At 40.3% G+C, this 60948-nt stretch overlaps 1 protein-coding gene across 2 annotated transcripts; it reads left to right on the top strand.

Moving 5' to 3' along the window:
* Positions 1–1049: 1049 nt before the first annotated feature.
* On the top strand, positions 1050–37891 carry GLRX3 (glutaredoxin 3). Of its 2 annotated transcripts, none has more exons than XM_077822749.1 (11): positions 1050–1239; positions 9598–9706; positions 14438–14512; positions 15209–15410; positions 24932–25104; positions 25207–25268; positions 31940–31997; positions 34308–34360; positions 36062–36101; positions 36213–36305; positions 37621–37891. In XM_077822749.1, exons 1-11 carry the CDS (start codon positions 1175–1177, stop codon positions 37669–37671), a joined length of 981 nt encoding a protein of 326 aa, XP_077678875.1. In that variant the 5' UTR covers positions 1050–1174; the 3' UTR covers positions 37672–37891. The 2 variants fall into 2 exon arrangements, with proteins under 2 accessions (XP_077678875.1, XP_077678876.1); XM_077822750.1 differs by having other exon boundaries at positions 1103–1235.
* The last annotated feature ends 23057 nt before the right edge of the window (positions 37892–60948 follow it).

The following is a 60948-nucleotide window of genomic DNA, read 5'->3' as shown; positions in this document are numbered from 1 at the left end:
ATTATTGGAAATATCCTATACAACTTCATGTAGACCGGTGGATCAATGTTCTTGAGTCTTAACATATTGAGATCTCATTACCATTAGCAGGACAAGTGGGAATCGTTCCCCAACATCTGGAATCTGAGAGGTGAATATTTCACTGTATAGAAGGATCTGGTATGTACTGTACATGACAGTGTCTTTCTTCTGTGAATGGCGCATTGAGATGACGTATGTTTTGGAGAGAGCTGGACAGGAGAGGATAATGAGAGGACGGAGATGGTGCTGGATCATAGAAGCATAGGAGTGGAAGGGACCGCCATAGGTAATTTAGTTCAGTCCCCTGCACTCAAGGCAGGACTATGTAATAACTAGACCATTCCTGACTGATGTTTATCTAACCTGTTCTGAAAGAAAACCTCCAGTGATGGAGATTCCACAACCTTCCTCAGCAATTTGTCCCAGTGCTTAACCACCCTGACAGTTAAGAAGTTTTTTCTAATGTCCAACCTAAACCTTCCTTGTTGAAATTTAAGCCCATTGCTTCTTGTTCTATCCTCTGATGTTAAGGAGAATCATTTTTCATCCTCCTCTTTATAAGAACCTTTTACATATTTGAAAACTGGTATCCTGTCCCTTCTGTCTTCTCCAAACTAAATAAACCCTATTTTTAAATCTTCCCTCAGAGATCATGTTTTCTAGTCCTTCAGTCAGTTGAGTTGCTCTGCTCCAGACTTTCCCCAATTTGTCCAGGTCTTTCCTGAAACGCGGCGCCCAGAACCCGACACAATACTCCAGCTCCCCGGCCAGCTCTGACGCGGGCTGGGGGATGGCGCTGGGCAAACCCTGTGCGCCCTCCTCTTTCGTTTTGTAAAATTCAACAGCCGCTGACCTGCCCCTCCCCCAGCCCGCACCCGCGCCGCCCTCTTCCCGGCTGCTTCCCCGCCCCGGCCCGGCGGCCGATCGCCCCACCCCCTCCCAGGACAACCGGGCTCCAGGCCTTCCTCCCCACGGGAACCGGCGGAGGAAGTGCGTGTGTGCGCGCGCGCGCGCGCGCGCTGGGAGGGGGTCCCCCTCGTCGAGCATGCGCGGAGGCAGAGAAGGTTCGCTCTGAGGCAGGGCGGATCGCTCCGCCGACCGGGTTGCACGTGCCCCTCCTGGCCGCGGCGCCGGCCACAGACTAGTCCTAGTCATGGCTGCGCTGGCCGAGGTGGGCTCTGCCGGGCACTTCCGGGAGCTGCTGCAGCAGAAGGGCAAGTACGTGCGGCTGGCTCCGGCGAGCGGTAGCGTCAGGCTCCGGGGGCCCGGCCCGCGTTGGGGAGGCAGCGGCTTTGTCATCGGGGAGTTGGAGCCAGGCTGTGGGGAAGGAGGGGGCGGGTGTTGTTCCCTGGGGGAGGCGCGTTCTTTCTGCGGGTGAGGCCTGCCCGGTCCCGCGGGGGTCACTAACCCTCCCCCCCGGCGGGGGGTCCACTAACCACCCGCTGCTGCCGCCTTCTCTCCTGGGGGCGTCGTTAATTCCTTCCGCCTCCGGCCCTGCCTCCTTCGCTTACTAACCTCCTCTCCCGCTTACCCCCATTTCCTTGCCCTGCCCCTGTGGGACATCCACCCCAGCCTAATGCATTGGCCTGGGCATTGGGATACCTGGTTTGCCCTTCCTGGCTCTGCTTGTGAATTAGGGCAAAACACTTAATCCCACTCTGCTTCTTAGGCCTGGTCTACACTAGTAATTTACATTGGTATAGCTACATCTCTCCAGGGTTTGAAAAAAATCAACACCCCTGAAGATTTCAGAGTAGCAGCCATGTTAGTCTGTATCTGCAAAAAGAACAGGAGTACTTGTGGCACCTGAGAGACTAACAAATTTATTTGGGCATAAACTTTCGTGGGCTACAGCCCACTTCATCGGATGCATTCAGTGGAAAATACAATAGGACCATTTTATATACATGGAGAACATGAAACAATGGGTGTTACCATACACACTATAATGAGAGTGATCAGTTAAGGTGAGCTATTACCAGCAGGAGAGACAAAAACCCCTGAAGATCTAGCTCTACTGTCCTAATCCCTGGTGTAGACAGCACTAGATGGACAGAAAAATTCTTCTGTTGACCTAGGCCATGTCTACATTAGACCTTACAGTGGCATAGCTGTACGCATGCAGTTGTGCTGTTGTAAGGTCTCCTATGTAGCAGCTCTGTGCTGACAGGAAAGCATCTCCCACTGCCATAGTGCTGTGCAAAGTGGTGCATCTTTTTGGTGTAATTTATGTTGCTCATAGGGGTGACTTTTTCATACTCGTGAGTGACAGAAATTATATTGACAAAAGTGCTAGTGTAGACATAGCCTTTGCTAATGCCTATCAGAGAGGTGGATTATCTGTGCTGATGTGAGAACCTCTTTTGTTGGCGTAGGTAGTATCTACACTGAAGCGCTACAGTGATGCAGCTGCACTAAGTGTAGACCTATCCTAAGGCTTGGTCCACTCTAGGAAATTAGGTTGGTATAAATGTGTCGCTCAGGGATATGAAAAATCCACACCCCTGAGCGAAGCAGGTAAATTTACCTAACCCTCTGTGAAGACAGCTCTCGGAGAGCTAGATTATTTATGCCACCCGGAGAATCCCTCCCATCAGCATAGGTAGCATCTTCACTGAAGTACCGCAGTGGTGTAGTTGTGCTGCTTCAGCATTTTAAGTGTAGATAAGCCCTTAGTTTGCACATCTGTAAAAGGGTCATAATGCTTGCATTCTATTTAAAGGACAGTGTCAACTCCAGTCATATTTCAACCTTATTTCCTTACATTAATAATACCTTTTGATTACTAAATTGAAATAATTTAGAAATCCAGTTTACACTTTTATTTTTGAAGGGTTTTTTTTGTAACTTTCTTAGATTGGACAAGGAAAATCAGTGAAGTCAGTTTCACTTCACTGCAGTGTTCATAGAGCCGTGCAAATCGGCAGATATCCGCAGGCATCCACATCTGCGGATCATTTTTGCTGATCACGGATTGGATGTTGATACAGTTTTTGTATCCGTGCAGGGCTCTAAATGTTTGGACTGCTGACATTGCAAGGGGATGTTCTTGTGTTTAAAAACAACTGATTTCAAGTTTGCTTTTTTTTTTTGTTTCGTAAAAGTTTTTTTTAAAGAATCTAAACTTTGGAGCAAATTTGATTTTTCTAGTGCTGTTCTAATTTTTGTACAGTTGTATGAGATTTGTAGATTGAAGACATGAGAAATGTTGTTCTATGTTATGTTAATGGATCTTTAAAATTAATCTTAAAATGGGGATGTATACATTCACACAGTGAGCAGGAATGGTACAACTGTGTTGGTGTCTCACAGCCCCAAATAGGTTTTTTCTCCATTTCCATGCTATGTGAAAACTTGAATTTTAAATGAACGTTTTCAACTCAATTCTGGCAGCATATTTACATTTATATTAACAGATTTTTTTCGAGAGCACAAACCTGGAAGATAACTTTTATGAGCAGACCTCTGTCTCTTTGTGGAGAAAAAGTCAGCCCATGTGAATAAGCTTGTAGGATTGATGCATAGCAGTGTGTCTGGAACTGTACAAAATAGAAGAAAACATGGGACTAGATCCACAAAAGGACTTATGTGCCGAACTACCCCGTTAGGCACTAGAGTCCATAATTTAGATCTTTAGACCCTTGCTCAGCTGTTGCCTAGCCCTGTAGATGCCTAAATTCCCTAGGCATCGAAATTTTTGCTAGTGAAAATGTGAAAAGCTGTCTAAATCTTGATGCCATCTAGCTTTCGCCAAAGCCTTGGTATGATTCAAAACTGGGTGTTCCCCCACCTGTGGAGCCCAATCTGGGAGGCGTGCTCAGAGCATGCTTGATTTTCATACAAGACAGCCAGGGAGGAAGCAGTGTCCACCTTCTATCCAATAGCTCAGTAGTTAGTGCACTCACATGGGAAACCCAACTTGAAATCCTTGCTCCAAATCAGGCGGTGTGGGAAATTAAACTTGTTTCCTACGTTTTGGTCTGTGCTCTAGGCAGTGGGGTACTGGATGTAATGGGGGTACCATCGCCATTCCCTCCCTTTCTCCCCCTTAGGCATTAAGCGTAGCAGCACTGAGCATACATCTCCTTTGTGTTTAGCCAATGATCCCCTCTCTGTGGAGCTTATAGCCTAAATGAACAGACAATTTGCTAGAGAAATTTACAGCAGAATTCTGAGAAAATTTAAGGATTAATAGAAATGTTTCCCTAACCTAAAAAAAATATTTTTTTATAGAACAAATACCTGTACAGTTCTTATAGAGCAGAGGTTCTCAAACTGGGCGTCATGGCCTCTCAGGGGGTTGCGAGGTGTCAACCTCCACTCCAAACCACACTTCACCTCCAGCATTTGTAATAGTATTAAATTAAAAACACTTTTTTATATTTATAAGGGGGGGTCGCACTCAGGCTTGCTGCATGAAAGGGGTCACCCATTCAAAAGTTTGAGAACCACTGTAATAGAGTGACTGCACAGCTGCATCAGTACACCTGTGCCACTGTAAGGTCTCTAGTGTAGACCTAGCCTTGTACTACTAATTCAGTTGCTTTTTGAACAGTTACTGATTGAACAAAACAACACGTTTTGGAAAATATTGATTTCACAAAAGGTTTAAAAGATAAACATTCTAATGAAACTGATTAAATGGTTATTTGAGTATGCATATTTATATTTACTGACAAGTTAGATTATGGAATAACCACAAACTTCATAATATGTTTTTGGAAAAGTTTTAATTAAAGCTTTGTTTTCAGAGTGGAAAAATGGTGGTGGATTAGTATGATGATATAACAGGAATTAAGAAGTCATATAAATCTCCATCTTAATTCTAGTTTTGACTAAATGATATTTTAAAATGGTGACACTATGTGCTGAAAAAAAATTGTGCTGTGTTAGAAAGGGACTTTGAATATTTATAATTTAAAGATTTTATATTGTAGCACAGTACAATGGTAAACACAAATGTAAATAGCATCATAATGGAAGATGGAACCATCACCTTTAGAACTGCCTATTTGGAGAACGTTGTGTCATCACTTTCTGTACTAGTTCTGGAATAAAGGGAACAAAATCCATATGTTTTATGTTCTGCAGTTCTTTCTCAAGCATAACTCCCTCCCATCCCCTCCCTTACTTAAGAGGAAGCTGTAATTGCAGTATTTGGCCTTAAGTGAATACCTGAAAAATTTTGTAGACAATACATGGTGTATATATCTATATTTTTATCTGGAATCAATTAAACTAACAGCTGTGATATAAAATAGACTAAATAACAAAACCAAGACCAATATTAAAACAATATTGTAGGTCATCCCCATAAAGCATCCCTCATTGCAGGCTTTTTTTTTCCCCGTAGCAAGGGAAAGGAAGTTATGAAGGACACACGTTATTTAAAATTAAAAAAAAAAAAGTTTCCTGGTTATCTCTGGATGACAGTAGAGTCAAAATATGTACTGCCTTGAGTCCAGTGTGCACTTTGTATCTGGAGTCACTGGTGCACTTTCAGGAAGTTGACCCACTTGATTTCCCCAATGTTTTGAGTTACTCTATCTTGCCATTCTCTTATGCTTTTCTAAAAAGTTTAGTCACTGAAAGGCAGATTAATTGCAACCTTGTTTAAAACAAAAATAATTCACAGAAAAATAAAATTTGAGGGGAATAAGCATTCTGTTTTCACAATATTTTCATTAAGTCCACATTAAATTAAAACAATATTGCAATATTAATAATATGGTTGAGGATAATCTTGTCAAATAATTACTGTTCCATTCAAAGGGGCTAGAATTACTCAGCCATGTGGTTCTTACTCCTGTACTGCTCACAAAGTGACACTTATCTGATAAGATGTACCCCTACCATACTGAGTAATTTAAATTAGACATGTGGGAAATTCTGCTTGGCAGCTCAGGAAAGAATGAATTCTCTGCTGTGCTTCAGTAGTGGGAAAGAAAGTGTATCAAATTATTAAATAGTATTTTGGGCTTAATACATTGTTTAGTATCTAGCTATATTGCTCTATACATCTTTTTTTCTTTGATTTTTATTTATTTTTTTACACACTGAATTGAGGGACTTCATTTTTCCCTTACAATTTAGCAGATCAAGATCCACCACATGTGTGTCAGAGATTTCTTATGGTGTCCAAACAAGCATAGGATTATTGTTGCAAATACAGACTGGAACAACTGCATTGTAAATTGAATTTCTAGAAAACAAATTCTAATAATTTAATGGATCAGAACACTTTGTGCTGTATGCTGCTCCATAACTAATATAGTGGTAGCACAGAAACTTGAAGTCAAGTTACTCCTATTTTTAATCTTTTTTTGGTAATGCTTCTGCTTTTGCTGTAAAGTCATGGAAGTAGTGATTATGGTTTTCTCCTCTTCTTAGTGTTTGTATACACTTGAGAGTAGCAGATGTTGGAAAGGAAAACTACCTTTCCTTGGCTTTAAGCCTTAGTACTTATACTCGTTGTTTGGGCCCTGATCTTGTGCCGAAATTGCATGAGCTGCATTGACTCCAGTCGGGACCTGTGTGGGCTCATGGGTCATTCCACAACATTATGTCTTTTTTTTTTCTAGCTCATTGAGGTTCTGGTCTATGACTAGAGCTCATAGGCGCTATGGTAATATAAATAATAACTGTCAGTTTAGGGTTGGAGTATTGAACAGTTTTGAGCATAATGCATGGATTTGCACATATGATGTTTTATATTGGGTATTAATATAAATGTAAAACAATAAGATGTATTCTGCCGACATAGTAATCATTAAAATTCCTTAATGAGTTAGTATTTTGTCTATTATAAAATAAAATTATAAATTGTTGTACAGCTTTCAGTGGCATAATATTTGGTATGTCTTGTGATTTTTATACATTCAGAGTATTATTAAGAACTCATTGGCATTTTGGATATATCACAGACATCTTAATGTTTTTCAGCTTCGATGTCGATAGTATTTCTCAGAAATCCATATTAAGGGAGAAGTCCTTTATCTTGGGTAGTATTACACAGCCTTCATTAAAGAATTTGGAACTAATATTCCTGATTAGTTGTCCTGTCCAGCTATATTAATCCTCCTTAACTATTCACTTATTCTGCTGAAAATAGTTTAAGAAAGCTAACAGTAAAGCATAGAATAACCATACTGGAGCAGATCTCTGACTGTGATCTGTACTGGATGTTTTTGGGGAAGGTGTAAGAAATCTTGTTGTGGACAATTAAGGAATAACTGGCCCACAGAGAAAGTTTCTTCCTTGTTCTCATTAGTTAGAAGTTAGTTTATGTCTTGAAACATGAGGGTTTATATGCCTTTTTGTTAAACTTCCTGGCTGATAACTCTGAATATTCTCATTATCCATGTACATGCCCACTTTTTTAAAACCTACAAGTTCTTGGGCCCGATGTCTGGTGGCTTTGAGTCCAAAGGGTAGCTTTGTGTGTGTGTGGGGATTTCATTTTTGTATCATTCGCTGTTTTGTATACCCCTCATCTTCCTTCTTATTTGTTGCCCCCTCTAAACTTAATTCTTGTGCCTTGGGTTATTTCACCCCGGGGAGAATTGAAGGGCAGCAGGAATAATCTATACTGCGAAAAGCACAGTGTAGCCAATAAAAGATGCATTTGCGCTAGGAATTCTTTGCTGATGTGGTATACGTATACTGAGAAAAGGGCTCGTAGAGTAGATCTGGCCTCCCAGACAGAAAGAAGAGAAATATTAATGAGGGAAGTGAGGTCACGTAGAGCCCTTGGCATATGTGGGTGGAGAACTGGGGACCCTGGCCTGTGGAAGGGAGTACATAGAGCCCCTTGTCTGGGGGGATTCAGAATCCTTATAATGGGTGAAGCGGAGAATGGGGGACTCTGGTATGGGAGCACACAGAATTTCTGGTGAGGAAGGCCAATTGGGGGCCCCTGCTGTGGGAGGAATAGTGTTACACCCCAATGGGTGCCCCCCCCAAGGAGTTTTTAGGGAAGGTAGATTAGCATTGAATGTGGCTAACACTGTTGCAAACATTGTTAAAGCATTTTGGGGAGGGTTAAAAATGTGAGAGTGGAGAGTGGAAGTTTTCTTTGCAGAATACGAGAGGCCGGGGGGCAGAAAGAAGAAGAGCAGAGAACGGGGAGAGGGGGCCATTGGGGTGTAACAATAGGTGTGCACACAGAGCCTTTGGTGTGGGGGGAGAAAGGAGCCCTGGTATGGGGGAGAGGGAAAGGGGAGCCACAGAGATTCCTTGGCAGGGTGGAATGGGGGTACACGCAAAGCCCCTGGCATGTGCAGAAAGTGTGGGAGCCTGCTATGGTGAGAGGAGGGCCTGGAGAGCACACAGGACCCTTTGCATGGGGGAAATGTAGGGGACTTTATGGGGAAGGCTTTCACATAGAGCCCCTGGAATGAAGGGATGTGTGGGGGCATTGCAAGGAATCTCTGAAATTGTGGCGAGTGGGAAGGTGGTGCTCAGGGAGTTTGTGGAGGAGAATGAACTTGGAGGGATGAAATGAACTTGGTTTATAGAAGCAATGAAGTGTATTGTGTGTTTTCCAGATTATTTGTTAAACCCAAATGTTTTGTCAGTGTAATCGTTAGTGCCTTCAGTGCCTTTTTGGCAGAGCTTGCGAGGCTTGACAATCCACTTGATGGTATTTTCTTTTTTTGGATGTAACATGATAACTTTAAACTCTATGTATAGACATGCTTGTTCTGGAATAAGAGTCCATCTGTAGACAAGCTTATTCTTGTAATACAGTTTTAGATTGTTGACATCCTAAAAGAGAGAGCAAAGGAGAATAAGAATGGTGGGGAGGAATGCTGAGATATGGGCGAATGCAAGGGCAGAGAGCCCCTGGCATGGGAAGAGCTGGGGGAGGAGGGTTGCAACGAGTCCCTGAAATAGAGGGGGATTGGCGGGTGGCACACAGAGCTTGTAGGGGTAATGAAGGGATGGAAGGAGCCCCTGGTGAGTGCAATAAGCTCAGCCAACAGAGGCAACAAAGTGTGTGACCTGAGTAATTGAGGTCTTTCTGCCTGCTTCAATTGTTGCTCATTCTTTGTATGTGATGCTGCATTCTGCTAGAATCAGGTTAGGTAGCAAAATGTCAAGCTCCTTGTAACTCTGTTGTGATTTTATTCTTTCTTCTTTTTATGTTGCATATCTTACCAGTGATATTTGTTTTTCAGCAAACATCTCTAACCACCATTCTTCTAAAAACATTAAAAATTGGGCAAGGCTTTGTAACTTTTTTCTTTTTAATGCTATTTTTTTCATCCCTATGTTTTCTGTTCTCTTAGTGTGTTTTTTTTCTTGTGAGTTGTGATAACCTTAGAGTGCATAACTTAGTTATTTACTATAAGAGTTAATTTTATATCAGTTATTTTCCTTTTTTCTGTATCCAAAGTAATACTACTCTTTCTATAGTCTTTATATTCTTCAATGTATATTAATTCATATAATATTGCATTGTTCCATTATAACTAACCATGCTTTTTGTAGTCAGTTATTCTTCATCAAAATTCCATTATTTAAAAAAATTATCTATTTCTATTAACATATATCTGTATTTTTGTTTTGTCATAGGTCTCTTGTAGTTGTCCATTTTTGGGCACCATGGGCTCCTCAGTGCATTCAAATGAACGATGTCATGGCTGAGTTAGCTAAGGAACACTCGCAAGTTACATTTGTGAAGGTAAGTCTTCATGTCCAGATAGTAAAGGCCATTTTAAAGATAGTAATGCAAACTAAAGTCAAAGATGAAGGGACCATTTCTACATAAAATGAACTTCAGAAACGGATTTTTTTTCTCCGATGACTTCTATGGGGTGGAAACCAAAGCTTTCGTGCTGATTTGAATCCTAATGAGTTCAACTTCAGCACGAGTCAGTGTCAGAAATCGCATAAATTGAACTGTGGGTGAAGTTCATGGTGTATTGCTGATTTAAATAACAAGTTAGTTGCATCTTCTTGCATTTAAAAATGCACTATATTGGCACTTTAATAGAATGTTACTTCATCTAGTAAATAGGTTTTTAAGTTTGTATGTGTATTTGATGTGACTTAGAATGACTCACCAAGCAAGTACTGTAATTAGTTGTGTAATAGCCTGATCTCTTTAATCCCAGGCATCTGAGATTAAGGTAGCAAAACTGCTCTTTTAAGATTTGCTAGAACTTTGATTTGTTTCAGTGATGCTGCTGGTTAGGCAAGTAGATTTTCCTCTGGATTCATTTAGATACTCTAGTTGTTTTTCCAGCCATTACTAAGGGTGAACGATAATCTGCATAGGCTTTGCAGAAAGATAAATTTAAGTCTGTGTGATGTTGTCATTCTAAGAATGGCATGTTGAACAGCAGTAAGTAAATGAGATGCAATATTTTTGAGAGTTCATCTGCATATCCCAGGAATAGAATCACTGTGGAAAAAAAAATTTAATGCACTAGATCTGCATGTCATTCATTTTAAAACAACTTTCTCTTGTTAATGAGACATTTTTGTGATTATGAGGGCAAGGAGTAATGGAACAACCAGCTGTGTGTGTGTGTGTGTTTTAATTTGATTTCTTACAGCCTTTATGTTTTGTGTGTTTTTAATGACTCATCTCACAGTTTGGCATTTCCTTTTGTAAAGTAGAAAGATAGATCTGTTTTTAATCGTATTAATTTACAAAGCTATTTTAATTAGAGTATTCTAAAACATCAATTTTCAAAATATTATACATTGTTTTTGTTGCTTTTCTAGTGCTGCTGTAGTTTATGGTAGGCCAAATTTTTTTGAAGTCTCAGCTGTCACTTGACTGTGTATCTTTAATGAATATTTATTTTAATGGCAAGGTTCATTGGACAATACATTGCAAAATAAAATTACAACAACTGTCTTGTAAATACATACCGACTACAATATATAAGATGAGGCTGTTAAAGAAAATAAGCTATAAACAGATTTGAATAGGTCTGTTGACTCAGTAGTTTGAATTTTGACTGGTACTAATTTAATATTTTGGGTTCATAATTAAAAGCATAGAACTTTGTCACATGTTCTGGGATAGCCAAGCTAGAACTTCAGATCATTCAATAACAATTTAGCTAACCTACCAAGTTAATTTTAAGTACCTAATCAGGAATGTAGGTTCCTAATTGTGCCTTGTAAGTCACATCATCAGTTTTAAAATTCATTGTTTATAACAATCAAAACTTGATTAACATCTTGAGCAATCTTTTAAAATGTGATTTAAAAATTATAGCTGCAGTATTTAAACACAAGTTTATATTAATTTTTTAAAGATAACATAAGAATGGCCATAGTAGGTCTGACCAAAAGTCCATCCAACCCAGTATCCTGTCTGCCGACAGTGGCCAATGCCAGGTGCCCCAGACCTTTTTAGATGACCACAGAATAAATCTTAATTTTAACCAACCCAAGAGGTTTAAAATATGACTGATGTTCTCTTAAAATAGTCTGAAATTTGGTGGGTGGACCAATAACATTCAATTTTATAAAAGAAGTTATGTGTAAATGAACTTCATTAAAGTGCAACAAAAGCATCAAGGTGGATAGGAAATGAGCCACAAAAAGAAAAAGGAATAAACGTTCACTACCATGTAACAATAATTCAGCCATTTGCAGGAGATCAGAAAATAGAAATATATTGACAGATTTTGTTTCTCAGTTAATTCGTGTAGAGATTTGACTATGTGGTTTTAGGTGGGATAGAAGACTCAAAATTAAAGGTCATAGTCTGGTGCTGCTTGGCCAAATACAGGATAAATAAGGTGAGGGAGATACTGTAAAGATCTGTTGTGTGCATCAAACAATCTTATGATTCAATCAAAAGCTGCAGGTAGAACCTAAAGGAGCTTATTTAAAAACCATTCTCAAAAATCTCTGTGTGATAGCCTGGCAGAATGCCAGTCATGGCTTATTCTTTAGGCTGTGGTTCATAAAGTAAAGCTATAGTTCCATTCCCTTCACATAATTTCCTGAAATCTTTAGAAGTATGTTTGAGAGAAGGAAATTTTGAATGGCTACTTGATGACAATGCTCACATCACCAAGTGCATAATGACTGCTTGTTTTGGTGAAGGATCAAACCTGACAAGAATTAACTTGAGAGCAAGAGAAATTTATGGGGCCTGATCCAAAGTCCACTGAAGACTTCCATTGATTTCAATGGGCTTTGGATCAGGCCCATGTTGAGAGAGAGAGAAGATCGTTGATCCTTCTCTGGAACCTTCATTTTTTTGGTGGGGAACAGCAGGGGTGGGGAACCTTTTTTTCTATTAGGGGCCATTGACCCACAAAAAAAAATCAGTCATGGGGACACACACAGCCCTGTGGTGGGGAGGAGGCTTGGGGCTTCCCCCTGCAGCGGGGCGAGCCAGTGCTTGCAGCTTCAGCCCTGTGGAGGGACGCTGAGGCTTGGGGCTTCACCTAGGCTCCGGATTGGGGCCAGAAATGAGGGGATAAGGTTGTAGGAGGGGGCTCTGAGCTGGGGCAAGAGGTTGAGGTGTGGGAAGGGGTGAGGGCTCCAGCTGGGGGTGTGGACTAGGGGGTGGGGCTGAGGATGAGGGGTTTGGGGTGCAGGAGGGGGCTTCTGGCTGGGATCAGTGGGTTTAGAGTGCAGGAGCAGGTTCAGGACTGGGGCAAGGGGTTGGGGTGCGGGGTCTGGGAGGGAGTTAGGGTGTGGGCGGGGGTTTGGGTCTGGATGGGGGTGCAGGGTCTGGGAGGGAGTTAGGGTGCGGGAGGGTGTTCCGACCTGGGGCAGGGGGTTCAGGATGCAGGCTCTGGCCAGCATCTTACCTCAGGTGGCTCCCCATCAGGGGCGCACTGGGGCTAAAGCAGTCTCCCTGCCTGCCCTGGCTCCACGCTGTTCCTGGAAGCATTCAGTAACTCCAACCCCTAGACGGAGGTGCAGCCAGGAGGCTCTGCATGGTTGTGCATTGCCCGCATCTGCAATTCCCACTGGCCGCTGTTCCTAGCCAGTGGGAGCTGCGGAGGTGGTGCATGGAGCTTCCCTGATCACACCTGCGTCTAGGGGCTGTAGGGACATGCCGGCTGCTTCTGGGAGCTGCGCAGAGCCGACCAGACTTTTAACAGCTTGGCAACCCTAGCTTCCCCCACAGCGGGACAATCCAGTGCTTGCGGCACCAGCCCCATGGGAGGGGGTTGGGGGGGGCTTGAGGCTCAGGGCTTCCGGCCCATGGTACAGAGACTTGCCATGGGCCAGATAAATTAGGCAGCAGGCTGGAGATTCCCTAGCCCTAACTAACAGGATGTTGAGCAGGTGTAAAATTATTTCTCTTGCATCCAAAGTTGTAACAAGATTAAAAGCCTTATGGGTGTAACAAACCAAAATCTACTTTTACAAATAACGCTAAAATGTTCAATGTTCAAACTATATGGAGAGAGCCAGAAACCGAATAGCCAATTATTACATTTTCTAAAAATGTTAATTTTCTGACCAAGAAATCAGCAACCCTGAATGGTTTTCCAGTTGCTGTTGATAAAGCCCCAGTGTACAGTTTGCAGAAAGAGTAGTTGGCAAGGCTTTGTGCACCTGTAAATGGGATCACAAGGTTTCTGTTTACTAGTCCTTGAAATGTATTTATATTCACTATTTTACCACCTTATTTATACCTTTATTTTTCCACTTAATGTCTTCAGAGCTAACAGGAAATCAACATTTATTACAATAAACAAACAAAAAACAACCCCAAAAATAACTTTGTCACTGAAGTCAGCAGCTGAGACAGAATGCACGCAGCAGATATGGTTAATAAAAAGATTTATATTTGTCTGCTAAAAAATTATCTTCTGGAATTTCAAATATGCATTTTAATGATAACCAAGCTTCTGGACCAATAGTCTAATAAGCTTTCTACTTAGAATCCAGCAGTCTTGCAAGAGTTAAAAGTAAAATTTAGCAGACATCAATAGTTTATTGAAGAAATACTCCTTTTTGCTTCATAATTTGCAGAAGGCTGCAAATGTCAGTCATGATGTACTGCCTCTTGAAATTAGTCAATAGAGCAAACAGCAAGAATTGCTGTGGGCAGAAAATAAGCACTGTAATCATGACATAACTGGGGTCAATGATTTATGGATTTCAATATAGTAGTAGCTGCATATGATTGAAAATTTACTAGGTCACTAGTGCACCAAAAATTTTATTCACAGCCTCTAGGCATCTTTTGAAATGTGCAACAAAATAAAAACCCCTGAACCTGTTTTGACACTGTGCAGGCTCACTGGATGACATGCCAGCCCACTGAGTCTCATTTAAATGCAAATGTCTTACAAACTTTTGCATCAAACTCCTTTTTAAACATAAAATGCTGAGAAGAACAGTAAAAAAGGATTGACATGCACAATCAAAACTTAAAGAAAATTATGAAAATAAAACCATGTTTTCTCTGACTTTTAAGCTGGAAGCTGAAGCTGTGCCTGAAGTGTCTGAAAAATATGAAATTAGTTCTGTTCCAACATTCTTGTTTTTTAAGGTAAGAGAAAATGGGTTGCATATCACTCACATGAATGTCTGTCAAGTTCAGCAGTTCAGTACTAGTAAATGTTCATTCTACTCTTTTTTTTCAGTGCTAAAAATAGAACAGAACTCCCTTTTCTTAGTGTTGACTTAATGTAGAAGCTGTTAACAGTCTGTGTGTCTCGTGTATGTGTGTGTTTTTTTTTTTTTTTTTTACTGGGCACAAGAATGGCCAGTTTTAATATTTCAGAACCTCCTTGAAATGCCTTGGAATTCATATATGGCTTTACAATACCCGAGATACATAACACTCTTCTCTTGTATCGTGTTAGGCTTGGTTTAGTGAGGTTCACAATTCATTCACTTTTCTGTTTGAATTATTCAGTGTAATGCTTCTGAACAATTAAAAGGTGATTATCTAGTAGAAATAGCATGTTTGGTTCTGTTTGTTAATATTTTTTTTTTTGTTTATAACAAGCTTTAAGAAATCTATTTGGTACAGACAATGCTATGGCCAACAGACTAGTTTCAGTTTTAGGATTTTGCTGGGATTAAAGAGGTAAAGGGTCAGTATGCTAACCCATTGTGCCTGCTTATCTGAAAACCTATAATATGTAGTGATGGAATACATTAAAACTGCCAATTTTTAGTAGTTTAAAAGACCGCTTTTAGTTAATACTTCTTAACTGAGCTACTCTCTTGGTTTATTTAGAATTCTCAGAAAATTGACAGATTAGATGGTGCCCATGCCCCAGAGCTTACCAAAAAAGTCCAGCGCCATGCATCTAGCAGTACTATTTCAGCTGGCCCTAATGATAATGCAAAAGAGGACCTCAACGTACGTCTAAAGAAATTGACCAATACTGCACCCTGCATGGTGTTTATAAAAGGATCTCCCCAGGAGCCTCGTTGTGGTAAGGACCCTGAAATTTTATTTAATGTAACAGGGCTTGTTTATGTAGGGATTGGTTGCCACAAACAAACCTATAAATAAATCCTGCATGTATCATTAAAGCAGAGGTCCCCAGACTTTTCGGGGTCATGGCCCCCTTACCCCTGTCCGTGACACCCTCCCCCAAACCAGGACCGCAGCTCTGGGAGGGGAGGACAGAGGGGAGATGCAGAAGGGAGTAAGAGGGCCGATGCTGGGGGTGGGGCTGGGAGGCGGAGCTGGAGCAGAGCTGCGGGTGGAGCAGGGCTGGGTTGCGCTCCCTCACCATCCCCCACGGGAACTGACCTGAGTCCCACCGTGCCTCCCCTAACGTTCCTCTGCACCCTGGGGGGGGCACACCTCCACAGTTTGTGAACCATTGCATTAAAGTATCTGAGCGCCTCAAAACACTAATTTATTTTCACAGTCCCCCCATGAAGTTAGATAGTATTATTATTCCGTTGCTCCAGATAGGGAACAGAGGGATAGAAAGACTAAGCAACTTGCCCAAAGTCACATGCATCTGTAGCAGAGCTTGGAAGAGGACCCAGATTTCCTGAGTCAGTCCAGTGTGTTAACCACAAGACCGTCTACTGTTCACCATCTCCTGTGTCCAAACCCTGCATCTCAAATTGTAAGGAGGGGAAAATTAGAACATAAAGCTAAAAAAAGCAAGTGCTGATAACATGATTTCTGGAGTATCAAAAGTGTGGGGTTACAACCTTATTGGGCTACTGACATTTATAGCTGACAAATTGTGGTCAGCTAGGGGAGGTAACAGGCTCAAGTAAAACAACATGGTGCCAGTTTTCAACAAGAGTGAGCCAGTAAATCTGTGGTCTCCAGCCTTTTTATGCACAAGATCACTTTCTGAATTTATGTGCAACCCAAGATCTACTCTGCCCCTTCCCCGAAGCCCCACCCTACTCACTGCATTCCCTCTCCCCCACCTTCACTCACTTTCCCTGGCCTGGGGCAGTGGGTTGGGGTTTGGGAGGGGGTTCGGGCTCTGGGCTGGGGCCGAGGGGTTTGAAGTATGGGAGGAGGCTCCGGGCTGAGCCTGGGGCAGGGGATTGGTGTGCAGGAAGGGGTGAGGGGTGCAAGTTCTGGGACAGAGTTTGGGTGCAGGAGGTGGCTCCGGGCGGGGGCAGAGTGTTGGCTCTGGGAGGGGGCTCAGGGCTGGGGCAGGGGCTTGGAGTGCAGGAGGGGATATGGGGTGCTGGCTCCAGGAGGAGGCTCAAGGCTGGAGTGTGGACTCCTGCTGGGTGGCACTTACCGCAGGTGGCTCCCGGTTGGCGGCGCAGTGGGGCTAAGGCAGGCTTCCTGGCTTCCCTGGCCCCATGCCTCTCCTGGGAGGGGTGAAGCAACGTGCCCCTGTGTGCTGCCCCTCTCTCCATGTACCGCCCCCACAGCTCCCATTGGCCACAGTTCTCCGTTCCTAGCCAATGGGAGCTGCGGGGGTGGTGCTTGCAGGCTGGAGCAGTGTGTGGAGACCACCCCCCGCCACCCCCCTTGGGGCCACTGGGGCATGCTGACTGCTTCCAGGAGTGGCGTGGGACCAGGGCAGCCAGGGAGTCTGCACCGACAGACTTTTAGCGGCCGGAGATTGCGATCAACTTGTTGGTGACCACTGCTGTAAATTAATGTTCCGTATGTCTTCTGTTTATAGTAAAACAATAGAATAAATATTAAGAATAAGACCTCAGTAAACATCTAGGAGACAACTTTGAGCAATAGCCTGAATTTATAAGGAATTAATCTTGCAAGACAAGTACTATTGCTCTTTTTTGATAGAATTACAAAATTAATGAGGGAATACAGAGGTTGGAAGCGATGAGTTTCAGTGGGAGATGGGCGCCTATGCCTTGTAGACTCGTTAGTAAATCCCAGCCATAATATCTGGATATTAGTAAAACACATGAACTCAGGGTATAATAGGCACTGCTGTGGTCGCTGGACCCCCAGTTGTGGGGTTTGGCGGCGAAATTTTTGCTTTTATTATGCCCCCTGCAGGTTCTGCTGTGGCTGAGGTAGCACATACTGCCGCCTCAGCTGCCACGGAACCTGCATGGGACATATCAAAAGCGTCTTCTACAGACGCTTTTCCCTTGGGTGGGTTGGGTCCGGGGAGGGGAGGCGCGGCTGCGGCTAGCTATGGGCTCCTCTGGGCAGGGGGAGGCTCGGCTCAGGGCTTTGGCCAGCCTGGCTGGGGCTCCTCTGGGCGGGGAGAGGCTTGCGGCTTTGGCCAGCCCAGGGCTCCTCCAGGCGCGGAGGAGGGCTTGTGGTTCTGACTTCAGGTGATGGGGGGTAGGCGAGGAGGGGGAGTCTCAGGGCTCCGTCTGGCTGTGGGGAGAGCATTGGCGGAAGGGGCAGAGCTGGGGACGAGCCTCCCCGGGGGGGAGCTCCACCTGCCGCCTATGGTAAAACACTTTGTTTGGAGGGGATTGCTTTGAATCAAAATGATTTAAGTAATTGATTGGAATTGGGATTTAAATCAGCCAGCAGGAAACCGTGATTGAAATAATTGATTTTAATTTTGGTTTGCATTTGTATTTTTTAGTTATTTTCCTAAAGCAAGTTTGAGTCTCATTGGTTGGTAACCATTTAAAACATGTTGATTTACAGCTAAATATATCCTTTATGCTAAATATGGTGCTTCTTTTTGCTGATAGGAGGATATGCTAATTTATATGTATTTATTTAAACCGTTATATAGCCTAACTTACATTTATTCAGATTCTTAATTTTTACATTTTTAGTATGGTAGAAAATGGTGAATGATGCATTTGTTATTTACTGGATGTTGAAGGTTTTACTAGTGATTTCGCTTGCTCTGTTTGGAGAGACATTCAGGCACATTAAAACACAAATAGCATTTTCAAGTTTTTTTTTTAGTTACTTAAAAACAATTACTTTGTTTTTTCTTATCAGCATACAATTAAAAAGTTTACCAAAACACATTTTTCATTTAAAACTCACTGATTTATTAAACAAAGGAAGTATTTCTGTTTAGTATATTGAACTGATTGTTTCTGATCGTTATACTTTTCAAGATTTTAGAACTAGTAGGTCTCATCCTCTCAGACCTCATTTTTTGTCTGTAGATCAGAGGAAGAAAACAAGCTGTCCTGCCTTTATTTATTTATTTATTTGAACTCCCGGTTGATTTCTTAACTTTGAGTGAAGTAGTCATTGAATTGAAGTAGCTGAATAAACTGAAAAAATGTATTCTCTGTACCTGCAGAAGAGGTTACTACTGTCAAAAACCAGTTTAGCACTTCAACACACACTCGTTCCAGGTGCTTAGGCAGTGACTTCCACCAGTTCAGTGATTTGACTTTCTTGAAAACGTGGCAGCAAACATGTACTGTTAAAATAATTGTAATTAAATGAAAATAATATTAATAGATTAAAATTAAATTTATATTTTACGATAACCTAGGTTAAGGCCTGAATTTACTATAAATTTTTTTAATTTAGCTCTTCTCTAATTTAAATAAAATGGTATATATTTATATAATGAATTTAAAAATCAAACTGACTTTGATACAATTCCTCAAAATTATAATTTAAAAATTAAATTAGTTTGGATAAGAACCCATGTGGATTGAAAAATGGGTAACTGACTGGAAACAAAAGGCAATAAGTAACAGGGAAGGGTCAGTGTTTGAGACAGGTATCTAATGAGGTACCAAAGTGATGACCATACTTAATTGCTATCTTCTTTAGTGATCAGGATAAGAGCATATTGATGAGATTCATGAAAGAAGCCAAATTGAGAAGAGTTGAGTAAATAGTAAAAATGGAGGAAAAAGTACAACAGGACCTAGAGAAACTGAAAATGGCAAGTACATAAAAAACAAGAATTAAATAGGAACAATGCAAGCTTCAGTACTACACTGGGATAGAAGAGAGGGAAAGGAAGGTGAAAGCTATTCAAAACACACAAGTTCAGTGGGAGGGAGTGGTAGTGATTTGAGTTTGCAATATGTATAACTACAAAAAGCTATTTTGGACTGCAAACATAGGCATTGTGTCCTGGGACAGGGAGTTACTAGAACCTCTTGGTATAGTTGTGGTATAATAGCTGGAATAGTACTTTCATTTCTAGTCACCATGGGTCTGATCCAAAGCTTGCTAAAGTCAGTGGAATACTTTCCATCAACTTCAGTGAACTTTGGAACAGGCCTGATGGTGATAGATTGGAGGGATTTAGGAAAAGAGCAACACAACTGACCAAGAGCCTTTTTGAAGAAGGATTTTAAAGAGCTAAATATGTATATCTTGCCTAAGCAATGACTTGTGGATGGGGGAAGGAAGGAAGTCCGTGTATTCTGAAGATTAACCAGAGTAGTTGAGTGCAGTAAATGGGAGTGATGTGATGGAATTAAAATAACTTAATCTGAGTAGGAGGAAGAACTTTTTGCCAATGAAATGTATTGGGCTGTGAAACAATCTTAAAAGGAAAGTAATGGTGGAAAGTACCATTGTTTGGGATTTTAAAAAAGACCAGACAAAACACTACATAAGGTGTACTATAAGGAACAATCCTGCATTGGCAGGGAGAGACTCCATGATTTCATAAAGCTGTTTTCAGATTCTGTCTATGGATCGCTTGGTTGTATGTGAAGAGCTGGTTGGTCACATGGTATTGGCTCCACCTCCAACTGCTAATTGAATTAAAAGAAAATAATTAAAAAGTCACTTTTACATATGAACAACTGTTGAGTGCTGTGGGAATGTTACAGGATTATGAATGGTTGATTAAGTGGTCTGCAGGATCCTGTAAATGGGCGGAGAGATGGTTCATGCAATACGAACATCTGATCTGATGTCTTTTTCCTTATTAACTCCTATAATGCTGCTACATTTTAATAGATTAATAAGTCTCACAAGATCATAATGGCAGGGATGCTGGAACAGTTTTTATAGTGAGGATGCTGAGCCATAGACTAAAACTGTAAACCCAATATATAATGGAAACCACTTTAAGCCAGCACCCCTAGTTCCAGCACCTATGGGTTAAGGTAGAAATGGTTTAACAAGTAACAAACTGAACATTCAACACCCCCACCTCACCCCACATACGTTAACTGTACAACTATGTGTGCACCTTTAAAATCCTACCGTGAACAAAACAAGCCCATACATACGTATTTGCACACGCATCACACGTATTTCATATGCAATAAAGAATTGAGATAGTTTTAAGCACCTGTGTCTTTATCCCAAATAGATTATTATTTCCCAATCATCTTATTTCTGTCACTCATAAATTTCTTACCTTGGCTATAATATGTAGTTTTTGCTTTGCAAAACATTTGTAATACAGTTTGGTTTTCCCAAGTATGTTACTTACAGTGAATGGGAGACAGGGTGAATTGATTTAAATCAGTGATTTATATCACAGATTTTAATTGTAATTTAAATCAGCAAGAAAGAAGCCTTGATTTAAATAAATGATTTTAATTTTGGTTTGAATTTGTACTTTTTATTTTCCAAAAGAAAAGTTTATTCTCGTTGGTTAGTAACCATTCAAATGTTGATCTGCAACCATCTGTAGCCTTTACACTAAATTTGGTACTTCTTTTTGCTAACCAGAGCATCTACTATATCTGTAGACGTTTATTTAAGCAACTATGTAGCTTAACATACTTATTCAGATTTTTAGTTTTTACATTTTTTATTATGTTAGAAAATGGCAAATGATATTTCTTTATTATATGTCGTTTGTGTAGAACACCATTTGGATGGAATTTGGAATACAATTAAATATACAAAGAGCACTTTTAAGTTTATTTGTTAAATAAAACTACCTTAAATGTGCTGGATACAGAAGAACAAAAAAGTTTATCCATACATTTCTTAATCAAAGAAACTATTATCTTCAGTTAGTGTATTGAACCTAATTGTTTCTGATTGCCATGTTGTTCGAAATTTCGGACTAGAAATTGTCATCTTCTCACACCTTCTTTTTTATTCATAGCTTGAAAGAGGAAGCCAAGCTTTCCTGCTTTCTCAGCTCTCAATATGTTTCCCAGTTTCAAATGAACTAGTCATTGGACTGAACTAGTTGAATAAATTGAAATGAAGAAAATATTCTCAATGCCTGCAGAGGAAGCTACTGCAATCAGAAGTTTGAACAAACTCTGGTTCCAGGTGCTTAGGCAGTGACTTCCACCAATTCCGTGGTTTGACTTCCTTTAAAACATTATTTTAAACTTTCTTTAAAACACTTGGACATAGATGCCAAAAACTGGATTGCCCTAGAAAAACTTGGATGGGTGGCAACCCTAGTTTAGGTTTTACCATAGGTTGTCATAATTTCAAATGTAACTTTTAAATAGGCTTTTTTATAGAGAAAAATGTATTTAATTTAGAGTAAATACATTTCTTTTAATTCACTCCGATGGGAGAATATAGATTAGGACTGTTTTTTTGTTTGTGTGTTTTTTAAAAAAAAAAAAAATCTCAATTTCTTACTGTTTTTGTATTTAATTTGCATATACTCAATATGACAGTGAAATGTCTTAGTTTTCATAATAGTAGTGTCAGAGACAGTTATCACTGTAGTGTAGGTTAAGTAGAAGTTTTCACTTTGACCCTTCTGCTTTGAGAACTTCCTGAAACTTTGAAATTTTTTGTAAGAACACCCCTGTATCAAAACAGGAAGCTAGGCATGAGCTTTTGCAAATTGCATGCTGAACTTGTAAAGGCTATATCTGTACATATATGTGAGGCTAATTTTAACAACATAATGAAGTGTACTGAATGTGTATGTGGGCAGAGGCAGAGGTTCGTTATTTCACAGAGGGGACTGAACCAAGTTTAAATGTAAGAGATTAAGTGATCATTGAGATTGCATAGTTAAGTGCTCAAAAAAACAGGAAAAGCCTAAATCAAAGTTACACACACAGTTTTGGCTCTTTGGTGCTTTTGCATAAAATCTCTAATTATACAACCATGCACTGTAATATCATACAATATTTTTCAAACTTGCACAGATTTTGTACTTTACTACTGTCACACATTCTATGAAAAATACACAGTGAGCTCTGTTTACTTACATAGTACAGATTTATGTATTAAAACATAGATTATCAGTGAAAATTTGCAGTTGTATATAGGATTGCCTGAGTTTGTAACTTAGATTGAAGAGAGGTTAATTTAGTAGTTAGTCCAATTCTGCAGATAAGATACTTAAGATAGAATGTGGTGTTGCTTGGAGAGAAAAATCTATAGTATGCTGGCGCTGGCAGAGTTATTAAAATATGCATACCTTTTAATGAGAAGAGAGCTTACCATATTAAAAAGGCTAAATTGTCAAAGATAAAACTGGTCTGTTATGACAATGGCATTAGATAAGTAAAAAGAATGTAAAATAATTACAGGATGCTCCATGTGGTTATCTAAGGATGAATATAGTTGTGAACAAACTCTATTTTGATAGACACAACAGATTTGAATTGGTAGATGAGTGCACTTGGCTACTGGTGTGGAACCCTCTCCTATGGTGGGATATGGAATCTTTTTTTTTTTTTTTGTAATTAATCATTACTTCATTGAGAGAGACAACTCCAGTATAGTGCTGAGTGAAGTCTGTTCCCTTGGCCATGTGTTGTTGTATCTTGTTGCTACACATGTAATCTTGTTTCAGGAGATTTTTGGGCTGTGAGCGCATTGGTTTGCTTGTTTCATGGCTATTACAATTTTATTTATTCTCATTAACAGTATAAAGTATATAGTGGTATTTATGGCTGTCTGGATATACACTTACATTTTGTTCACACTTTAATTCTTTGTATTACGTGTATGGTGTCTTTTTCAGAAATTCAACCTAAACCTTTTGTTATGAAAGTAAATCTGTATTGGTACTTTATCCCCCTAAGCATAATATTTCCATTCTTTTACTTAACCCTTAAAAATGAAACACAACCAATCAATCTTTCTAGTCTGCATGTAATTGCCTATAGCTAAAATGAAGCTTTTTGTCAGCCTTGTTCAATAGAAATGAGTTAATGTATTGGTAACAGAATAACCATCAGCAATCACCCTTTAGCTGTTTACTAATGAACTCCCAGATGAATGAGAAATTTCGGAATCCATGTTTTTACTTCAGGCTGTACATGAACTTAACACTTAGATGTCATACATATACGTATCTTAACACTTAGATGTCATACATATACATATCAGTACCTCATCTCAACAAAGTGCAGATCATGCAAACTTGTAGAAAACTGTAATGCAAATCCATATTTAAAAAATTAATAGGTGATTTTGCAAGTTGAAATCAAATAGTTATTTTTATGTGGCAGTCTGGTTATTTTTATTTAAGAATTCCTTTTGTTCCATTTATTATAGAAATGTAAAAAAAAAGTCTAAATAGTGAAAATGTTTAAAATTTACTTTTCAGTTTTAATAATCTAGAATGATGGTGGTTATGACAGAAGATTTTTTTAAAATGATCTTTAGCTTGTGTCCCTTTTTTAGTGTAAAGAATGGTTTATTATGCGTAAAGAATGTTAAATTTTGTGAACAGAATTGTAAAAAGTTAATGCGTGTGTGTGTGAAGACTGGGATACATTCATTATTGTATATTTTCTTAGAACACAAATTATGAAAAGAAACATTTTCTGTAAAACAGACTCATAATAGGGTGTAAAAACCCATTTTATGCATTTAATGTCCAGTACTTAATGTGCTAATGAGAAAGTATCAGAAGAAAAGTGCATGACTTCATAGTACCTAATAAAAAGTGTGACAAGTACAATAGAATATGTACGCTTATGAATGTAAATACTTAAAAAACCCTCAAGTTGTTGTGATGTGGGAGGGAAAACAGTGTCAACGCTGTGGCAGCTGAAATGGAGCCAGAAAAAAAGCCATTTTAAAACTCAAACTACTGCCACCCAGTAGGCTTGAATAGCAGTTTTCATGCTCTTTAGTCAGTCAGTTTCAACTATTTTATTTTGGTGTTTGGGGGAGACTGGCAGTAGCTAGAGGGAGAAAACAAGAAGAGCTGCAGGAATACAAGGTGAGGGGGGAAAAGAGAAGGGGGAGCAGAAGATGTGGAGAAGGGCAAAGAGTATCTTTCCTTTTGGATGCAGAAGGGAGGAGGAGGACTAGACAAGTCACAGACTAGGGAAATAGATTTCTTTGAAGTTTAGCCATAAGACGTTCTACCAAAATGTAGTACACTAAAGTTACTGAATGCAATTGTTTATGCAGGCAGACTTCAGACATACGTACTGTCTAGATACTTTGAGGTTTAATAATTGCAGTAATAAAACCATTTTTATTCATTGCCTATTTTATCATGTTAATACTCTAAAATAAGACGAAGAAACACCATAGAACATTGTAGGGAGCGGTTATTGTCTGGAAGATCTGTAGTACGTTTTTTAACCAAATACATTTTCATAAAGCCACGAGAACATTTTATTTAAAAATAGATATAATTTAAAGTAATCACCTACTAATTGATATCCTCTTTATATCCAGGTTTCAGCAGACAAATGGTGGAGATTCTTAACAAACATAACATTCTGTTTAGCAGTTTCGATATATTTTCTGATGAAGAAGTACGTCAAGGACTGAAAACATACTCTAATTGGCCTACTTATCCACAGTTATATGTAGCTGGAGAGCTTATAGGTGGACTGGATATTGTTAAGGTTAGAAATTGAGAAATCTGCATTTTTTTTTAATATTTTGCATATTTTTAAAAGTGTGTGTATATAACCATCTCTTTCTAAATCTGAACACCTGTTTTTCAGGAACTGGAGGCTTCTGGAGAACTGGACACAATTTGTCCCAAGACACACAAATTGGAAGACAAGTATGATGCATTATATCTTTATTTTAGCAGTGTGTTATAGTTTAGAGGCAACATCCATATTCTGACTCTCAGAAATACATCAGCACTTAAAAAGTAAATTACTGTAATGCTGCAGTCTTTCATTTGAAGTAATTGAATCTTTTAGTTACCTCTTCAATTGTAGATAACATGGGTGATCATATATAGAAGTAAACATTTGGGTATGCTGTTTTGATAGGATTTACTTAGACTACAAGTTTTATTACATTTAAAATAGGGCACATAGATTTCCTCCAGTCTCCTTTCTTGAATAACAACTAGTTTTTTAAGAAGGAAAACATAGGTAAATCCTTTTATAGAAAACGTTGTAATTCTACAAGTAACTTTTTAAAGTTTTTTGAGTCTGATTGGGTATAGATTTGATTACTATGGTGTCAATATGGTATAATTATGTAGCCCTGCTCCCCACTTTTCAGTTCCAACGGTTGTCTCCTTTGTTGACATTATGTGCTTTTTAGTGATGCATTGTGGGTTTTTAATCTCCCCAGGCACACCTAGTATCTAGAAGCTAGTCTGGCCTCTTGAGTCTTCCCATTTTGACCATGTGCTCTGTTTAAATTTGGCTGGTCAGCTAAGCCAAGCCTGGTAACCAATCAAATCATAAGCTCTAAATATGTGAAGCATCTTCCTATTTTATAGCAATAGCTAGCAAGTAGTGGGAATTTGTTTCTCATCTTATATGTATCACACCATTAAAACACTAAAGAGGAAGCTGAATTATCAAGGTATAGCTATTCTCTGAAGGCAAATATTGACACACAAATACCTACTCATAGTCTGAGGCTGGCGACACTGGGTATCTATAAAGCTCTGGAAGTGTCTGATCCCCACTCCCACCGAAGCATTGGTAAACCACACTTGGGAAATAACATATGATGCAAACTACAATAGAATCTCAGAGTTATGAACATCCCAGGTATGGAGGTTGTTCATAACTCTGAAATGTTTGTAATGCTGAACAAAACGTTATGGTTCTTTCAAAAGTTTACAACTGAACATTGACTTAATACAGCTCTGAAACTTTACCATGCAGAAGAAAATGCTACTTTTAATGATCTTAATTGAAATGAACAAGCACAGAAGCAGTTTCCTTATCTTGTCAAATCTTTTTTAAATTTTTCCTTTATTTTTTTTAGTAGTTTATGTTTAACATAATATTGTACTGTATTTGCTTTTTCTTGTCTCTGCTGTTGCCTGATTGCATACTTCTGGTTCCAAATGAGATGTGTGTTGGACTGGTCAGTTCATAACTTTGGTTTTCATAACTCTGAAGGTCTACTGTATTACAATAAGAAAAGGAGTACTTGTGGCACCTTAGAGACTAACCAATTTATTTGAGCATAAGCTTTCGTGAGCTACAGCTCACTTCATTGGATGCATCCCATGAAGTGACCTGTAGTTCATGAAAGCTTATGCTCAAATAAATTGGTTAGTCTCGAAGGTGCCACAAGTACTCCTTTTCTTTTTGCGAATACACACTAACATGGCTGCTACCCTGAAACCTGTATTACAATAAAGCACTTTTAGACTACACAGTTAAATATTTACAAGTCAGAAAATGCAAAAGTTAGATGAGTGCATACCCTTTAATTTACTCTTTGTGCTTAATACTCATACTATTCAAATAAGATGATAATGCAATAGGTTTTTTCAAGTTTTAGTTACTCATTTTGGCCTTGATTCTGCAGTTGAATATATTCAGGTTTAGTCTTATGCTATATTATAGTGTCTGACCCCTCTATATCTGATTACAGGATAAGGGCTATATTTTGTACTACTGTGTGTGTATGTAACAAGTAGAAGTACTTGAAAATATTGGTAGGAAAATACACAGTAACATAAACTTCAGTAGACTACAGAAACTATAACAAAATACTGTGATAATGAAAGGTTTCAGAGTAACAGCCGTGTTAGTCTGTATTCGCAAAAAGAAAAGGAGTACTTGTGGCACCTTAGAGACTAACCAATTTATTTGAGCATGAGCTTTCGTGAGCTACAGCTCACTTCATCAGATGTATACCGTGGAAACTGCAGCAGACTTTATATATACACAGAGAATATGAAACAATACCTCCTCCCACCCCACTGTCCTGCTGGTAATAGCTTATCTAAAGTAATCGTCAGGTTAGGCCATTTCCAGCACAAATCCAGGTTTTCTCACCCTCCACCCCCCCACACAAATTCACTCTCCTGCTGGTGATAGCCCATCCAAAGTGACAACTCTTTACACAATGTGCATGATAATGAAGTTAGGCCATTTCCTGCACAAATCCAGGTTCTCTCACTCCCTCACCCCCCTCCAAAAACCACCCCCATACACACACAGACTCACTCTCCTACTGGTAATAGCTCGTCCAAACTGACCACTCTCCAAGTTTAAATCCAAGTTAAACCAGAACATCTGGGGGGAGGGGAGGGTAGGAAAAAACAAGAGGAAATAGGCTACCTTGCATAATGACTTAGCCACTCCCAGTCTCTATTTAAGCCTAAATTAATAGTATCCAATTTGCAAATGAATTCCAATTCAGCAGTTTCTCGCTGGAGTCTGGATTTGAAGTTTTTTTGTTTTAAGATAGCGACCTTCATGTCTGTGATTGCGTGACCAGAGAGATTGAAGTGTTCTCCGACTGGTTTATGAATGTTATAATTCTTGACATCTGATTTGTGTCCATTTATTCTTTTACGTAGAGACTGTCCAGTTTGACCAATGTACATGGCAGAGGGGCATTGCTGGCACATGATGGCATAAATCACATTGGTGGATGTGCAGGTGAACGAGCCTCTGATAGTGTGGCTGATGTTATTAGGCCCTGTGATGGTGTCCCCTGAATAGATATGTGGGCACAATTGGCAACGGGCTTTGTTGCAAGGATAAGTTCCTGGGTTAGTGGTTCTGTTGTGTGGTATGTGGTTGTTGGTGAGTATTTGCTTCAGGTTGCGGGGCTGTCTGTAGGCAAGGACTGGCCTGTCTCCCAAGATTTGTGAGAGTGTTGGGTCATCCTTTAGGATAGGTTGTAGATCCTTAATAATGCGTTGGAGGGGTTTTAGTTGGGGGCTGAAGGTGACGGCTAGTGGCGTTCTGTTATTTTCTTTGTTAGGCCTGTCCTGTAGTAGTATGCGATATATATGCATATATATATATATATATATATGCATAAATGCGATACAACCGCATTTGCTCCAACCCCTCAGACAGAGACAAACACCTACAAGATCTCTGTCAAGCTTTCTTACAAGTACAGTACCCACCTGCGGAAGTAAAGAAACAGATTGATAGGGCCAGAAGAGTTCCCAGAAGTTACCTACTACAGGACAGGCCTAACAAAGAAAATAACAGAACGCCACTAGCCGTCACCTTCAGCCCCCAACTAAAACCCCTCCAACGCATTATTAAGGATCTACAACCTATCCTAAAGGATGACCCAACACTCTCACAAATCTTGGGAGACAGGCCAGTCCTTGCCTACAGACAGCCCCGCAACCTGAAGCAAATACTCACCAACAACCACATACCACACAACAGAACCACTAACCCAGGAACTTATCCTTGCAACAAAGCCCGTTGCCAATTGTGCCCACATATCTATTCAGGGGACACCATCACAGGGCCTAATAACATCAGCCACACTATCAGAGGCTCGTTCACCTGCACATCCACCAATGTGATTTATGCCATCATGTGCCAGCAATGCCCCTCTGCCATGTACATTGGTCAAACTGGACAGTCTCTACGTAAAAGAATAAATGGACACAAATCAGATGTCAAGAATTATAACATTCATAAACCAGTCGGAGAACACTTCAATCTCTCTGGTCACGCAATCACAGACATGAAGGTCGCTATCTTAAAACAAAAAAACTTCAAATCCAGATTCCAGCGAGAAACTGCTGAATTGGAATTCATTTGCAAATTGGATACTATTAATTTAGGCTTAAATAGAGACTGGGAGTGGCTAAGTCATTATGCAAGGTAGCCTATTTCCTCTTGTTTTTTCCTACCCTCCCCTCCCCCCAGATGTTCTGGTTTAACTTGGATTTAAACTTGGAGAGTGGTCAGTTTGGACGAGCTATTACCAGTAGGAGAGTGAGTCTGTGTGTGTATGGGGGTGGTTTTTGGAGGGGGGTGAGGGAGTGAGAGAACCTGGATTTGTGCAGGAAATGGCCTAACTTCATTATCATACACATTGTGTAAAGAGTTGTCACTTTGGATGGGCTATCACCAGCAGGAGAGTGAATTTGTGTGGGGGGGTGGAGGGTGAGAAAACCTGGATTTGTGCTGGAAATGGCCTAACCTGACGATTACTTTAGATAAGCTATTACCAGCAGGACAGTGGGGTGGGAGGAGGTATTGTTTCATATTCTCTGTGTATATATAAAGTCTGCTGCAGTTTCCACGGTATACATCTGATGAAGTGAGCTGTAGCTCACGAAAGCTCATGCTCAAATAAATTGGTTAGTCTCTAAGGTGCCACAAGTACTCCTTTTCTTTTTGTGATAATGAACAGCACTATGCTTTGTCATGGATAAGGGTAATAAGCACTGAAATATTTCAGTAATACCAGGACAAACCCTTGCTTGCGGGCACTTAAATATCCGCACAGAGCGAACAGACCTTTTATTTTTAATCTTTAAAAAACAAACAACCCCCCCCAAATCCTAAACACCTCTTTACAGCAAACTACATGGAACTCAGACTATCCTGAGGATAAAGAGCTTAACCTGCATTGTTGAGATTTGAACCATTAGCTCCAAGGTGACTCAATATTTGAAACCTAATGTTTAGACTACTGAGCGAGCCATCCCCTCTAGCAAAACTGACTGGTTCTACTGGGTGATGAGTTATACCTTCTGAGTCACTTTCTTTTTCAAATTGAATTTTTTCTGCAAGAGGTGCTTTTGCTAGTCTTTTCCTTCCCCTGTGCCAACCTGCAAGCTCAGAAATTAATTCTGAATTTGTACCATTCAATTCATGCTTTGTTTTCTGCTTTGCTTAGTCTTTGCAGCAAAAATAATTTGTTTCTTTTCTCCATTGCTCATAATATGAGATGTCACTTCTTCCATCCCTGAAAAGGATGCATATACAGGATCTAAATATGTTTTAATTAAGTCACTTAAGATTGGTTCAGGTGGATGTCTCACTAAAGAAGCAACGAGAGCTGTAAGACAAGGATTTAAAATCTTCACTCATTCTGATACTTTAACACTGGCAAAATGGCAATTGTCCGTTCACTCCAGGACAATCATAGAACTCCTATTCATAGAGCTAGGCTTGAAGTTCTAGATCCACTCCAATCCGTGTATAATTATATTATTGTACTCATCTTGAAACAGTTGGGCTTGTTGCCCATCTTAATTTTCAGCTTTCCGTAGCTGTCTTCCGGCTTCCCAGTTTTCCCTTGAAAACCAAAGCGTATTTTTACAGCACTGTAATTAAACTTTTTACATTTTTCACTTGTGAATCTCTGGCTAATTGACTTCTGTGATCAATGCAGAAGGGAAAGTTCAACAGAACAATGGCAACCTAGGTGTTTGACCATGCTACTCTTTCTCTTTGCTAATGTGTCTATAATGAAATTCTACCCCTTTAGAGGATTATAGAGCTGCAGCTGGCTCCCTATGTCCCCTGCTCTCTACTCATTCAAGCAAAGAATTAAGCCTAATGGGAAATTTAAAAATAAAAATAAAATGGAGCATATTTTCTAGAACCTGGCAGCTCTCCTAGAAGTTCATAAAATGTGATGCCCTATTTTATCAGATGTTGTGGGACTTCAGTGTTCTGTATATGACCCCTCAAAATTCCTGTTGGAGAATTTGGGGAAAGGTTGTTATGAACCTGTAAAAATGTTATGGAACAGTAAATTCTTAGCAAGTAAGCAACCAAAAATATTAAAATACCATCTCAACTGAAATGGGTTTGACTATTGGATGTCTGTCATAACTTTTCATAGAATACTAGCAAAGACTTTATCTAATGTATGAGAAGAGGTTGAACCACTAATAGCTAGGTTCTGCACTTGAAATATTATGTAGAGATTACATATCTGTAACTGTGCAGGATTGTTCTATCCTGGGACCAACACTGCTACTAGAGAGACAAGCTGGGTGCAGTAGTATCTTTTATTGAGCCAACTTCTGCTGGTGAGAGACAAGCTTTCGAGTTTACACAAAGCTCTTCTTCAGGTCTTTCAGAGAGACAGAATTATTGTGTAAATTCGAAAGCTTGTCTCTCTCTCCAACAGAAGTTGGCCCAATAAAAGAGATTACCTCACCCACCTTGTCTGTCTTATATCTGTGATTAGATACGCACAGCTCTGGATATTGTATTAAAAGTATCTCCAATTCAATTTGGAATTTGCCCCTTAAGTTTGATGCATCTAGGTATTTGCAATTTAATCCTGAAAAATAAATCATTGCTTTAAAAGTAATATCATGGTTTACAGTGGCTTAGGGAGAGAATGAAATAGAATGGAATATAAATAAATTCAATTGTTTATAATACAGCTTTAAATATATCTTCTAAACCTATGAATTATCTTCCTATCTTTCTTATATGTATGTTACTGAAGAAGTAGATCAAAAGTATAGGTTAATAATTGAACTGAGATATTTTATATAATTTTTTTCTATTTTAGACTTAAAGTTCTGACAAACAAAGCTTCTGTGATGCTGTTTATGAAAGGAAACAAGCAGGTAAAGCTCTCCAAAATGGTTTAATAGTAATTTCTTTTGATGCTCACGTCTGCAGGGAAGGGACTGTTGAACCTCTTTTCTTTTTGGCTACTGAAATTGGAGTGATATCAGGAAGTTATCTGTCTGACTTGCTTCTACAGACTGTACAAAGCAATCTATAATTTATCTGACAGGTATCAGGACTTCAGCTGAGCACATTGCTGTGGTGATGCAATCATCTCACTAAACTTTAGTTACATTCATCAGCTTGATCTACATCATTTATACTGTTTGTGTTCGAATTGTCTCCTCCTTTTGGTTTTAGTCCAAAAGTCCCTGTGCTGATAGTTTTGGGTTTAGCAGATAATAGACCGCTCTTAGTTCTCTCTTGCTGCTTATGTAGCCAGACTCTCACAGGTGAGGCCTACCCTTCGATTATTACATGCCATGTTAATCCTAGACATCTCTTTAGGTATTCCCCTTCGTGGCCTAGCTGAGTTGTTGTCCTATTCAATTTAGTTTCTCTGCTTTGGTTATGTAAATTTTCCGCATAGCTTAAAAAAGATGCTGGATGATTTTATGGCACCACATACCATAAATGATCTACTGTTTTCCTTTACATGTGTGAGATGGTGTCTTTCTGAACTGCCATTTTTTATCCACCCAGACTAAAATAAATGTGATGACCGAAGACAGACAAGTTTTAATAATTAGGATTGAAATGGTAATAAATGACTAACTCAAAAGCTTAGCTTGTTTCTCAGTGTGTCACATACATAAACTGGCCTCTCTGTAACAACGAGGCAGGTACAGCGGTATGGGTGAAAATAAATGTAAACTGTCGATCAGAATGATGGATACTAGGTGATGACTCCCCCTGCTTAATCTGATCTCATGAAATGTTTATGCAGTAGTTTTGATATATGTACAGAGGGAGCTCTGTTTCAGGTGGGGAACTAGGCTCTTCCGTGTATGATTCCCTCTTTTTCATTTAATTTCTTCTTTTTTCTATGAGCTCAATTTCCATATTACTTATAATTAAGGCTCAGATTCTGTCTTGGATATTTTTAGTAAAAATCATGGACAGGTCACGGGCAATAAACAAAAATTCACTGAAGTCTTTGACCTGACTTTCTCTAAAAATATCCTTAACAAAATGGGGAGGCAGGTTAAGCTCAGCACACGCTGCTGCTGGAGCTCTGGGGTCCCGCGCTGCCGCTGTGGTGAGTGGCAGTTCCAGGGTACCCCAGCGCAACGGCTGAGCAGCTCTGGGGGTCCTGCTGCCCAGGGCAGCAGGGAGCTCTGGCGGGTTCCACACTGCTTGCGGGGGCTGGGATCTGCAGAGGGTGGGCAGAGTGGGGTGTCTGGGAGCTCCACCCCAGGGCAGAAAATGGCACGGAGGTCAATGGAAGTCATGGATTCTGTGACCTCTGTGTCATACTTGTGGCACTTCTGCTGACTCACCATGTTAGGAAGTGCTGGAATCCTGAAGGGAGAGGCTAACTCATTAGCCTTAAAAACAGTCAGGTGTAGAGAGGCTCTGTAGCCTAAAGTTCAATTTTTTTGTTTTCTGTATCTGAGCTGCCAAAAAAGTCAATCTTGAAGAAGGGGCAGGTAGTCTGGACTAAATAATGTGTGTAGATTCTGATTAGAGCAGGGTCCCATCTGGGAATAAGCTAAAATAGATAATTCCCTTTCAAAATGAGAATGAGTGTTTGTACAGATGCAGAATTTACCAACTCAGTCCAGAAAACTGCTGCCTGTCTTGCAAAATGGACGGTGATGGGTAAAGGGAAAAAATTATGGGGAATAATAAGCTTCTCTTTTTTACATGTTTATTAAATGTGTGGATCTAAAAGTAGTGTACTTCTTGGGCAACTTCTTAGCTTTGGCTCTCTTTGAATACTCTTAAGAAATAACCAGCATCCTAGCTGTAACCAGTTTTCAAGACCAAAATGGATGAATGTGGAAAATGACTTCACTAAGGAAAACTGTCAAAACAGTAGCTCTCAGGACAGAAGAAATGAGGGAGATGATTCTCAGTGTTTTCATTCACTTTAGAAGTGTTTGCAAGTGAGGGAGAGACAAATTGCTCTGCAAAGTTAAACTTGGCAGAGCAAATGTAATGTAGTTGTTAAAAGGTGAATGTGGAAGGAGGACAGCAGACAGAGTGAACATCAAGAGGGGTTATTTATTAGAAATAAAATAGATTAATTGGGTTGTGATATGAGAATCTGGAAGTTGGAATTTTCTTGGCTTCAGAACTTTAAAACTTCACAAAACTAGAAAAATAGTGTTGTAGTCTAATAAGTTTTTTTTCTCTCACTTTAGATGGCAAAATGTGGATTCAGCAAGCAAATTATAGAAATCCTAAACAGCACTGGGTATGTAGGTATTATTTAAAATATAACAGCTTTGTAATGAATAAAAGTGCAGTGTTTATAAGTAAACTTACAAGGTGGAAAAATGCCAGGTAGCAATAGTAAATTGAATCATTCTAATGGGCGAATGGCTTTTTCCCTCACCTAAAATTATATTTATAAACATTTAAAGGAGGCATCTTATTAATGCCCTAAAAACAGAAGGTTTTAGTAGAAAGTGAAATTGAAAGAGGGAGAGATGCCTGGTGTGGTGACTGAGTTCACAGTACATTTAGTATAAGATTAACATCTGCCAGTGGTGATTGCTGGAATGTGGGAGGCAGTTTAAGCACACTTAAAGGTCTGTTGAACAAGTTAACTGTCTAATCATATTAGTGAATTACTCCTCCTGATTACTGCTGGACATGTAATTCTCTTGTTCTGCGTGAGACGTTGCGTAGTGCAAATAGTTGCTAGCTAATTCAGATCCATAATTGTTGCTGACTATTTAGCTCAATAATCACTGGTGAGAGAGATGGAAAAGCAGCTGGCATTTGATAATTGTAATAAAAATGGAACTTCTATCCCTACTTAAATTTATTTGGCTACTAAATGCAGTGAGTGCACTATATGTTACATTACTTTCTAATTAATTAATTAATTTAATAATAATGAAATAATAATGAAAAGTAACTACTTAGCTTGGTGGTAGCTAGGCTAACTAACAGGAAGCACTGTGAATGCCCTTCTCATCCTCTCCTCTTTGCAATCTGATTGACTACAAAAATCTTTGCACTCTGATTAGCAACTTCTTCTAGAATTCCCTTTTGCCCACAATAAACATGGCTGCTTCAGATTCTGAGTGTTTTGCCATGCCTAATGTCTGATTTCCCATCTTCCCTTGCAGCTGCTTCTTGTCCCTTGAGAATTGCTTAACAGCTTCCCCCCTTGAATAATTCCATTTAAAAAAAATTATATTGTATTATTTTTCTGGTTAGATGTGTGACTAGCAAGGGTAATCAACTATATTTATGGCCCTCTGAATCAACTGTGAGTAGTAGCCAATCAGAGAATGGAGGTTTGTAGAGTTCAGAAACACCTCATACAAATACTTGTCAATCCCCCTCAGCCAATCAGAGCATAAGAATTTGCCAACTGTCTGGTGTTTATGAACTAACTCTAGTCAGAGTGCAAGGAATTATTAACAAAATAAGTGTACCATTATGGATCAGTAACTTTGCCTGAGACCATTACATGTCTGTATAATACAGTTTATTTTGGTGTCTAAAACTTTTTCCATTCTTAAGCACTGTATTGGTGAACTGAACTATCTTGAATATCACATTTATTTTGCACACTCAGTTTTTCTTGTGTAACATGTCACTCTGTCTAGTCAGCGTAAGTAGTCTTTCAATTAAAATGGATATTTTTTGGTCTATACTAACTTTTGATTTTGATATAGATGCTAAAAAAGATGTTGTAGCTGTAAAATAAGTATGTGTCACTTGGAGTATTTAATAGCTAATTACCAGATGTCATTTGTCTCCTGTTTAAGTAGCTGACTTTCTGCAGTCTCTTGCTTACAGATTATAAATAAAGATCTTGTGTGTGTCTCCTATATTTTGGATGGTGGCTATCTGGTAGTGTGAAAACAAATAAATTGGTTATGTTTTTGTGGGTATTATGTTGCAAAAATGCATAATTCATTTTCATCTTTCTTTATAGTGTTGATTTTGAGACATTTGACATATTAGAGGACGAAGAGGTAAGTCTGATACTTTATCTCGTCCCCTCCGCCCCACAGATGTCACTGTTATGTCTACTACACTACTAAAGCTGCTGTGAAGAGCCTTAAAGTTAAGATTATTTTCCTTAGGTGCGGCAAGGATTAAAAACATATTCAAACTGGCCAACATACCCTCAATTGTACGTGAAAGGTGAACTTGTTGGAGGGCTGGATATTGTTAAGGTAAGGCAGGGGAGGGAGGACGATGACTCCTGTTTAAAATGTAAATTGACTCTTCTAGTGTGAACTTCTAAAAAAAATATTTTTTAGAACTGCCATATACATAAGCTCCTATGTAATGGCCTTAGATTTTGAAATTGAATGACTTGGTTGGTTTTACTGTGACTGTCATTTCAACATATGGTTGAAAGGAGCTTTTAAATCTCCAGCATGCTCACATACTCTGATATAGCAATGAAATGTATTTTCTTGACAGCAGTCAGCTACCTTTACTGTAAAGACCATTTTTACCCCGTGGGTGCATTGTTACAGGTTTCATTTTCTTTTTAGTTTTACTTTTGACATTGCTCTTCTCAAATAAGGTGGTGAGACATTTTTTCTAGCAAACTTTCATTCCTGAAAAAAAAATGTAAGGTTATTGTAGTATTTTGAACAGACCCTGAAGCAACAAAAATAGATCTGCATTTGTTACTGTGGTTTTTGATTTTTGTAACAGAGCAGGCAGAGTCTTCTAAACCTCTAATACTCCTGAGTTTATTCTCGTCTGAATGTTTTATAGCTAGTACACATTGTAACTCCTGGGAAGATATAATCGATACATCTCATTTAGCTCTGAAAATAAGCTGATGTTACTTAAATTATATAGATGATTTTTAAAAATTTTATTTACTTACCACAATTTTGGGTTAACTCGTACATTGATCAATAAGTATAATTTTGAGCATCAAAGAAGTTGGAATGTGTTCTACTCAGCAGTAGTTTTTGAAAAATAAACAGCTGAATTGGATTATCTGTTACTGAGAGCTCGCTTTAGTGATGTATTCTACAGACATATGCATGTTACAGTAATTTGAAGATATGTAATAAAATGACTGAATATGCACAAATATTCTGCTTGTAGATATTGTCTGTATACATCTAAGAAAAACATTTCACACTAACTGAACCAGACTAACTGAATGATTTATAATTTGAACTGAAGTTAACTAACCAGACTAGGGCATACGTGTACTTCTAAATTATAATTTACACCAATTCATGGTCTTACACTTCAACAAATTCTATTGATGGATCATGATTTTTTTACTTTCCTTTGTGTAGCATGTTGGGTGTCTTATGTTCTGTAAAACTTTGTTTAAATACAGAATTACAAAAATTACTTGCGGTTGAGAGGGACCTCTAGTGGGTTATTTAGTCTGTCTCCTCCTGAATAGTGGACAGTTTCATTTTCTTGTCTAAAAACTATCCCTGTTGAATTTGACAGAGGTTATTGCAAAATATACATGCCCCAAGTTACTATCCTATAATTTCTTTACAGGAACTAAAGGAAAATGGTGAATTGTTATCTATTCTGAAGGGAGACAATTAATGCAAATGGACACGAATGCTAATGATGGGAACTGAAATACTGCAAGAAATGATTCATTTATTGATTACATTGGAGCAATCAGCAATGGAGTGGGAGCAATTAAAAGCTTCTGACTTTCTCTTTATACTTAACAAAGTCATGCTAGATCTATGTTAAAGTAATTTTTCAGAAGAAATACAAAGCTGTATCAACATCTTCAATTAAAATGGAATGTTAAACATTTTTGTTTTCATTGCACTCTTTGTAAATATAAGTATATTCATTTTACGTAGACAGTTTAGTTTAGTGTAAACTGACCCCACAATTCACCTATCTGATATATTTTAGTCCTTTACAGTACGTAGTTTGTGGGCATACAAGTCTCATTAGAAGAACACATATTGTGACAGGCAGCATACCTATTGTCAGTGTCTCTAATTGTTTTTTTAATGTCCGGTGAGCAAGAAAAATGGTACCGAAACCTTTATCCAGAGTACTACTATTAAGAAGTCATTATTAATCAGCTTCAGTTGTACATTATTTATCTCCATTGTCTTAGCAGTTACAGCAATTGTTTGCTAACTTCCAATGTTCTTGAGCCTGGTTAATCCTGGTTTTTGCTTTAAACATATTTAAATGAAGATGGAGATTTAAGCCAGTAAACTTGAAGTTAAGGCTATTCTGGTGTACCCTCAGTGCTGCTGCCGTTAGAAATAAAGTAGCTACTTCCTTCCTATGAGATATTTCTCAACAGTTCATCTTGTTCTTCTACCTTAAGTCTCTGTACCTAGAGGACTCTTTATTTTCTTGTTTTAATCCACCTTTGGAGACCCGTGGTCTCAATTCTTCCATGCAAGGACAAAAGACTTTCTTTCCTCAATCGTAATTGAATGGATAGGGGAAAAAAGTCCAGGAAACTAACCTATGTGCCTAAGCACAGCTTTACCATTAAACCAGAAGTACTGCATGTAATGCTCACAAATCGTCTTGGAAAATAAATCCTCTGTTTGTCCACTGAAAAAAATACAGCAAAGGCAATGCAAGAGTCCTTACATCTGCATCATCAATGTATCTCAGTGCTGACCTGAAAGGGCCCCTTCTTCAAGTGAAAAAGTATTCAGCATCCGGATCAGTTCAGTCCTGTCAGTTTGCTGGAACTAACAAGGTTGTCTCCTGTGGTAGTGTGAATTTTGTGATGGCTTCTAGAAATTGAAGTGAGACCACCAACTCATTTCACATAGGCGACCTAATGGCAGTTGAATGGTCTCTGGTAGTAACTTTCAGTCGCTATCAACCTGGCCTCGATTTGATTTGACAACCTAGAAGGTGGGGCAAATTTTGAGTCGAAACCACTTGGCAGCATTTGTGGGTTTACATTTTTATTGCTGCATCTAAGTAGTATGTATTTACATTATTAAATCCTTTAAAATGGTGGTTGTTTAATTCTATCCAAATATGAATAATATTGGAATTATTTTGGCAATTATTTTAAAATAGAATATATTTATTATTGGAAAAATCAGTTTTAATCTCATAACAGGAAATCATGTCCCTGTCATGAAAACAATCTTTAATTAATCTCTTAGGTATTTCTTGCTAGTAATCATTGCCTACCTCATTAAAGAAAATTATACCAAAATGTACTATCCCTGTGGTCAATTAGGATTTAACTAAATCAAGATTAAATACAAAATTCAATTTATTCTGCAGTGTTTCTAAAAAATTAGTATTTCCTTCAAAATTCAATACAGCAGAGCTTAATTAAAGTGCGTACCTTATAATCTGCACAAAATATTGGTGGTCTTTGGCCATTTTTCTGCAAAGACTTAACGGATGCATTGAATTTTTATATTAAGATTTCATCATTTTACAAAATGCTATGTTATTTTTACTAGTATAGGGTGAATTATTATTGAACTAAAATGGCAGGTGCTTCTTGGAGCAGCTAGTCCTGGAACCCACAAGAGGAGAGGCAATTCTTGTTTTAGTCCTAAGAAGAACACAGGATATAGTCCAAGAGGTGAGTATAGCTGGACTGCTTGGTAATAGTGAAATTTAACATCCCTGTGGTGGGGAAAACACCACAGCAGCCCAACACTGTAACATTTAATTTTAGAAAAGGGGACTACACAAAAATGAGGAAGTTAGTGAAACAGAAATTAAAAGGTACAGTGCAAAAAGTGAAATCCCTGCAAGCTGCATGAAACTTTTTAAAGGCTCCATAATAGAGGCTCAACTTAAATGCATACCGCAAATTAAAAAACAGAGTAAGAGAACCAAAGAAGTGCTACCGTGGCTAAACAACAAAGTAAAAGAAGCAGTGAGAGGCAAAAAGGCATCCTTGTAAAAGTGGAAGTTGAATCTTAGTGAGGAAAATAGAAAAGAGCATAAACTCTGGCAAATGAAATGTAAAAATATAATTAGGAAGGCCAAAAAAGAATTGGAAGAACAGCTAGTCAAAGACTCATGTAATAGCAACATTTTTTTAAAGTACATCAGAAGCAGGAAGCCTGCTAAACAACCATTGGGGCCGCTCAATGATCGAGATGCTAAAGGAGCACTCAAGGATGATAAGGCCATTGCGGATAAACTAAACAGTAATAAGTCACCAGGACCAGATGGTATTCACACGAGTTCTGAAGAAACTCAAATGTGAAATTGCAGAACTAACGAGTCTGTAACCTATCACTTAAATCCGCTTCTGTTCCAAATGACTGGAGGATAGCTAATGTGAAGCCCATTTTTAAAAAGGGCTCCAGAGGAGATCCTGGCAATTACAGGCCGGTAAGCCTGACTTCAGTACTGGGCAAACTGGTTGAAACTATAATAAATAACAAAATTGTCAGACCCATAGATGAACATATAATTTGTTGGGGAAGAGTCAACACGGTTTTTGTGAAAGGAAATCATGCCTCAGGAATCTACTAGAATTCTTTGAGGGGGTCAACAAGCATGTGGACCGTGTACTTAGATTTTCAGAAAGCCTTTGACAAGTAAAGTAATCTGTCATGGAATAAAAGGGAAGGGCCTCTTATGGAATGGAAACTGGATAAAAGATAGGAAACAAAGGGTAGGAATAAATGGTCAGTTTTCAGAATGAAGAGAAGTAAATAGTGGTGTCCCCCAGGGGTCTGTACTGGGCCCAGTACTATTCAACATATTCATAAATGATCTGAGAGAAGGGGTAAACAGTGAGGTGGCAAAATTTGCGGATGATACAAAACTATTCAAGATAGTTACGTCTCAGGCCGACTGCGAAGAGCTACAAAAGGATCTCTCAAAACTGGGTGACTTGGCAACAAAATGACAGATGAAATTCAGTGTTGATGAATGCAAAGTAATGCACGTTGGAAAACATAACCCCAACTATACATATAAAATGATGGGGTCTAAATTAGCTGTTACCGCGTAAGAAAGAGATCGTGGAGTCATTGGATACTTCTCTGAAAACATCCATTCAATGTGCAGCGGCAGTCAAAAAAGCGAACAGAATGTTGGGAATCATTAAGAAAGGGACAGATAATAAGACAGAAAATATCATATTGCCTCTATATAAATCCATGGTTTGCCCACATCTTGAATACTGCGTGCAGATGTGGTCGTCCCATCTCAAAAAAGATATATTGGAATTGGAAAAGGTTCAGAAAAGGCCAACAAAAATGATTAGGGGTATGGAACAGCTGCCATACGAGGAGAGAGTAATAAGATTGAGACTTTTCAGCTTGGAAAAGAGATGACTAAGGCGGGATATGATAGAGATCTATAAAATTTATGACTGGTGTGGAGAAAGTAAATAAGGAAGTGTTATTTACTACTTCTCATAACACAAGAACTAGGGGTCACCACATCAAATTAATAGGCAGCAGGTTTAAAACAAAGAAAAGGAAGTATTTCTTCACACAACGCACAGTCAACCTGCAGAACTCTTTGCCAGAGGATGTTGTGAGGGCCAAGACTATAACATGATTTTAAAAAGAACTGAAGTTCATGGAGGATAGGTCCATCAATGGTTTTTAGACAGGGATGGTGTCCCTAGCCTCCGTTTGCCAAAAGCTGGGAATGGGCGATGGGATGGATCATTTGATGATTACCTATTCTGTTCATTCCCTCTGGGGCACCTGGCATTGGCCACTGTCGGAATACAAGATACTGGGCTAGATGGACCTAGAGTCTGACCCAGTATGGCTGTTCTTATGTTCTAAAACTAACTGACAATTGACAGAATACATGAACAAAGCACGATTCATTCTCCTTGCTTATTGATCACTTAATTGCTAATGTACAAAATTCAATGGGTCTCCCAGACACCAGTGCAAATTTTAATAAAGCTTTGCTGTTTCTGGTATTTATTGCTTAGAAATAAAATGGTTTGCATTGAATTTCTGGTAAATTCCAAAGAGCAGGCTTTTACAAACAGAATAGATTTTGATAGGTAAACATCTCAAAAACAGTTAGTACCAGGAGTAACTCTTATGAACATTCTACTTCTAACCATATAATTAGTATATGGCTCAATCCAAATCCTAATGAAGGCGGTGAAATATAGCTATATGGCTGTAGTCTGATCTTATTTATAGTGGAAACATTGAAAAGTCTTGACTAGCTAGGTGGTGGTTCCTACAGTGAGGATTTTGTAATTCCTACAGTGAGGCATGGGAGTGGGAAATGAAGGACTTCAGGTGTAACCATAGATTTGCACATTTAGTGTTTTGAATAATTTAATTCTGGTAGTGTTTATTGCCCTCTTCCAACTGTACTTCAGTGTAGTGTTTTGGTGTGGTTGGGAAGAGCAAAATTGACAGTACTCACCTTATCTGAAAAATCACTGTGCTTGAACCATCATGGAGTTTAGTATATTCTACAGTGTCGGTGGCATCAGGGGATGTAGAAGCTTCTTCAGAATCAGAAGTATCAGCATGGATATGAACTGTGATGATCAGGCTAGACACACATTCCCCATAAATCTAAGTGCCGTCTCTGTGTGGTAGAAAACTACTCTGTGCAACTGTAGTTGGCCTAAAATCCCGAGTGGGTAAAAAAGTGAAATCCAAATAACTGTTTGAAATGTGCAAGAAAGCAACTTCATCCAAATGGCAAACATCTCTTCTGGGCTCCTTTCAGCAGAGGGGTGCAGCACACACACTGGGTCTGCCTTGCAGCAATAACTGACATTTAAAATAGAGCCTTTCATGTGGGAATAAAATATGCTGTCATGGGAATAGAGTGCTTTTATTACAAGTGTAGGTTTTACGCAGAATGAAAAGGACAAACAATACTTGTGTTTAAAAATATTTCAGCACAGCAGACACTGGTTGCGGAGGTGAAGCAGTAAGAAATAGGTAGGAAATATTCAAAAAAACCTGCCATTTGTTTCCCTAGTCAGAGTCATAGGTTCTTATTTGATATTCTCCAAACATCCCTACATATGTAAATATTTGTAGAAGTCAGCAACCAACCACATACAGGTTGAACCCCTCTAGTCTTTGGTGCGGCAACATCCATGGTCCAGCATGATTTTATTTTGTTTTTTATGCTTTATCTACTTTATTTCCTGTGCCAATACAGTAAAATTGTGTAACATCACTAATACTTCGTTATGAAGAGCCGATAAGCCTTGGCTAGGCTGTGTTGCAAACATTGTTCCATTTATTTGCCTTGGCAAGATAAAAATAAAAAGAGACCTGCTCGTTACAATACTGATCTCCCATGGTTCGGCACTGGTCAGGTCCCAAGGGTGCCAGACTAGGGAGGTTCAACCTGTATTTCCTTTGTCATGTTGTTTTCATACATGCTTAAATTAGTCTTTCAGTGCAAATGATGGACAAAGTTGTTGTGACTTTCTGCAGAATGTTCATTTGCTGGGAAAGACTGACAATATTAACTTGTGCGGTAATCATGTCAGATCTCCAAAGCTAATCGGTGTCAGGCCTGGTTTTCAGCATTGATGTGAGAGACACCTAGGGTACATGTACACTAGAATAAAAGATCTGTGGCTGGCCCAGGTCAGCTGACTTGGGCTCACAGGACTCTGGTTGTGGGGCTAAAAATTGCTGGGTAGACATCTGGGACCCCCCGCCCTCACAGAGGCCAAGAGCTCAGGCTCCAGCCCAAGCCTGAATGTCCACACAGCAATTTACAGCCTCGCAACCCAAGCCCTGTGAGCCCAAGTCAGCTGACCTGAGCCAACTATGTATGTTTAATTGCTGTGTAGACATACCTGCAAAGAAAACCTCAATGTCTCTTTCCTTTGTGCAACACCAAGTTGCTGGAGGTGCAGTCTTCTTGATGAGACCTAAAGTGAGATCTTGAACATTTATGTCACTAAAGATGCCCGAATATTTTTTTTTACAAGCAGTGATTAGTTTGATGATGGTGTTTGGGTCAAATCAAACTTGGAATTTCCCACTGTCCCCTGAACAGTTTCAATTATATCCTTCACTTCCTGCACTATTATAAAGTGGTGGAGTGCTATTTTAAATGATAACTGTGTTCTATATGAGAGGGCAGTAACAATATCTGAACCCTCTCTACTCTTAGGGTATGTCTTCACTACCCACCAGATCAGTGGGCAGCGATCGATCCAGCGGAGATTGATTTATCGTGTAGCATCTAGACGTGATAAATTGACCCCTGAGCACTCTCCCATCAACTCCTGTACTTCACCGCTGCAAGAGGTGCAGGCAGAGTGGATGGAGGAGCAGCAGCAGTCGACTCACCATGGTGGTGAACTCACCTAACTAGAATTGTTTGTTTAGGATACCGAATGACTCGGTAAGGCCAAAAGTACAAATCTGTATACTTGCAAGAAGATGTGAAAAAAATCAGTCTTAAATTGACATTAATATTTTAACTTTCAAACACATTTTTCTTAATTTAATTTATCTTAATTTGTCTCCCAAATTCAATTATCAAGAGCCCCATAGAGAACACTCACTTATTCTGCCTTTGTGTGGGTTCTGGATTATATTTTGCCATCTTTTCACCTTCAAAGCCGATGGGAGATGTGTAGCAAAGGGAACACTTTCTTAATCAAAGGATCATTTTTGACTTCATGCATATTGGGTTTAAAAAATATCCTAGTGACGTTTACACTGCCCCTCTTTTCTGCAAATTCCATCAAAGGTCCAGTCTGAGACTTCTCTCTCCATGAACAGTAGCCAGGGGCTCCAATATCACCACTTTACACAAACTATGATGTGCGCTCAAGCTTGACTTTTCCTTTTCCTCTCTTTTCCTGTGTCTATCTGGGAGGAGGACAAAGGTCCTCTTGCAGGACTGTTCCTCTGTTAAGAAATGAGACCTTCCCTATTTTATGCCCTTACATGATCAATATCTGTTGGAAATGTCTTATTTCAGAAGTAAAATGGGTTTCAAGATCAGAGTGGGAAGTTTCTCTAGGCAGTGAGTTTAGGAAAACAGGCTATTACATTACTGAATGAGCAATTATAAGATGGATGCCAAGTCTATTTTAAAGAGCCTTTCTTTTAACTTACTCTTTTCCAGTCCTGTCCCCCCCACGCTTTTCAGTTTGAATAAAGTTTACTCGCTAGCACCATTAGCAAACACAATATGTAGTATAATCACTTCTGTTGAGATTAATTCATTAGAATCTCTTGTCTTCATTCCCCTGGTCATCCAAATCTCAAATGTACCACCATTATGATCATTTAGGAAACACAGATTTGGCAGGCAAAGCAGACTAATTAAAAGACCACTAGGATGGAAAGGGGGCTAAGATGGCAAAGCTCTTATCTGCTTCTCCCCCACCTCCTGCCCCACCTCTTCCTGCCCTTGCTTCACCCCCACCCTGCCTCTTCCCCTGAGCATGCCCTGTCCCCGCTCCTCCCTCTCCCTCCAAATGCCTCCTGCACGCAATTGAACAGCTGTTCCATGGCATGTAGGAGGTGCTGAGAGAGAGGGGGAGGAGTTGATTGGCAGGGGCTGCAGGTGAGTGGGAGTGGTGGGGTGAGAGAGGGGAACTTGGTTGCCGGTGGGTGCTAAGAAACTGCTAATTTTTTTCCAGGGGTTCTCCAGTCCTGGAGCACCGAAGGAGTCAGCGCTTATGGTAGTGTCTTTTATGGGACCAACTTCTGTTGGAGAGGGAGCCAAGCTTTTAAGCTTTCACAGAGCTCTTCTTCAGGTCTGTACTCCGGGAATGTACTCAGAATATTTCCCAGACCTGAAGAAGAGCTTTGTGTGACCTCAAAAGCTTGTCTCGCTCACCAGCAGAAGTTGGCCCAATAAAAGATATTACCTCACCCACTTTGTTCCTCGGTATCAGGCAGTTGGTGACAGTGCCCTAGTAATACAAGAGAGCAGTATATGTATAAGCCTACAAGTAGTTCTATTGACTTTACTGATGCTACTTATATGAGTAAGGTGGGTCACAATGTGGTCCATGGAAAGCAAATGCTCTTCTCCCCCCGACTGCAGCACCACAATGTTTGTAGGATAGAAGTGAGGAAACCCTTATCACTGGACTGAATGCTACAGTGTAACAGAGATGCTTCTTAGAGAAAATCCTGGACTAAGAGGTGCATCTTATAATGGCTAATGACTGCAGCTTGATACAGACTTAGATCTATTTCTGATTTAGAAGAAATTCCAGAGATAAGGAGTCACTGCCAACATTGCTGTGCTCACTTGAGCTTCACCATTTGGGACAGTTAGCCTATGTGCTCTGGATAAATAATGTAGTCAAGCCAGGTCAGAACGAAAAGGGTAGCTGGGTCCTTGACCATTAGGGCTTTATGGATGGTACCCAGCACCCAAATTTAATTTGGGAATTCACTAGCAGCCATTGCTGGGGGCAGAGACCAAGTATAATATGATTTTGTTGGCCCATCTTGTTCATAAGCTGGACAGCTGCAGTCTGAGCGGTGTGAATCTTCTGTCTTTAAACTCTTAGTTTCAGGAAGAGTCTACTTTCAATAGCTGTGGGTACTAGGCACAGGCTGGAGTTAAATGAGTAAAGGCATTTCTGGACACTGTTATGTAGAAATCCATGAGTAGCAAAGGAGTCTAGGAGGATCTGAGCTTGTGATCCTTGACAGTGGGTAGACAGATATCCTTGCTTTAGGGAATTGTTAAAAGACTTCTTCACTTCCTCAAAATGCTTCTCCAAGTCGTTGAGTAGCACTCCCATCTTATTCCAGACCTTAAAGCAACTGGCTTTTATCCAGGTCCCAATCTCTTCTACAGATTGGGAGTGGATGGAGGTGCCTAAATCTTGGAATGATGAAGAGAAGACACAGAACTGAGTACCAGTAGTATATCCCCATAGCATCTTCTCCAGAAACTTCATGTAAACATTGAGCCCATCACTACCCTCTGCAATTCATAGATTCAAAGGCCAGAAGGGTGACAATTGTGATCATCTAGTTTGACCACAAACTTTCCTAAAATAATGTTTAGAACCCATCTTTTAGGAAAACATCCAGTTGTCACTTAAAAATGATCAGTGACGGAGAATCTTCCATGACCCTTAGCTCCAAGGTTAATTACTCTCTCACTTAAAAATTTACACCATATTTCCAGTCTGAATTTGTCTAGCTTTGGCTTCCACCCATTGGATCCTGTTGTATCTTCCTCTGCTAGATTGAAGACCCTATTATTAAATATTTTCCCCCCTGTAGATACTTATATATTGTAATCATCATCCCTTAACCTTCTCTTAGTTAAGCTAAGTAGATTGAGCTCTTTGAATCTATTACTATGAGGTATGTTTTCTAATCCTTAGTTGGGGATTGGTCCTGCTTTGAGCAGGGGGTTGGACTAGATGACTTCCTGAGGTCCCTTCCAACCCTGATATTCCATGAATCATTCTTGTGGCTCTTCTCTGAACCCTCTCCAATATATCAACATCCTTCTTGAACTGTGGGCACCAGATTTGGACACTCCTCCAGGAAGGAGATGAACTATTTAAAACAGAACTTGTCACTCCTGCCATGTACGTTAGCATCTGAGAGCTAGTCTACGCTTACAAGTGCTGAAGCGATGCAGCTGCAATGGTACATCTGAAGACGCTTAGTGAAGACGCTGTCTACGGTGACAGGAGAACTCCCATTAGCATAGATAGCAGAGGTAGGTAATCGACTTCCCTGAAAGGCAGTAGCTATGTTGAAGGGAGAAATCCTCCTGTCAACATAGTGCTGTCTACATGGGGAGCTAGACTGATATAACTGTGTTGCTCAGGGATGTGGATTTTTCACACCCCTGAGTGATGTAGTTATATCGACATAAGTTGGTCGTGTAGTCCAAGTCTCAGACTGCAGAAAGATCTAACTGCTGTAGCAGAATAAGCAGGATATCTGACCTCAGTCCACTGAAGACAGACTACCAGGACTAAAGCCTTCTCCTTGCTTTGCCAGTCTGGAGCCTCATTGGTTGATATCTAATGCACTGGAGAATAAAAATGTTGGTGGCATTGGCTCACTACTGCTTTCACGCTGATCTTTTCCAGGAAAGGTAGACTAGGAAATAGATAATTTGCAAAGAAACTAGATGGTTTCTTGAGATGAACATTTTTTTCAACTTCTGCCTTCTCTTTTTAAGAGTGTGGCATCATTCTGAACTGTAGCCAGCAGTGGCTTTTCACTATCATTAAGTATTTCTAGGTTAGGATTAACTAAGTTTAATACTTTTAGCAACACAACAGACATGGCAACAAACTTCATGGTAGTCTTTTTTTTTTTTTTTTTTTTTTTTAGTAGTGTTTCATTGCACATTTTCAAAAAGTAGTTTGACCAATGTCTAATTGCTGGGAATAGTTGCAGGTTTATGACAATAGTGTAAATGTAGCAATAATGTCCACGTACAGGAAATATTAAGTCTTTAGAAGTAACTACTGGTTATATCATTTGATGGGTGTGTCTACTGCTACCTCCTGGTATGTATGTATGTGTGTGTTGAAAGGTTAAGAACATGTTTCAGGATTATCAGTGTTTTAAGTTCACTGCTCTCAAAGAAAAATTTGTTGTGTCTACAGAAAGATAAGAATATTGGTGTCTATTCTTCCATTGTGCTCATTAAACCTAATGGAAATAGTGCATACACATCAAATGGTAAACAGCCTTCTTGGTGGTTTGTAAGGAAAGAAAGTTCTTTTTTCTTTTCTCCATTTGTAAAGCCTGGGTATTTGTTCATCAGTACGCAGTGCTGCAGGATGTCCACAAGAGGGTACTGCATACCACAGTAACTGAACCAGGCACAAAACTAAACACTTCCATGTAAAAACGTTCTTCAACACTAGGTGTCAGAATAGGAACATTCATATCTCCAAAAGACTATATTACAAACACACGCCTAATTTGTGCCCTAAAGAAGATAGATAGATGACTTTTCAGCTTGATCACTTGAGTTACTGTCAATAGTATTGCTTTGCCAAGGTAACAGCTAATGAGAAAACAGATTATGTATCTAATGGATGCATCAATGTTAACTAAGGGAATACACCTATTTTTTCTTTGGTGCATTTTACCATCATCTGATTATCTAATACAAAACCTTTTATCTCTTTCTTGTATTTGCAGATAGCCCAGTGGTTGGGGTGGGCAGGGGGAGAGCATTTACCTTACTGAGTCATAGATATAAAACCATCAGCAGTCATTCAGCAGGGAAGCACTTTGGAGACTGCATATTTTCTTTTTCTAGGCAATTAACTCCCTATTGTGTCTGTTACCTAGGTAAATGAAAGACCAGACGGAAGCAGTCTGGGACCCTAAGCATACCATGAAAAGGTGGTAGCAGGGGCAGCAGAATGGGGCTCCCTTTGACTACCACAAAAGTGGCAGCAGTGACTGCTGCCTGCTCTCAAGAGCAGAAGGAATCCCCTCTCCCTCCTCTCACAAAGGCTGGGGTGGGGCTGTTCACACCTTTCAGGCAGTCTTCAGACACAGTCTGAGATCACTGTGCTGGTCATGTTCAAGGCAGGTTTTCAAGCTTTTCCTTACAACCACGATAGCTAGACATTTAGGGATATTTCATAGAATCATAGAATATCAGGGTTGGAAGGGACCCCAGAAGGTCATCTAGTCCAACCCCCTGCTCGAAGCAGGACCAATTCCCAGTTAAATCATCCCAGCCAGGGCTTTGTCAAGCCTGACCTTAAAAACCTCTAAGGAAGGAGATTCTACCACCTCCCTAGGTAACGCATTCCAGTGTTTCACAACCCTCCTAGTGAAAAAGTTTTTCCTAATATCCAATCTAAACCTCCCCCACTGCAACTTGAGACCATTACTCCTCGTTCTGTCATCTGCTACCATTGAGAACAGTCTAGAGCCATCCTCTTTGGAACCCCCTTTCAGGTAGTTGAAAGCAGCTATCAAATCCCCCCTCATTCTTCTCTTCTGCAGACTAAACAATCCCCTCTCCCTCAGCCTCTCCTCATAAGTCATGTGTTCTAGACCCCTAATCATTTTTGTTGCCCTTCGCTGGACTCTCTCCAATTTATCCACATCCTTCTTGTAGTGTGGGGCCCAAAACTGGACACAGTACTCCAGATGAGGCCTCACCAATGTCGAATAGAGGGGAATGATCACGTCCCTCGATCTGCTCGCTATGCCCCTACTTATACATCCCAAAATGCCAATGGCCTTCTTGGCAACAAGGGCGCACTGCTGACTCATATCCAGCTTCTCATCCACTGTCACCCCTAGGTCCTTTTCCGCAGAACTGCTGCCTAGCCATTCGGTCCCTAGTCTGTAGCGGTGCATTGGATTCTTCCGTCCTAAGTGCAGGACCCTGCACTTATCCTTATTGAACCTCATCAGATTTCTTTTGGCCCAATCCTCCAATTTGTCTAGGTCCTTCTGTATCCTATCCCTCCCCTCCAGCGTATCTACCACTCCTCCCAGTTTAGTATCATCCGCAAATTTGCTGAGAGTGCAATCCACACCATCCTCCAGATCATTTATGAAGATATTGAACAAAACCGGCCCCAGGACCGACCCCTGGGGCATTCCACTTGACACCGGCTGCCAACTAGACATGGAGCCATTGATCACTACCCATTGAGCCCGACAATCTCCCCAGCTTTCTACCCACCTTATAGTGCATTCATCCAGCCCATACTTCCTTAACTTGCTGACAAGAATACTGTGGGAGACCGTGTCAAAAGCTTTGCTAAAGTCAAAAAACAATACATCCACTGCTTTCCCTTCATCCACAGAACTAGTAATCTCATCATAAAAGGCGATTAGATTAGTCAGGCATGACCTTCCCTTGGTGAATCCATTCTGGCTGTTCCGATCACTTTCCTCTCATGCAAGTGCTTCAGGATTGATTCTTTGAGGACCTGCTCCATGATTTTTCCAGGGACTGAGGTGAGGCTGACTGGCCTGTAGTTCCCAGGATCCTCCTTCTTCCCTTTTTTAAAGATTGGCACTACATTAGCCTTTTTCCAGTCATCTGGGACTTCCCCCGTTCGCCACGAGTTTTCAAAGATAATGGCCAATGGCTCTGCAATCACAGCCGCCAATTCCTTCAGCACTCTCGGATGCAACTCGTCCGGCCCCATGGACTTGTGCACGTCCAGCTTTTCTAAATAGTCCCTAACCACCTCTATCTCCACAGAGGGCTGGCCATCTCTTCCCCATTTTGTGATGCCCAGCGCAGCAGTCTGGGAGCTGACCTTGTTAGTGAAGACAGAGGCAAAAAAAGTATTGAGTACATTAGCTTTTTCCACATCCTCTGTCACTAGGTTGCCTCCCTCATTCAGTAAGGGGCCCACACTTTCCTTGGCTTTCTTCTTGTTGCCAACATACCTGAAGAAACCCTTCTTGTTACTCTTGACATCTCTTGCTAGCTGCAGCTCCAGGTGCGATTTGGCCCTCCTGATATCATTCCTACATGCCCGAGCAATATTTTTATACTCCTCCCTGATCATATGTCCAACCTTCCACTTCTTGTAAGCTTCTTTTTTATGTTTAAAATCCACTAGGATTTCACCATTAAGCCAAGCTGGTCGCCTGCCATATTTACTATTCTTTCGACTCATCGGGATGGTTTGTCCCTGTAACCTCAACAGGGATTCCTTGAAATACAGCCAGCTCTCCTGGACTCCTTTCCCCTTCATGTTAGTCCCCCAGGGGATCCTGGCCATCCGTTCCCTGAGGGAGTCGAAGTCTGCTTTCCTGAAGTCCAAGGTCCATATCCTGCTGCTTACCTTTCTTCCCTGCGTCAGGATCCTGAACTCAACCAACTCATGGTCACTGCCTCCCAGATTCTCATCCACTTTTGCTTCCCCCACTAATTCTACCCAGTTTGTGAGCAGCAGGTCAAGAAAAGCGCCCCCCCTAGTTGGCTCCTCTAGCACTTGCGCCAGGAAATTGTCCCCTATGCTTTCCAAAAACTTCCTGGATTGTCTATGCACTGCTGTATTGCTCTCCCAGCAGATATCAGGAAAATTAAAGTCACCCATGAGAATCAGGGTGAAGAATTTCCCCATCTTCTTTTCAAAAGTAATCAAGTGACTGCAGTAGCCAGGGCCATTGAGTGCCTATGCTTTAATCCAGCTTTGGAAAATAAGGAAAAGCTCTTGTGAAACTGAGGGACACTAGATTTCTCCTTAAACTGCTCAAACCAGCCTACATGAAAGGGATTCCCAATTCCCTCTCCCTTTCTTAATATTGTGGTGATCAGTGAACAACTATTTGTGTTTGAAAATTAATTTCCACAGCTGTCTTTGTTCTTATTTCAGCCTTGCGTATGGGAGCCACAAGTCAGAAACTTTGATAGAATAGTTCTACAGGGAAGAAGGTTGGAAGGATAAATAATGAAATGCATAGGAACAATCAGGAGGTTTTATAACTTGAGGAGGTTTCCTGTTTATGAGGTAATAACTGTAGACTGTGCCAAAGTCAGAGGAATTAACTATTTCAGGAGATGGTTATCAGGTAAATAGGGAGCAGCTTCAAATTTATTATTATATGAAACAATAATGAAATGAAAGCAGAATAGCATTATAAGAAAAAAAAAGTTGTTAGACACTTTGAAAGGTAATTTAATAAACAAAGTTAAAGGCCAAGTTTTAAAAAAATTGGTGCCTTTGGGATCTTAAATCCATAGTTAGGCACTCTATATAAGTGGCCTAACTTTCAACAGCTGATAGCTGTTGTTGACTTCATTGGGAACTGCTGGGTGTTCAGCACTTTTGAAAAGGAGAGGATTAAAAGAGCAGAGGCTGGTGGGTGATAAACATTGTTTGAGATGGTGTTCCAAGGGATTGAGAGAGAGAGAAAAACAGATGGGAGTGAGGGAAGAAAGTTAGTTTTACATGTGAATGTCAAATTACCAAGACCCATCGACTAGTCAGAACATAGCTATGGACAATTAGGCCAAGATTTTCAAAAATAAGAGCCTTAAATTAGGTTTGTAAATCTAAATCAGTGGGCTGATTTTTCAGAAGTGCTAAGCAACTGAAAGCTCTCATGGAAGTCAATTGGGACCTTCCAGCTACTCAGCACTTTTGAAAATCAGCCCACTGAGCTAGCCTGTCTTTTGGCACCTGTTTTTGAAAATCTTGGTGTCAGAGTCCAAAAGTGTCTAGCAGAACTTGTTTTTATAGCATTTTCCATACTCAAAATGCTTTAAGTTCCCTTAGTGTTCAATCAAACCTAATCTTGTCACCCTAAGTATTCATGCAAGTACTCCAACCGAAATTAATGGCACTACATGTGAGTATGAATTGCAAGATCAGGCACACAATTAATTTAGAAACCACATTGCTTGTGCTTCAATTACTGTCTATGTAAGTGTGATGAGTAGTCACTGAGTGACAGGCAAAGTCTTTTTTTTTCTTTTTTTTTTTTTTAAGGAAGAAAATATTGTCTATGGTACTACTTCTCCCTCGTCACAAAAGATATTGTGGTCTTCAGCCTCTGTGTAGCCAGACATAAGAGACATGTCAATGCGAACCTGTAACATGATCTAAAGTATCGCATCCTTACCACCAACTACAGTATCAGCATTTGGTATGAGCTGAAACCCTGCTGAAGTATCCTCCGAGACTACTTTTTCCTATCCAGTTTCAGGAAGTAATAGGAGTTGGTGGTTTTTGCATTATAGAATGCGATAGCTCCCATTTGGCTGAAAAATCCATGGTAGTAGCTTTTTTAATTTAAAAAAAGGCCCAGTGCTGTGTTTTTGTGTGTGTGTGTGTGTGGCCTGGTTTCATTGCTTTTGATTTTGGATGCTGTGCCACAAGGGGGTTGGTTGAAAGCGGTCATATGAGAAATTGTGGGTAGAAAATATGATTATTGTACCAGATTTACTTTAAAATATAACTGACATTTTTAGCAATTATTCTTGTTTATTGGACTATAGTATTTTTTCCTAGATAAGTATATGAGTAACACGAGATGGAGCTTTCTGTGCCATGAAAAGATATGAGATTGTTGCTTTGAACTATTGGAGTGAATATTTATTTCACTAGATAGGAAAACTGTACACTTTTTTTCATAATGTTGTTGTCCTTGACATAAAGGATGACTAGTGAGAGAAGGATAATGATATAACTACTTCTTCCACAAACCATTATATAAAAGAAGAAGTACGTTGTAGGACTTCCTGTGCATAAGAACTATCTATAATTCTAAATACAAAGATTAAAATGATTATTATTCTTACATTCACAGATTTTATTTTCAAATACAGCAAATACATTTTTTTTAATTCTTATGATGCACATCTGCATGTACTATCTTGTCTCTTTGGTAACAGAGATCCAATTTTAGAAAAAGATTGAGTTTAGTGGTCTTCATACTAGACAGTGAATTTGAGAGCATTGTATAAAATACACACTTATTCCACATATGGCCCCAAAGTGGAAATACTTTTAAAAACACAGTATGTTTTTTAGTCTTTTTGGAATATGTTTACATGCATCTGGAGGTGGGTGGAATTGTTTCTGCCCCACAAATGTTTGTGGTTTGGCCTGAAACCAAGAAACAATGAAAAGGTAGCTTAATGTAGCAGTTGTAGTATTTGTAAATATTCTTCTTAGCAAATCTATTCAACATCTTTTTTGGCCTGGTGCTTCTTTTAATAGGCTGATTATTATCCTATGTTATCTGAAGTGTATAAACTACGTGTCTTCCAAATAGTACAATATCGTGTTTAGGGAATTGAGAACCTCTCTTTAAAAATCAGAGGGGTAGCTGTGTTAGTCTTTACCCACAAAAACAACAAGGAGTCTGGTGGCACCTTAAAGACTAAGAAATTTATTTGAGCATAAGCTTTCATGGGTAAAAAACCCACTTCTTCAGATGCATGGAGTGAAAATTACAGCAGCAGGCATTATTATACTGACCCATGAAGAGAAGGGAGTTACCTTACAAGTGGAGAACCAGTGCTGACAAGGCCAATTCAATCAGTTTGGATGTGGTGAGAAAGAGGTGGTTAGGGACTATTTAGAAAAGCTGGACGTGCACAAATCCATGGGGCCGGACGAGTTGCATCCGAGAGTGCTAAAGGAATTGGCGGCTGTGATTGCAGACCCATTGGCCATTATCTTTGAAAACTCGTGGCGAACGGGGGAAGTCCCAGATGACTGGAAAAAGGCTAATGTAGTGCCAATCTTTAAAAAAGGGAAGAAGGAGGATCCTGGGAACTACAGGCCAGTCAGCCTCACCTCAGTCCCCGGAAAAATCATGGAGCAGGTCCTCAAGGAACGAATCCTGAAGCACTTACATGAGAGGAAAGTGATCAGGAACAGCCAGAATGGATTCACCAAGGGAAGGTCATGCCTGACTAATCTAATCGCCTTCTATGATGAGATTACTGGTTCTGTGGATGAAGGGAAAGCAGTGGACGTGTTGTTCCTTGACTTTAGCAAAGCTTTTAACACAGTCTCCCACAGTATTCTTGCCAGCAAGTTAAAGAAGTATGGGCTGGATGAATGGACTATAAGGTGGATAGAAAGCTGGGGAGATTGTCGGGCTCAACGGATAGTGATCAATGGCTCCATGTCTAGTTGGCAGCCGGTATCAAGTGGAGTGCCCCAAGGGTCGGTCCTGGGGCCGGTTTTGTTCAATATCTTCATAAATGATCTGGAGGATGGTGTGGATTGCACCCTCAGCAAGTTTGCAGATGACACTACTCTGGAGGGTAGGGATAGGATACAGAGGGACCTAGACAAATTAGAGGATTGGGCCAAAAGAAATCTGATGAGGTTCAACAGGGACAAGTGCAGAGTCCTGCACTTAGGACGGAAGAACCCAATGCACAGCTACAGACTAGGGACCGAATGGCTAGGCAGCAGTTCTGCGGAAAAGGACCTAGGGGTGACAGTGGACGAGAAGCTGGATATGAGTCAGCAGTGTGCCCTTGTTGCTAAGAAGGCCAATGGCATTTTGGGATGTATAAGTAGGGGCATAGCGAGCAGATTGAGGGATGTGATCGTTCCCCTCTATTCGACATTGGTGAGGCCTCATCTGGAGTACTGTGTCCAGTTTTGGGCCCCACACTACAAGAGGGATGTGGATAAATTGGAAAGAGTCCAGCGAAGGGCAACAAAAATGATTAGGGGTCTAGAACACATGACTTATGAGGAGAGGCTGAGGGAACTGGGATTGTTTAGTCTGCAGAAGAGAAGAATGAGGGGGGATTTGATAGCTGCTTTCAACTACCTGAGAGGTGGTTCCAGAGAGGATGGTTCTAGACTATTCTCAGTGGTAGAAGAGGACAGGACAAGGAGTAATGGTCTCAAGTTGCAGTGGGGGAGGTTTAGATTGGATATTAGGAAAAACTTCTTCACTAGGAGGGTGGTGAAACACTGGAATGCATTACCTAGGGAGGTGGTAGAATCTCCTTCCTTAGAAGTTTTTAAGGTCAGGCTTGACAAAGCCCTGGCTGGGATGATTTAATTGGGGATTGGTCCTGCTTTGAGCAGGGGGTTGGACTAGATGACCTCCTGAGGTCCCTTCCAACCCTGATATTCTATGATTCTATGGTCCACTCCCAATAATTGATGAGGACGTGTCAATACCAAGAGAGGGAAAGTTGCTTTTGTAGTGAGCCAGCCACTCCCAGTCCCTATTCAAGCCCAAAAAGAATCGGATCTGCTTCAACATTACTTACATATACACACCTTCTGCAGGGAACCACATTCAAAAGCACTAGATTATAACTTCAGTATGAAATCAACCATTTTTATCTTTAATTATTTTTAGATTGCACATGAACAATGGATGCCCAGTGCTGACTGAATGAATACAGGAAACTGACAAAATGCAAAAATAAAATATATTTCAGGCAAATTACATAAATTACAAGAAACCTTTGTCTCTTAATTAGCATTCTTGACACAAACTGTCTCACAGATACATGAGGAAAACTACACAAAATATAAAGCCTCTGGAGTAAGTGATTGTAAACAACTGACAAATCTCACTAAGGCTGCACCGATACACCTGTGTCGCTGCAGTGTATGTGGTGAAGATGGTCTATGCCGATGGGAGAGAGCTCTCCTGCTGGCATAAAAAAACCACCCCTGCGAACAGCATAAGCTATGCCGGCAGGAGAAGTTCTCCCACCAACATAGCGCTGTGCACACTAGTGCTTAGGTTGGTGTAACTTATGTCACTCAGGGGGTGGAATATTCACACCTATTGGTGCCGACTTCCCCTCTGCCTGGGGGTGCTCGACCCCCCTGCCTTTGGCCCCACCCCTGCCCCGCCTCTTCCTGCCCCTTCACTGCCCTAGCCCATCCCCATTCCACCCCTTCCCCAAAGTCCACGCCCCACCCCAACTTTTCCCACCCCAGCCCTGCCCTTTCCCTCCTCCATTCCACCCTCTTCCCCTAAGTCTCCGCCCCTGCCCTGTCTCTTCTCTGCCTCCCCCCTGAGTGTGCCTTGTCCCTGCTCCTCCCTCTCCTTCCTGGAAAGTCCTAAGTGCCACCAAATAGCTGTTAGGTGGCGGGAAGTGCTGGGAGGGAGGGGAAGGAGCAGAGATGCGACGCGCTCAGGTGGGGAGAAGGAGGGAGCTTGGCTGCCTGTGGGCGTGGAGCACCTGCTAATTTTTCCCCATGTGTGCTCCAGCCCCGGAGCACCCACGGAATCAGTGCCTATGTTCACACCCTATGAGTGACATAACTTATATCAACATAAGTGGTAGTGTAGACCTAGCTCAAGAAACCATTTCTGACAAACTAAGGCCCCAATCCTGCAAAGACTTATTATGCATGTGTTTAACTTTATGCACTATGAACCGTCCCAATGACTTCAGTGGAATCACTCTCATTACATAAAGGTTTTGCAGGATTGCAGCCTAAACAATTAATTCCGGTTTCTTCTGCTCTCCCATTATAAACAAAAAATGCAGCAACATATATACTAGTATGTGCATGCACTCACACACACACACAAACAAACCGTGTCAGAAGAAAGTTAGCATTGAAAAGTCAAGCACTGAAAATGTAGGAAATGCCAGAATTAAGGTTTTCTGGGCATATATCCATTTTTTAAACAATTGCTCATCACCAGGTTCTCATAATACAGTATATAGGGTCAGATGTGTGTTAGGGGGCTTATTCCTTCACCCACGTACTTCCCTGGTCCTTCTCGCATGAACAGAGAGCAACAATACTCAAAGTCCAAAGGTGCAAACAATTCGATGTTTATTGGAGTGAACTTCCAGCAAGCATGATTCCAGTTTCCTTCCTTAGTATCCTCCTTCCCAGCTCTGACACCACAGAGCCTTACACCTGTGTCCCTGTTCCCATTCCTGCCCTTAGCAAAACATTATTCCAATTTCCTTACCCCATTCCCTGTTCCCATTTCCCCCTTTAGCAAAACATGATTCCAATTTCTGCACCCCCATTCCCTGTTCCCATCTCCCACACACCCACCCCCCTACTTCCTGATTGACTGCAGACTATATAATAAAACTTGACTTCTGCTTTGCTATACCTTAACCAATCATGTTCCTGAAATTTAACTAACCAATCCTAACATATTGCATGTGAGAAGGACCAGGGAAGTAAGTGGGTGAAGGAATAAGCCCCCTAACATTTTGGTGCTGTGACTTGGATGCATCGCATTAGATAGGTGAGTGGCAGCCTGTAAGTCCCCCTCCCCAACAGTCCGCACAGCTGCTTGGAGGGGGTACGCGAACTCTCGTGATGATAGTTGCGAGTTCTGGCAAGCCAGGGTAAAGGATTTTTTGGATAAATGGATAAGGAAGAACCAGGGCCCATACCAGGTGCAGGGGTCAACCTGGGATGAGATTAAAAAGGAAATGGAGGAAGTGTTAGGGGACCCAGAGGGATGGGGGGTGGCTGAGGAGCCCACCCTCCTTGGTATATGGCTAGTGGAAGAAGGTCCCTGCCTCTGGGGACTGGATGCCTCCCAGGGAAAGGAGGCACTTCAGTCCCCTTGTGAGAGGTTTGAAGTAAGGGCAGCATTACAGGAAGCTGCCAGGAATCTTTCAAGTTTGGTGCTGCTTCAGTAAGGGCTGCTGAAGGGTTGTAAATTAGTTAGGGGTGGTGAAAGATGATTTGGCACAAAAGGGTTTATAGTCAAAAGCAGAGTTAACAGACGACCTTTAGAGACTGGAGCTGGGATTTGGTCCTGGGGGAGTGGAGAGAAAAGAAAAAAAAAAGTTTCAAAGTGCAACCTGCCTTTCCACACTCCTTTGTTTTTCTGAAGTTTTAATGGAGGGTACTTTGGATACTTATGTGAGGTGTCAAGAAGGAAGTTTTTGTTTAATGATAAAACCCAGTTCTATAAATGTAACTCTATGTGCAACTTTGTGCAGTCACATTGGATGGAAGCTTGGTAATTAAATTATCCAAGGGGGTCAGGTCGAGTGGCTACTACCACCACTATGCTTCTGTCCCCAGAAGCGTTTACAGCTATTCTGGGGGAAAATGGGCCCTTTTCCCACAGAAATGGTCTATAAGGGACTGCTGCAGGCAGCAGGTGGAGAGAGAATCTGATCAAAATTATTTGACTTTTGGGTAATGTAATCAAAATCACTAAAGGATGGAAGGGGTTTCTATTGGAACTTAACTTGGCTGCCCCTGGTTGTGTCTAGTTGTACAAGATGGAAGTGTAATCGGGGTACAGTTGTGTAAAAGAGTAATCACAGTGCAAGGGATGTTAGGTAAAAGAGAATTTTGTATGTGCACAGGTAAAAGGAAAAGGGGAGGAATGATGGGAACACTGAGCCTTGGGGTGGCTCTGGGGGATCAGATTGTTGCTTTGGTGGGTGCATGAAAACTCTGTGGGCATAGGGGAGGCAGTTACACCTTGTGTAAAATTAATATGGCTAATATAATGTTATGGAGGTTAAACTATATGGAAGGAATGTGTATATTCCCAGGACATGTGCAGTGTACATTGGAGAAGGGGTAAAAGAAATGCAAATAAAACATGGTACTTAATTAAAATCCTATTAGGGCTCCAAAAGGGTTGTGCTTTCTTTTTCAGATCTCTTTGTGTTTTGGAGCAGGAGATGAAAGTGGAAAGTAATCAGAACTCTGGTGGAAGTAAAATGCTTCCCTTTTAAGACAGTGTCTGAGCTGCTAACAGCTTTGGATCCAGAAGCAAGCTAGTAAGTCTCTGTGTAAATGCAAATTACCTAGCTGATGGGCACAAAGGAGCTGCAAATAATGAATACATCTGGTCAGCAAACAAGCTACTAGAAGACTCAGATTATGGCCCTCCAGGAAAGGGAGCTGAAAAAACAAGTCAAGCCTGAAAATAAGGGGGACAGGTTAACCTTAAGGGGTATGTGTGTGTGTGTGTGTACAGTGCTAAAATCTGAAGCTGTCTCTCAGCTATTACCTGAGAATAAACTTAATGCTTGGTACAGCAGAGAAACTATTGCAAACATGGTCTGTTGAACAAGAGGGGAAACTGAGGTACACCACCTCATGAATTTCATAAATGACCAGTGAGTGGGGTAATTCACTAGCCTGACTATAGAACAAAATAAGGACAGGCTGGAGGTAATTCTTCTGTTTTTCCTGCAATTAGCAAGGAAGTTTGTAAAAGAAAGTGGTATTATTATTATTATTAAGCAATAATCTGTCCCCACCAGGGGGGTGGAAATTGTTTCTTTTGTTTTTCAGACACTCTACAAGCAAGCTGGTGCCAGCGGAAGAATAACTCAGAATACCCATGGATCTGTGTTTTGTGTTGTTTGTCTGTGGTGTTTGTCTTGTTGCTAGCATTGTTGTGTTTTCATGAACAGAAAAATCTCATGATGTGGGTGGGGGATGGCTTCAAAAGGCTGACCTTGGGGGGAAGATGTATATGGGAATGCAAAATGCTCAACTAGGAGGCCAACACCTGTGTA

This window comes from Eretmochelys imbricata, chromosome 7, assembly GCF_965152235.1.
Source record: "Eretmochelys imbricata isolate rEreImb1 chromosome 7, rEreImb1.hap1, whole genome shotgun sequence".
In the NCBI taxonomy this organism is placed as follows: domain Eukaryota; kingdom Metazoa; phylum Chordata; order Testudines; family Cheloniidae; genus Eretmochelys; species Eretmochelys imbricata.
Note: the sequence above shows the minus strand (reverse complement) of the source record. Positions and strands in the feature narration are given on the sequence as shown.

Bases quoted from the DNA above. Each gene is read 5' to 3' on its own strand.
- GLRX3 (XM_077822749.1), top strand. From the start codon at position 1,175: ATGGCTGCGCTGGCCGAGGTGGGCTCTGCCGGGCACTTCCGGGAGCTG. The intron at 25,105-25,206 runs GTTAGAAATTGA...CCTGTTTTTCAG, and splicing joins GTGGACTGGATATTGTTAAG to GAACTGGAGGCTTCTGGAGA. The intron at 36,102-36,212 runs GTAAGTCTGATA...TATTTTCCTTAG, and splicing joins ACATATTAGAGGACGAAGAG to GTGCGGCAAGGATTAAAAAC.